The sequence below is a fragment of the Apium graveolens genome, chromosome 6 (genome assembly GCF_009905375.1).
Source record: "Apium graveolens cultivar Ventura chromosome 6, ASM990537v1, whole genome shotgun sequence".
In the NCBI taxonomy this organism is placed as follows: domain Eukaryota; kingdom Viridiplantae; phylum Streptophyta; class Magnoliopsida; order Apiales; family Apiaceae; genus Apium; species Apium graveolens.
In genome coordinates, this window is record NC_133652.1 from 10551768 (window position 1) to 10609867 (window position 58100).

At 32.1% G+C, this 58100-nt stretch overlaps 3 protein-coding genes across 3 annotated transcripts; 1 reads left to right on the forward strand and 2 right to left on the reverse strand.

The window, feature by feature from the left end:
• Positions 1-7945: 7945 nt before the first annotated feature.
• LOC141664566 (uncharacterized) lies at positions 7946-8759 on the reverse strand. The gene is made up of 2 exons (XM_074470520.1): positions 8136-8759; positions 7946-8059 (listed from the first exon to the last, which is right to left on the reverse strand). Exons 1-2 carry the CDS (start codon positions 8757-8759, stop codon positions 7946-7948), a joined length of 738 nt encoding a protein of 245 aa, XP_074326621.1.
• A 2160-nt stretch (positions 8760-10919) lies between these two features.
• On the forward strand, positions 10920-25319 carry LOC141666429 (threonine--tRNA ligase, mitochondrial 1-like). The gene is made up of 20 exons (XM_074472427.1): positions 10920-11217; positions 12864-13101; positions 13185-13244; positions 13406-13495; positions 14551-14625; positions 14712-14840; positions 14917-15006; positions 15460-15548; positions 15633-15729; positions 15823-15909; positions 16081-16165; positions 16663-16757; positions 19561-19593; positions 19672-19758; positions 20560-20652; positions 21471-21563; positions 21648-21869; positions 22386-22457; positions 22903-22974; positions 25043-25319. The coding sequence occupies exons 1-20, from the start codon at positions 10946-10948 to the stop codon at positions 25136-25138; spliced, it is 2175 nt and encodes a 724-aa protein (XP_074328528.1). The 5' UTR covers positions 10920-10945; the 3' UTR covers positions 25139-25319.
• Positions 25320-27177: 1858 nt separating this feature from the next.
• LOC141663596 (uncharacterized) lies at positions 27178-30219 on the reverse strand. The gene is made up of 4 exons (XM_074469379.1): positions 29803-30219; positions 29239-29319; positions 27686-27809; positions 27178-27575 (listed from the first exon to the last, which is right to left on the reverse strand). Exons 1-4 carry the CDS (start codon positions 30126-30128, stop codon positions 27531-27533), a joined length of 576 nt encoding a protein of 191 aa, XP_074325480.1. The 5' UTR covers positions 30129-30219; the 3' UTR covers positions 27178-27530.
• Between the last annotated feature and the right edge of the window lie 27881 nt (positions 30220-58100).

The following is a 58100-nucleotide window of genomic DNA, read 5'->3' on the forward strand; positions in this document are numbered from 1 at the left end:
TATATTGGTTGAAGAAGTCCCCTCGAAAATTTTTATCAAGTTCAAATATGTATTACTCCCGTATGGATTCAAACACACCACCTCATATAATAGCTTGTTCATATTAGCTTCCTTCAGTTTTTTGGCAGTCCTTGTTTATGTTGACGACATTCTGGTGGTTGGTAATGATCAACATACAATTTCTCTGTTCAAGACTCATTTGGCCAGTCATTTCAAACTGAAAGATCTGGGTCCAATTAAGTATTTCCTTGGCATTGAAGCTGCTCGTTCAGATAAGGGCATTTATCTTAATCAACATAAATATACTCTTGACATTATAAAGGATGTTGGTTTCGGACAGGCCAGGCTTGCTACTGTTTCCATTGAGAAAAATCATACATTGTTGAGTAATACTACTTCACCATTTCTATTTAATACTAGCCCTTATCGTAGGCTAGTTGGTCGTTTTATTACGTAACAATTACTCGTCCAGATCTCTCTTATGCAGTTCATAATCTATCTCAATTTATGTCCTCTCCTCGACAATGTCATTTGGATGCAGCCTTTCGCGTAGTTCGCTATCTCAATCACACTATGGGACACAGACTTCTTCTTTCGGCTTATAGTCCTCTTCAACTCACAGCTTATGCAGATGTTGTTTGGGGAGGTTGTCCTCTTTCACGCCAATCTCTCACTGGATATTGTGTTATCATGGGGTCTTCCTTACTGTCATGGAAATCAAAAAAAGCAAACAATAGTGTCTCTATCCTCTACCGAAGGCGAGTATATGGCTTTAGCTGATGTCTGTTGTGAGATTACCTGGTTATTAAATTTATTCCAGGAATTGGGGTATTTAACTATGCCGCATGTTCGTTTATTTTGTGATAATCGTTCTGCCATGTACATTGTTATCAATCTCGTATTTCACGAATGAACTAAATATATCGAGATTGATTGTCATCTCATTCGTGAAATTTTTTAAAAGGGACTCATCACTACTGCTTACATTGTGTCCCAGGAACAGCCAGCTGATCTTTTTACTAAGGCCATTCCCCCTTTTTCCATGTCTCATTTGTTGTCCAAGCTTGATGTGCTCAATCTCTTCCCACACGCAAAGGGGGGATGATAAGAATATTCCTGCAAGTCAACCTCCTTAGTCAATATAGCTAAACATTCTATTATTCTTCTAGAAGAAAAGTTAGTTAGTACAGTTGTTATATTTTGATATATAGGCTGCTTTGTAGTCTTAGAGCATCTCCAATGCATTACACTATTTTAATATTCATCTCCAACCCACATACACTAAATCTTACATCATTCTTGTACTATATAGGTTATTTTATTACTAGAATATAAAATAAAGTATAAAAGTAATAAAGTTAGTGTTGACGGAGGAATTTGGTATCAACAAAGTTTGAGGTTCGTCGCCGCAATCAAGATCTACGATGGTGGTTCTTCGCCCGAAAAGTGAGCGGAGTGTGGTGGTTATGATAAATTGGGGGTTGAGATTGCTTAGGGTTGGTGGTGTCTCCTCATGGCTCTCGCTTCCGACCCCTTACAATTTGCCTACGTATCCCTATTTATAGGGAATCAAGCCCACGTAGTTCTTGGGGAACAAGAAATCTAATGGGCTTAGACTTCTTAATCATAGGCTCGATCCAGAATCCATCTTCCGCTAGCTTTAGGAATGTCCAACTATGAGGCCCAACCGCGAAGGCCCAAGGCTCATTTGTAATCTCAATACTTCACGGATAATGCATCTCCCTACGCAAGGATAACATTCTGCTACAGCTATCTCTCTTGAATTACGAACGCAGGTATAGCCACGGTTCACCCCAAATGCCAGACGCGTCCCTGTCCCTCGAATGAGGATAACCCACCAGATAGCAGGACAAGTGATCCCAAGCTCTTGGGTGCAAAGTGCAGGATGACTCTAAAGTTCTCCAACGAGGACACCCGTTGAATACAAGAACAGAGTTCCCAAAGTACACACTAAAGTTAACCCTGCATCCCCAACGAGGACACCCATTGAAATAGGAGGAGGCCTTCAATCATCAGACATACCCGTGGAGGCCTTCTAGCTTTTCACGGACATCCCCCTCCTTGACCGTCTCAAGGAGGGAATTCTTTAAAGAGTACCTGTAACAAATATGTTAGTAAAAATAACTCTCCATTGTTCATTTCCATGCATGTTTTGTCCTGAGCTCATCTTTGAGAATGCATTTACCACACAGAGGGCGCGTCCTGACCTTCATGAAACTTGCATTGTTTTTTTTAACAACTACTTCTCACAATATTCCATAGAGACAGGACGCTTCCTAAGCCTCTGTGTAATATCCGGGATATATCATGTAATTATTTTTGCTTAATATATGTGTTCAGTATCTATTATGTGAACTAATTGTTAAGTGTTAAATACGTTTGGATGTTTGAAAATATTATTAATTGAGTATTTTAATTTTTATATGTCCAAAATAAAATATAGATAATTGTCATATCTTCCTAATTATTTTTATATTGATTTATGGATTTATAAGGATCATAAGAAATTTATAAAATCTTTTTCCGAGTATTTAAAATCTATTTTATAAAATCGGGAACCAACCGACGTCATCCGTTGTTACATTTTGGAACCCGAAACTCTTCCGAGAACTCCTTCCTAACCTAATTGTAATATTCTGAGCATATTCCATGTTTCGACTTTTTCGATCCGGCGTACGGTTTGTCCTGCGCGGGTCCGGTGCAACATTTTTGATACAATATTCGTTTCGATAAATCAATAAAACTAGTATTTTCGATAAACGGGAGCTTTTTATTAAACTATCCCAATTATCACCTCGTAATACGTGTAACCAGGCGCTGAGACCAAGACCGCAGTACAAATTGTACTGATCTTGATAACTGTCCCGAAAACCGATACCGTTTGGATCAGTTTTTACAAATAAACGTACCATTTTATATCCGGAATGATCCAACGGGATACTAATTTTCCGTAAATATAAATAGCCTTTTACCGTATTTTATTTCGTATCAAAATCATTTGCAGACAGATAATTATATAATTTTCCAGAGAAAAATCTTATATTCATATAATCTTCCAAAAATCAAACCAACTTTTGGAGGTGTTATTGATCTTTGTTTGGAAAGCTCGAGTAACCGATTTGAAGGTCTTGAAAAGCTCTATCAGATTCCGTGATCCATACACCTGCAGAAATCAAGGTTTATTTTATATATTTTTATTTATTTTCGAATTAATTTTACTAAAAATATGAATTTTTGTTCAGATGATTGTTTGTATGATTTGATGATTGCATGTTGTAGAGCTTGTTTTCGTGATGAATTTGATATATTATACGTCTGATTTGAAGTTCAAAAACATGTTCAAAATTGAGTTTGATTTTCGAATTATGAAATTAGGGTTTATAACCCGTATGAATGTTCTTAATTGAAATTTGGGGGTTTCTTATTTTGGGATAAATAGATGTTGTGGTATAGTGAGTTGTGTTCTCTGTGAAATTTGCAATCCAGTCGTACAAGTTTCACAAATCAACGAGGTCTGTAGAGAAGGGAGTTGTCCTTTGAAGTTTACGTCGAGTTCGCCGGAAACCGACGAACTTCTCGGCTATTTTCCGGCCTATCCAGGGGTTGTCTGTGTGATTAAAGAGTATGGTTAGATTCCTGGTAAATTTTAGATGTAATATGGAGTTTGTGGTGATGGGAGGATGCCGAAGTCGAGTTCTCCGGCGAACCCCGACTGTTTTCCAGCGAGGGCTGGAAAAATTGCAGTTTAGTACCCTGACTTTTGAAAACGATGAAGTTCAGTCCCCGAACTTTTCAGAGTTTGCAAAAGTTGGATTCCTGTTTTAAAAATATTCAAAAATCATATTTCCTATTTATTTTTATAATAAAAAATCGTTTTAATTTCTGAAAATTCTGAAAATTATTATTTTAATTCCAAAAATTATTTTTAATTCAAAAATAAATCTGAATTAATTAGTTAATTAATTTCAGTTAATTTTTAATTGATTAATTGATCAATTAATTCGAAAATTAATTGATTAATTGATTTAATTAATTATTAATTGATTTTAATTAATTGATTTTAATTAGATTTAATTATTTAAAAATGATTTAAAAATCCCGAAAAATAGTTTCGAGCTTTAAAATATTAATCTAAATTATTTCCAAGGCTCGATTATTATTATAAAATTGTTTTGAAGCCAGAATTGGCCAACCAAACCCTATTTATTATTCCGAAATCGATCCAACGACCCGTTTTAATTCCGAAAAATGTTTTGAAAATCATTTTAAGTAACCAAAAGCCTATTTATGACCCGAGACTTCTTTATAAATGAGATATCATTGATTATGTGACGTGTTATGTGTTATATGTGACTTTTTGGTTGACTGTCGGTCTGTATATTCAATGTTTACATGTTTATTGCGTAAATTTCAATATGTTAATCGGATTTGGGTAAAACGAAGGGTAGATAGGAGTATGTATTGAATAGAATCATATGAGTTGAATATTGATAGATGCTTATGATACGTGAGCAGAAGAGGCAAGACGTAGGAAAGGGAAACAAGTAGTTGAGGAGTAAGACGATTGTGATTGGAAGCGAGTGCAGTGTAGTAAGCTAATACCAGGCAAGTGTTCTGAACTTTCTCGAGATATTATAGTGATTGATAGTCATGTTTTATATTACAAGTGCTTTGAAGCACTGAACCCTAACCATGAATCCAGCTATTGATCTTCAGCCGTAAACCTGATTCTTTCTAGACCATTGATTGTTGTATACCCAAATATGAACCACAAATATACGATACTACTCCACAAATACATACAAACTAAATACCATACATTGAATCGAATTACCTACATACTCAAACCATTGAATCTTATGCTTTGAAAGACCAAATCCTTGAAACTTGGAAATGTCATTTCCTTTGTTATCCAATTATTTCCTTACCCAGTATCCAAGCTTTGAAATTACCTTATTGATCCTTACGAAGATTGAAATCCTTTCATTATTGAACACTCAATGTTGTTAATGATTCTGTTTATTGTTTATTATTGTTTATTTTGTTATTATGTTAGAATTGGATTGTTTTTATAAAATTGTGGACCAGATTCGTGGTCAGACCATATAATGGTCAAGTTAGGCCAATGTGTGCCTTGGATCCAGTAGTTAGAGCAGTGTTGTGTGCTTTGCTCGGGGTTAGTGCGTGACTGATCAGCAGCCTAACCTTGGTTTTTCTTAAAATAAAACTATAATATCCAATTCTAAATCATAATCCATTGTTCACTTGATATTATAACCATGTTCACATGATGATCATTATTCTCAGTTTTGTCATTGTGTCTTGCTGAGCTAGTTAGCTCATTTGTGCGATGTTGTTTATATTTTTTTCTAGTTAAAAAGGAACCAATTGGTAGCGAGGATCCCCAGTCCAGCGCGAGAGCTAGGGGTACAGGTTGATCAAGTTGAGCTAGTAGGCTTCTTTTGGGATAATTTAAGTTTGTAAAAGTTTATAATAATGTTTAATACTCAGTTCTGAGTTTGAATAGTTGGGATTTGAACGGTTTGTAATATAAGTAGAGGTGTTTGACTTGTGTGCATACTTTAACCTGTTGCGATCCATGGTCGTTGGTAAGTAGGGTCACTGCATATTATTATTATTTTTATGATTGTTATAAGCAGGTTATAAATAAGGTGTGTGTGTGGACCCCAGACTTCTGACCCGGGTTTGGAGGGCGTCACACTCTGGACGCGTACTCCAACCTTCATTGCTAAAAGACCACAATTGCTAGATACCTCAATCACGGTGGACGCATCTTCTGTTCCCGGACGCGTCCTACACCAGATAGGTGCTTTCAAACCTCTTTATCACAAAATTATCATTAATAAACATTCCACAAAATGTGGGTGCGTCCTACGTTCATGGGCGCACCTTCTATCTTCCTTGTCAAATGACCGCTTTGGTAAACACTTCCACCAAAGTAGACGCGTCCTACAGACTTCGGCGCATCACTTCTTTTGCAGCGCAGTGCCGGGTTTGACTCTAATCAACCCGCGTTTGACCCGCATTGATCCAATGCCAAATTTTGGGTATAACAGTTAGTATGATATAAAATGAATAATTTTATTTTAGGTAAGAAGAACAAGGGTAATATTGAAATTAACAAAAACTCTAAAAATTTGGTGTGACACCAAATTTGGTGTAACTTTTGGTACAACACCAAATCAGTTTAAGATATAGAGTTGGGTTGGAGAAGAATTTACAATAAAATGGTGTTACAAATTTGAAGTTGGGTTGAAGATGGTCTTACACACATCAGGAAGTAATGTAATAAACAATCTTTGTTCTCCCCAATATTCATCTCTCTACTTTCTTCTTCTTCAAGCTAAAGTAATACTCCATTAATGGAGCTGGCAATATCCAACAAAAACTTATCGTACTAAATTCAAAGGCTCCAATATAAATTTCTTCTTACTTTTTGGCCAAAAAATGAGTTAAAATCTTATACATGCATTTGTTATTAGTAATTTTAAAATGTTTTTTCCTGTATGTGCCCATGGGCACATGTTAAGTTTATTAATGATAGTGGATCCTCATGCACACACAAAAATTACATCAATCAAAATAGCCTAAATTCATGAAATTTCGCGGTTAACATGTGACCATCGACATACTGATTTTAAAATTTAGAAGACATATATATCTGTATTTACTATTATATAAAATGTTAGAAGAAAATATTGACAAAGTTTGAAGAAATCAAAATGTGAGTTTTTTTCAACCAAATACTTTTTTTTAACAAAGTATAAAGTACCAAAACGAATACTCCATCTGTTCCGTTCATTTCTATATAGCTTTCTTTTTGGGACGTACAATTCAATTGTATACAATCCAAAAATAGTAAAGTTTTATAATATAAAAATTAACTACGTTCATTACTTTCTTCCACCACACCCATTTTATATATTAAATATTAATTTGTTCCATCACTCCATCAACTTTTCTTACTTCTACCACTAAATTACACTTTTTCTTAACCTCCGTGCCGAACCCCCTTATGTATACTGTCTTTGTGACAAATGCAAAAAGTTTTCATTAAATTGAATATAGTAAAGCCGGGACAAAACCCCAAATATCGATACAACAAGTTGGTAAAACAAATAACATATTAAAAATAATTAGATCATTTATTTCCTAATCGTTCAAAAGACAAAATGCCTAAAACTAAGGGTGGTGCCAGATGCAGGTTACTTTTGCCAAATACAGTTTGGTTAGATTACGTTAAAGCCCCTCGTACTCAATAAATGATTCAACCCTAATTAATGTATACATGTGTACTTTTCCTGATTACTACGTAATGTTGCTGATTGCTAAGTAGATTAATAACTAGACTTAATATTTATATAAAACAATATGTGATATTATATTTTATTAATATTTAACCTTTTATAAAATAATTCATCATGTCAATTTTTATTGAAAATATAACACATCAGATTTAAAATATTCATTGAATATCATTAATTTCTTTTATATTTAATATCGATTATTTTCATTTTTCTTATATAATATCAATTATAAAATATGATTTTTTTATAAAAATTGTACTCGAAGTATACTTATTTTAAAAAAATTAAAATATATTTTAAATTGAGATACTAATTAATTAATTATATAATTTATGTTTCTATTTTAAATACACAATAATAATATTTAAAATATACTTGTTAACTAATTTGCAAGTATTTATTTATAATCTTTTAAATAGTATTCATAAAGGTCTCAGGTGACGGAGGTGTTACCTTCTAGTGGATCAGCTGGAGCACGACCATTCTAACTAATTCACAAATATTTATTTGTACATCTCTTAAATGTATAAAGATATATTAAAAAAGTACATACACATTATTAAATTACATATTAACATTCAGGTACGTAAATATTTTCATTTCTCAATTCTAGTCAATAGAGGAACATCCCATCCATGTACAGAATCTTCATGAAATTTGAACCAAAATCTATAAATCTTCGAAACAGGACAATTATTGATCATTTGGACCTATAAATATAATCATAATATCAACACAATATGATATGAGTTAATAAATATTGAGAAACTAGTAAAGCATACATACCGAAACAAAGTGATTAGAGCTTCTTAGAAATGCTATGCAGATGAGTTTCTCCGGACTACTAATGCCTTCTGGAACATATAGTGGCAAATATGTCAAAATACCCATTTGTATCGGGTCCAAAGCAACTAAAATCACATTGTAAATAGTCACAATTACTGGACCCATTTCATCCAAAGACATCCAATACTCATATGAACAAGGACTTTCACAATGGTTAACTCTTCTTAACGTCATTCTTGCTTCATCTAAATTTGTATGCCATACTTTCATCCAATAATCCAAACGCATCTCTATGAAATCATGCAAATTTGTACGCACCCTTCTCCATTGATCTTCTGACCCATAAATCTGATGGGCTACTGATCTATACCCACAATTACCGTCAGCGGAAACATTTACATATTCATGAATATATGGAACAACAAATTTTGGAATTTCTGAAAGAATGGATTCTTCCGTTGCGGGCCCTTTGAACTTTTTACCTGATTTAGATGTAGAAGTTTTTTTGTCAACATACTCAAAGTATGAATGATCTCTTTTTGTGGAACTCCTACTTTTCGGGCGCCCCTTACTTTGTCGATCACTAAAAGGCTCTTCCACTATCACTGTCTCTGGGTGCATCATTTTTCTCCGGTTTAGATATATACATTTTCTTCACCTAAGATGAATATGTCAATCATTTTCACTCCTCACTTTTACCAATTTTTCAACTATATTTACTTTACTCATTAAAATAATAAATATTTTAGATTCATTTATAAGCTGACCAATATATATGTTATATACCTTTTTAGTTATTATGCTATTAATTAGTAATTAAATTTATTAATCAAGACTGAATACATTACATAATTTAATTAATTTACAATATACATATACATATATATATATTTTTAATTTAATGATGTATCTTAATTCTACCCGGGTGAAAAAATGGTGCCAAAACATATATGCATTTTGAAAAATTATTTTATACTTAATGGAGATTGCATAGATTACAAAAAATGCAGAAAACTAAAATTTAATATAAAAAAAAATACAACAAATGGTGTGAAAACACTACACTTATTATAAATTAGCTGAAAAAGGATAAAACAAATAGTGTGAAAACACTACTCTATCTTACATTATATGCATGTATTAATAGCTCTTTAGTATGTATATATATATTTTAAATTAGTTAAAAATTAACTACAACACATATTTATAACTAGTGACTAAAAAATGACATAAAAATAAAGTTATATATTAATTTAGCACATATTATACAAATTTTCCAAGAAAAAAAGAGTACCATCAAAAGGCATAAATTAGCTAAAAATTTAACTACAATATATATTTATAATCAATGACTAGCAAAGGATATAAATATAAAGTTATTTATTAATTTTAGCAATACTATACAAATTTTTCAAGAAAAAGATGTTACCATCAAAAGAGCATAAGTTAGTTAAAAAATATCTGGAACACATATTTACAATTAATGATTAAAAATGGACATAAAAATAAAGTTATTTATTAATTTAACACATATTATATAGATTTCTTAATAAAAAACAACAATATCATCAAAAGAGCAAAAGAATATGAAGTTTTGTGTATTAAAAAAATGGACAAAGACTTGAAAAAAAAATGGACAAAATCTTTAAGTCACCTTAGTTAAGGATGATAAAGCTCTTTTCTTGCTCGCGGTTAAATGATGGATTGAAAATGATGATGAAGCTCTGATGAAGCTCTCTTCTTACTCCCGGGTCAGATGATGGATTGAAAATGAGCATATTATACTAAGATATTTTAAAGAGAGATATAAATAAAAAAGTAAGAGTTAGTCACATATTTATAGGTGGGATAGAATATGAAAATTATATGAGATTAATTGTATAATATGTAAGATATAAGTTCATTATATTATTAAGTGCATTGTAAATATAAGTTAATATGAAAATTATATCAGATTAAATGTATTAGATTAAGTGTATTATGTGTAAAATATAAGTTTAATAGGTGTATTGTAAATATAAGTCAAAATGAAAATTATATCAGGTTAAATGTATTATGTGTAAAATATAAGTTCAATGTATTATTAGTTGTACTGTAAATACAAGTTAAATGAATTAACAGTTAAAATATTATAATATATACATGTATAAGTTCAATGTATTATTAGTTGTACTGTAAATACAAGTTAAATGAATTAACAGTTAAAATATTATAATATATACATGTAGAGTCAAGTTCTATGAAGGCCACTTATGTTCTGCAACTAAAATCTTACATAAAAACATTGCATAACGTATTAATTTGCGAATAATGTTCAACAAAGATTATTATTTTATTCAAAATCTTGAATATCATACATATACCGCATGACAAAAAGTTTTATTCTACGAAACATGTATAGTTTGCAGAATATTTGTTCAAATTGCAGAACATACACATTATACTTATTAAACTTAAACGATCTTCAACAATTTTAATGAATTAGTGATATTCATAGAACATACTTCACAAAATAATATATTTCATAGTGTTTTGTCTCCGATAAAAATGTGGTCTCCATAGAAATTTTCTCTATACATGTATACATTTCAAGTCATCCGTATATACAAAAACCTAGAAGATGATTAAGTGTCCAAGTTTTGCACAGAAAATTAGAAGGGTCATTTGAGTAATATACCGCATTTTGTACTATTGACCTTATTCTTGTCCTTATTCAGAAAGTATGAAAACTAAGTACCAGGGGCATTCCAGTCATTTAACAACATAACTATATAACCTAAAACCCTGATACACACTGGAGTCAAAAGCGAATGCTATCTTCCTTTCAGCACTGTAGAAGACTGTTGTATCTCCGCCGCATTGTTACGCCGTTAAAATCTCAATCGCAATCGCAATCTCGCCTCCACTCTCTCTCATCTCCGGCGATGGGCAAAGCCGCCAAATCGGACGCCAAGGCCTGTCCGTCGTTCGCCAAAGACGACGAATATCTCGCTTCTGTAATTCCTCGCCGAATTGCGCTTTTCGAATCAATTAAAGCTGAGCAACTCAAACATCTCGAATCTATTCGCGGCGAGGATATCAAGTATAACCTAATTTCATTATTTTGTATTTTTTTTGTTTATTTTTGCGCATTTTGTATGTTTGTGCTTGAACACGCACTCTATGTGTTTGATTGTTTGATTGACGTTGTAGGCATCATATAATACCTAATTAAACACCTCGAATCTATTTGCGGCGAAGACAACAAGTATAACCGAATTTCATCATTTTGTATATATTTGTGTTTATGACTATCATTATTCTATGTCTTGCAGTATTGTATACACATTTTGTATATTTGTGTTTGAACAAACACTCTATGTGTTATGATTGTTTAGTGGACGGCGAAAGTATCATATAAAACCTAATTATTCGTGTGTGTGAGAGAGATTGTTATGTTTGTATTGACTGAGCAACTCAAACAACCAGAATTTATCCTCTGAGAAGACATCAAGTATAACCTAATTATAGTATTTCATATGTTTTTGTGTTTATTGTTTTTTTTAAATATAATTATTCCTTATATTGCAGGATTACACATGCATTTTGTATGTTTATGCTTGAAGCCTTGAACATACACTCTATGTGTTTAATTGTTTAATCGATGGTGAAAGCATCTGTCAAACTTAATTACTCATGTGTGCATGTTTTTAATTCCTGTGTATGTATTGACTGAGCAACTCAAATGCCTTGAATTTATCAAGTAATACCTAATTTTATTATATCATATTTATTTGTGCTTATTATTATTTATAACTATAATTATTCCTTGTTTTGCAGTATTTTGCACACATTTTGTATGTTTGTGGTTATGCACGCACTCTCTGTGTTTGATTGTTTAATCGATGGTGAAAGTATCATATCAAACCTAGTTGCTTGTGTGTGTGTGTTTGATTGTTATGTGTGTATTGAATGTGAACTTGATGTATATGTGAATTGTATGTGTTTATCACACACATTTGTGTTTACTGTTACACGTGTACAACTTATGAAGCAATATCTAACTTCTCGTGTGTATGTATGTATAACTCTGAAGACTTTCCGTCAAATATCAAATGAAACATTGTTTTTCAGGTATTGTCCAAGTTAAAAGTGTAGACGGATTCACACTCTTTCTTGATTGTTGATAGATATATTTATTAATCACACACATGCAGTGTATATGTTTGTGTATACATGTACTTTATGTGCACCATCATGTATATATGTTTTGTGTCTTTATGCACACTATATTGATTGTTACATATTTATAAATCTTGCTCACATGGATATGCTCACTTTATTTGTTTGGTTGTTTACCGACGGTAACACCATTAAGAGGTTGCCCACCAAGGTTGTCAAGAGGTTGCCCACCAAGGTTGCCAAAACTTGGCAACTTCCCAAAATGGTCAAAATACATATACAAGTGCAAAAAGTGGATATCAATAATACTTCTTTTAGTTTTTGTGGTATTTAAAATTTAATTTAGGGACCACATAGGCAACTTTTGGAGGTTGCTAACTATTGGAGTAGAATGTTTCCATGTTGATATAAAATTGAGTGAAAATAAAATACTAATATATACGATGATTTGTCAAGGTTGGCAACTATTTTGACAACCCCTTATTGGAGATGCTCTAATTACTCGTGTTGATATGTGGATATGCATTTGTGTGTACATGTGTTATAGATTGATTGATTCCGTGTTAGGGTGACTTTGCCGGATGGGACGGTGAAGGCTGGGAAGAAATGGCTGTCCACCCCCTTTGATATTGCAAAGGAGATATCAAAGAGTTTGGCATCAAATTCGTTGATTTCACAAGTGAATGGAGTGCTATGGGATATGTATAGGCCACTAGAAGGTGATTGTGAGCTAAAACTATTTTCTTTTGATACTGACGAGGGTAGAGATACATTTTGGCACTCGAGTGCTCACATCTTAGGGCAGGTATAGAAACACTGTGTTATTTATTTATTGCCAAAGCTGTGTGATTTATTAATTTTGATAATTGAAGCGTTTGTTTATCGCAGTCTCTTGAGATGACTTATGGTTGCAAATTGTGTATTGGGCCCTGTACCACAAGAGGCGAGGTAAATGCTTTGCGTAATGCAATAGTTGAATTGGTTAACAGTTATTATCATAAAAAAATATATATATATATCAGTGTCATTCCCTTGTTTTGGTTACTCGACAGGATTTTGTTTATATATATTGTATATTGATGTTTATTATTTTTTAAATGCTTCTGCAGGGTTTTTATTATGATGCACATTATGGCAACATGAGCTTGAATGAAGATCATTTTGAGCAGATTGCCTTAGGGGCAAAGAAAGCTGCATCGGTATACTCATACTTATGTCATGTCTAAGCCTTGTATGATACAATGTTAGAAATTTTGCACTACTTGTATGTTGCTATATATATATATATATAGAGAGAGAGAGAGAGAGAGAGAGAGAGAGAGAGAGATGGGGAGAGAGATGGGGAGAGAGAGGGAGAGAGAGAGTCTAATAAGTAGCATTCACTCTGAGATAAATTTTTGAGTGAGGGAAACTTGAACATAAGATCTGGGATTGACAGAGTATAAGCCTTCACCACAATGTTATCCCATTTCCGTCTGATTTGTATAATTAATTTGGCAAGAGTATTATTAACTTCATCAAGCACTAGTCGTGTACGCTCAGGGCCAGTTTTAGTTTGTGATGAGCAAGTTTGGCTTTAGAATACACTACAGTAAAAGGTTCTAAACTTTTTAAAATTCTTTGCCAGTGAGTTTATAGTCCTGTTGTGATAAGCAAATTAGTTTTTTTAACATGCTAAATAGGCTTCTGTGCCCCTAATTGTGATATACTCTGAAATCTTGGGTAGGCTTTTACGTGCATCCTCTCGTCTAAAACACTTGAAAAATGGTATTCATTTAATCTAGGACTGCAGAATTATATATGATTGCTGAAGTTTGAAATTTTAGAATCAATTTTTCCTTTTCTGGCTCTTATGCTAACATGTATACAACATAGCCCTCAAGCACTATGTATCTTTTGTATCTTTTTCATAGTTCAGATAGTAGAGAACTTTTATACTTACCTGTATACTGGATATGCTGGAAACATGCGAATACGTTAAATTTTTTGGTTAACTTCAATAATTTTGGTTTGATATTTTACTTTGCGAATCAGTATCCTTTTGTACTTCCAGAAACGTATTGAAGCTTTAGTTATTGATTTGAATGCTTGAGAGATATGTAATGCATATATATTACAGTTTTCCTAGATTTATGATTTCTATGTACTCCCTAAGTTTTCTGGTGCCTTGTTAGCTCTTTCATTTTTTTCCTAATAAACTGAGAAATGATCCCTTTTAGTGATGTTTTACCTTGTTACTTGGTGTTATCCACAGGAGAAGCAGCCTTTTGAGCGAATCGAAGTTTCAAGGAAGCAGGCGCTTGATATGTTTTCTGAAAATAAATTTAAGGTTAGTATTACACAATCTAAATCATCTTAATTGTTTGTTATATGCATGATTTTGATTCTCTTAAGATGTACACATTTTTGTACCAGGTCGAAATTATCAATGATCTTCCTGAGGATAAAACCATCACTGTATACAGATGTGGCCCTTTAGTTGATTTGTGTCGTGGACCCCATATACCTAATACATCTTACGTCAAAGCATTTGCCTGTTTGAAGGTGATACTCTTTGTGTGATACTTGATACTAGCTACATGATAGTTTATTTTTGTATTTATGTATTGTAAATTTTCAGGCCTCATCAGCCTATTGGCGGGGTAACAAAGATCGGGAGAGCTTACAAAGAGTTTATGGGATATCTTATCCTGACCAAAAGCGCTTGAAGGTTCCTTTTTGCCTACTCTTGTATTTTACCCGAGTTAACTAAGTATTTTATCCATTTTGTATTGTCCTATGCACATTACTGTATTGTGTTGCTAACTATTAAAATCCTTTAGTTGTAGTTGGGTTATTGTATTGGTATAAACTTAATTTAAGATAACTAGCTCAAAGAAAATGAAAATTAAGTTTAAATCTTAATCTTAAGAAAGATCGGCGTCGAAGGGAAAAGAAATTATATACGGAAAGGTATGAAGATAAAAGGCTACTTTGATTTTTGTTATTATGTTTTTTTAACCTTTTGGGGTTAAATAATTGTAATTGTACTAAAGCATCAACCTAATAGGTAATTTTCTTATCATCTAATTATAATTTTGGAACATAGTTTGTCGGTTTTTACTTGATTTTGAACTGTTTGTGTTAGTTACTCTACATGTCTGTTATGATAAATCTTTTGTAGGAATACATATCCCTTCTGGAAGAAGCTAAGAAATATGATCATAGAGAATTGGGTAAAAAGCAGGAGCTTTTTTTCTTTCACCCACTAAGGTAGTACTGCTAATAAAATTAATTTTTTATTGATGCATTTAGGTTAAATCGGTCATAATATATTTGTTTTTGTGTAATTTTTAGCCCAGGAAGCTGTTTCTTCCTGCCGCGCGGTGCCCGAATCTGCAATAAGTTGCTGGAGTTCCTAAAGTCTCAGTATTGGAAAAGAGGATATGAGGAAGTTAGTGTTTTATACGCGAGCGCGACATTGCAATGCAGATTCATTTTTCTTTTCGTTTGCAGTTTTAATATCTAAGTTCCTGGTTCTTGGTAGGTTTGGACTCCTAATATGTACAATATGCAACTGTGGGAGACCTCTGGTCATGCCGCAAATTACAAGGAGAACATGTTTGTGTTCAAGGTCAGATCTTGTTTGTCAAACCATGCATTTGAATTGCAATTACAAGTTGAGACCATGTTACAATTAAATTTCTAAAGCAAACATGGATGCCCTGAAAATATTGACAAGTACCGGATGCCCTCCCAAAATATTATTCTGTGCTCCTAAAAAAAGTCATATTGAATGCTGCAGGTCGATGATCAAGAGTTTGGGCTCAAGCCAATGAATTGCCCAGGACACTGTCTCATATTTGATAATAGAGTTCGTTCATACAGGGGTGCGTTTTGTAGCATGCACATTACCCACTCTCTCACTCTCTCTCCCCTCTCCCTCCCTCTCTCTTAATTTTTTTTCTGAATTTGAGACTGGCATTGCCCTATGTATTTCATTAGTATTTATCTAATTATGAGTTGTTTCATGATTGCATCCATGTTTGTTATTTGACCTGATCTGTTTTCAATTTTCATGATTGCATCCATTTTTGTTATTTGACCTGATCTCCAAGGCTTTACAGCTTCGAGTCTTCGACTATATGGTTCCCGTAACTGTCTTTATGTATGGTACAAATGTCTTTAACTTTTACCTTTTATCTCTGTATCTTATAATTATGTGCATATGTTTCTTGTTTTTCCTCTTGAAACATCTACATGTCATGATTTTGTTCGAAACACTGTCCAGCTTTATCTCTATTTCGCATCATACTTTTCCTTTATGCTTTAATTTTGATCATTAATATCAACCCTGGATTGCCCACTTTTTTGTGCCACACTGCAGAGCTTCCTCTTCGTCTGGCTGATTTTGGAGTTCTCCATAGAAATGAGGCCAGTGGCGCCCTTACTGGACTGACTCGCGTGAGGAGATTCCAGCAGGTATATTGTTGGCTAGCAGTATTAGGCATTGCCCTATACCGTATAAAACAGCAGACTACACCATATATAACAACCAAAACCGTTTTTGTCGGCGGTTTTAAAAAAACCGACCTGTTCAGTCCGGCATCAGTTTGAGTCGTTTGACCATCAGCCAAGCAGCCATAATGTATCTATATGTGCACAATACAATATATTATAGTGTATTATAAATTATTAATCTCTCTCTCTCTCTCTATATATATATATAAATAAATAAATAATAAAAAAAAAATATATATATATATATAGCGTAGCAATCTAGAAAAAACTCCATTATATAGAGTTTCATGGAAAACCATTATATAAATATATATATTATACACATATTTATTTCATTTTTCATCATATATAGTTAAAAAGTTAATTTTTAAATAAAAAAACGAAGTTGCACAATATTTTATTTACAAAATCATTAATTAATGAAATAGTTCAATTTGGTTCTGTAGTAGATTGACACTTATCCAAAATTATTCTATAGTAGAATCAAATTTAAAATATATTTATTTCAAATTTTAAGGCTTAACTTTTTATAATATTAAAATATAATTATTATTCTACATTAGTATCGAATTTTATATTTTTTGAAATAAAATTTTATAATTTGTGATGAGATTCTATAATGGTTCAAGGGTTCACGGACCTTTATATAAGTGGATTCTCTTACTTCAGTACAAACTAAATTAAAATATAAACTACAAACCTCTGTAAATTACTAATTTACATACTGAAAATCATTAAATGTGAAAATAAATTATATATTAACAATGTAGCGGTGATCACTAAATTACACATATCATTGAATTACTGAGAATCATTAAATTACATTATACTGATCAGTAAATGAGTGGTGTCACCATAAGTGAATTTGTTTATAATCACTAATTATACCTTTATCAATTAGTAAATGGTCGCTGGTTTGTAGTTTGGATTTTAATTTTGGTTTGTATTTGATCACTAACTATGTATATATATGGGGTCCTGATCAAATAGAAACAAAATTAGAATAGAAACATAGAAACAAATACACACAACTTAAATACACCCTCCTACACACAACCCCACTTAATCCCCTTCATTTTAAATAGATTTTTTCTTTCATTTAGCGAATTTTTTTAAAATTTGACTTCACTGTATTTTTGTACATCCTTCAACGATCCTTATGCATACCATATGTGCCATATTCCGGTGATAAATCACTATTTATGTTTATGTTTATGGGCATCACTAAAATTTAGGGAGTTATGATATAATAGTGATTTCGGTTTAGTGATTTTGGTAAGTATAAATAGTGATTTGTCGCCGGAATATAGCAAATATGTTATGAAAATTGATTGTTTGAAGATTAAAATTATCGTGAAGTCGGATTTAAAACAAAAATTCATCTATTAACGAGAAAAATTAAATTAAAAACGGATAAAAAAATACATACATGCATATATACAAGGAGTGACATGGTGGAGTAGGAGAGGGAGGTGGATTGGATAAGATTTGTGTGGTAGAGATTCAATTGAAGTTAAAGAATTAATGGTTGTGATTAGTTTCTAGTTTTTAGAATAAGTTTTGTTTCTATTTGATCATCTCCATATATGTATGTATATCCTTTCATAAGCTCCCTTTGTAGCATGTTGCCGTTGCTTTTGAATTTGTATTCTAATTGTATTATACTATATACATACATTGTTGTAAAAATCGGTAATCGGACCTAATCGGTTGAGGTACCGATTAGAGATCATTAATCAGTTGTATTAAAATATTAATATAAAAATATTTATGTGATTAAATAAATTTGTACATATATGTTCAAACCATACTTAAATTCATATTATCTTCAAATATTAAAACATACCACTATTTTTCATGCAACTCACGAATTACTTGCCCAATTTTAAATTACAACAATGAAACTTCTCTTTTTAATCTATTGTCGTGTGTATTCATCCCGATCTGCTCCGGTAATGGTTCTTCAGTCTTCTTTTTCAAAGAATAGAAGTGTTGTCAGAAGCCTTGCCAGAAGTCGGAGATCAAGTGCTTGTTTAAGCCGGAGGAGTCGGAAACAATCCGATTTTGCTAACTTTGACCCGATTTATGACTATGTCACTATGTTGACCCGATTTCACTCGAAAAGCATTTTTTGGTCGATTTCATTAAATCAAATTGGTCGTATGCCGCATAACGATTAAACGGCGAAATCACCGAATTTTTCAACACTGTATACATATAGTGTGTCACATTTGTTTTCTAATACCGTTGATATGAGAAAATGTGAATTTTATGTACTTGAGTTTGCGTATGGAAATTATATTTTTGTTGACTTTGATTATATTTAAAATCTAAATGTAACTGTTTAAAAATTTGAGCTAAAACAAACGAAACCGAATCCTAAACCGGTGTACAGCGTGGTTTGCAAATTAGGGAATCTATTATACGTGGTTTCGTTTTACATTTTGACCACTTAACAAGTTATGCATAGCTTTTAGATACTTCATGATCCTGTATGAATTCGTTGTGTCTTTTTTATTTCTTAATAAATCCCTTGATTTTTAATTATCCGTCCTTTCTATTCTTTTCGCTTTTGCCACTTTGAGTAAACTACTACAACTTTAATACAATGTTGAGACCATGTATTCTGTATAATGATATGACTGAAAGTATACTAAGGATTCATATCAAATAAATTTCTAAATTCTATGTCTTTAAATTACATGAAACCATAGTGGAGTGTTAGTTTCTCGCTATTCTTCTGACAATAGCTTTATTGTTACAGGATGATGCTCATATATTTTGCAGGGAATCCCAGGTGAAATTTATGTACTGATCTTTACCTAATTTCTTTTAGTCATCCTAATTTTGGCTTATAATTGATATCTTTTTCCAGATAAAAGAGGAAGTCAAGGGTGTTCTTGAATTCATTAAATACACCTATGGTGTATTTGGATTTACTTTTGAATTGAAGCTTTCCACGGTAAGGAGCTATTTTTTTGTTTAAAATTTGAATCCTACTGCAAGCAAATATGCTTAGTCTTAATTAACAAAAACATGAATGCGGAGTGTGATTTTGCATCCATTTTTAGCCCTTGGGTAAAAGAGAAAGGTTTACATGCATCTTAGAAAGTAGTTCAGTTAATCTTTGGTTTCTGTACAACTGGTGACCAGAAAATAGGATATTTTGTTGTCCTCTTTTCAATGCATCTACATCTGACTCGTCTCGACATTATTATATATGTACTTTGGTCAAGTATGTTTTTCAGTTCTCAGTGTATCCAACCCCATATATGTCAGTATGATAGAATATACTTGTTCTGTATGGTCTGTAGAGGGTGCACAGTAAACGAAAATAATAATTTATGTGTTTGAACTGTGCATGACTGATGCGAAGGTGTTGTAGTGGTTGGTTAATTTGTGTAGACATTATTAGTAATATTTGTTAAATATAACTATATATATGTGTGTGTGTGTGTATATGTATGTACATATATATATTTTAATATTTTAGTGTATGCCATATCCCTCGTACCCAAATCCCCATATGTTTAGATTTGCCGAATTCCCATATCCCTGCACTTTGCACCCGCATCCATGCTTCCTAGGGTATGTGCCATATAGCTACTACATCTGCCAACAAAAGCATTTTGGAATTTTCCTGTCTGGTGAGCGCAGATGTAGTGTTGTTAGACTGCAGAGGAACCAAAACTTTGTTTGCTTTTATTAAGTTTTTTGAAGATACTTAACTTTATCTGTTGTATCCGGAACTCTTGTATTACAGAGGCCAGAAAAGTATCTTGGCGATATAGAAACTTGGGAACATGCTGAAGCTTCCCTTAGTGAAGCATTGAACGAGTTCGGTGAAGATTGGAAGGTAAGGACTTGTCTTTCTATGTTTTAGTAACTGCACTTTCTCATCATGGTAGACGTCATTCATTTGATGCTCTAGTTTCTTGGCTTTTAAATTTGTAAATTTTAGTGTAGCTCGGTTATAATTTAAAATGTTAAATTTTGATGTTTAGCATGAAATTATTCGGTTCAGAATGTCGCATAGCCATGACTTCTGAAGGTTGTTTGGAGTCCAATCTTATTTTAATGTAGTGTGTAGTATATAGGATGATTTTCTTTTGGAGAGAAATGTCTTGAAGTACCTTAAATTCATTTTTAAGTTCCAAGTTTTAACAATAACAGCCTTAGCTGGTCCTTTACATACTCCTGCATTGTTGAAATAATGAATACGATTGTTTTCTAGTTTGCTTTTATCAATCATAAGTGGTTTAGGCGGAGTAGTTGTTGGCAATCAGTTCTGTTTTAAACTTGCCTATGTAGTAGAGCTGTCAACACGTTCTGAATATAATGGACATTGGGTTTTTAGCAAATATCAAGAAGCCTCCAGTGGTATCTGCTAGACTCTGTGCGTATGGAGTATGGACCCGTGCATTGCAGTATCTTAAACATCATATTCATTTGCACACCAATCACAAAGATGCGTGTTTTCATAAATATGCATCCACCTGGTTCATGAGTTTTGGACTATTTTATGATTTTTCGGTGTAATTCACAAGGTGGAAAGAGTAGTCATGGCCAGCATCAGTTTATCTTAATTCATGACTAATTTTTTCTGGTTTGTATTATTTCTATTTCTCTTTTCGCTGTATACCCGCATGTAACTTTAAAAACATCGTGTATCAGATTGATGAAGGGGATGGGGCATTTTATGGGCCAAAGATTGATATTAGTGTTTCTGATGCCATGAAAAGAAAGTTCCAGTGCGCTACCTTACAGGTAGTTATACATTATTTTATGCAAAACTTACTCTGTCTTGGTCTTTGTCTAATTGAATAATTGTATAATCTGTACTTCTTACAGCTCGATTTTCAACTTCCTTCTCGTTTCAACTTGTCGTACTCGGCTGAGGATGAAAGCAAGAGGGAGAGACCTGTAATGATACACAGGGCTATTCTTGGGTCTGTTGAACGTATGTTTGCCATACTGCTTGAGCATTACAAGGGAAAATGGCCTTTGTGGCTTAGTCCACGTCAAGCAATTGTTGTTTCAGTGTCAGAAAAATCACAAGCGTATGCTTTAAAGGTTTGTTCACCTGATTCTGCTTTTGTTTTTATTGGTTGACCAACTATTATTTTGTGTCATGTTTAATACAGACATGTGATTAATTTGTGTTATTAAGTTGACTTGAAGTAGCTTAAAGTCTCTTTTTATTATAATTTAGGTGACAAGGACAAATGTTTCTCCTTATACTTGTGTGATAAACAGCTGTCTTTAATAGTTCATCGTATACCAAGGTTTATTTATATATAGTTATACTGCTTCAACAACTTGATAAGAGTTGCACTTATTGAATTGAGTTGCATGTCCCAAACTCTTCCAACAGAAATGGTACAGACTGAATAACTTCTTGCTTGCTACTTTTATTGTTATGATCTAATTAAAAACTGGAACGTTCATTAGTCTTCCTGATATCTCTTGACAGAATTTTGATAGAAATCATTTTTTATCTACTAATTATGTTTGATCATGTTAACAATTATTTGTTCATTGTTGAGTCTATCGTACTATCACTGATTTCTCCGCTGTAAATTTTGACAGGTGAAGGACCAGATTCATGAAGCTGGTTATTATGTTGATGTTGATGTGAGTGATAGAACAATAAACAAGAAGGTACTTTTTAATCTCCCTCCACTACTTAATTCCGGTTTGCAAATTCTATTTTAGTTCGCCACTCGCCTAAAAATTACTTCCTCTGTTGACAACAAGAGTTCCATCTGAGAGCTGACTTGGCATTTATGGTATCATGAATTAAGAAACAATCAAATGTGATGCCATTTTATTACTTAATGCATTGATTCTCTTATACCCGGGGTAAACATGAAACAAATTGTATATATATTTGTATAAATATGGAAAAGATGACCTTGTGAATTGGAGTATTGTTATTTCAGCATATGAGTTATGAAAATGGTTTCTCTATGTATTGAGTAAACATGATCATTTTCGCATAGTGTTTATAATATTTTAGTTTATATGCTAACCATTAAATTTTAATTTCCATTTTTTTTGTCCCGGGCGCTAAAGTTTTAGTTTTGATTTGTATATTTGGCTCCAGGTACGTGAAGCTCAACTTGCAAGTTACAACTACATACTGGTGGTTGGTGAGGAGGAAAGCAAAAACGGAAAGGTTATTCTTTTGCCTAACATCGTTTTATGTTTACGTATTAGTTCACATATATACTTGTTTTGTATATATATTTATTTATTATTTATTTAGTTGTCGGGGTACTAGATTGAAGGTTATCACAGACAGTTGCTTAATAGCTGATTATTATTCATTGCCTTTTAGTCGTTAATCTACTTGATTGAAGGTTGTGACAGATATCTACTTAGTCAGTTGACCTTCATAGTCTTGTCTTCTAATGACATGACAGAGATCCAGAACCATAGTTAACCATAGTTGCACCGTGCACGGATCACAGTCAATCTGATATGCGGGACGTTAGATTACAAGAATTGGGTACGACGAGTCATGAATCGTGTTCGTTGGTTGACATAAGTATCCCTTAATGTTATATATTTTCATTAAATTGTGTACTAGTAATAGAAAATATTATATTCTTTATAAAAAACAATAATTTGATATTGTTATTTTGAATTGTATTTATATTTTTTATATATAAGACAAATTTCTAAAACAACAAATATATCTTAAAAAAAAAAATTTCATACTGCCGAGTACTAATCAATAAATTAAAAAAATGGACACTACTTAAAAATGAAATTAAACCTAATAAAGTGTATTATTGATTTTGATATTAAATCTAATATATGCTAGTAAAAAGAGTATTCACCCTAATATATGATTTTATTGATTTGAAAAAATTTAGTCATTTGACTGTTGGGCATCCAACAAAAACAATTATAGTATTGAAATTTTAATATACATTTTATTATGGCTGGCAGTTCTCTTGCTTCTAAAAAACGCCACCTTCTTGTTTACGTGTAATATTATACACACATACGTATATCAATAATAAAGTAGATGTTTATACTAATAATATGTCGACAAATAATAGCAAAAACAAATTTTAATCAAATTGATCATAAAACTAGTTGCTTTTGTTTATATTTATAAAAATATAAGAGCAAATATCATTTTTATCTCTTAGTCCCTCTGTCTGGTGAAAACGTACAAATGGCTTCTTTTTGGCCAAATTTACTATTTTCATCACAATATATGTCAAACTTATTGAAAGATTTATGTATTGAATACTGATAACATAAATTGAACTATTTTTAGTTTGAATATGAAGTGCGTCAATCGAACTAAAATATTTTTTTTCCCTGGGACGGGGGGGTATAAGGTTTGTACCTTGGAGCATCTCCAATAGAGGCACCGTATGGGGCCTAGGGTTGCAAAACTTGCTAACACACTATAAATAATAATGCTTCTTTTCATTTTTCATCCATGTCATAATTGGCACCTTCTAACTCCAGTAGTAGGCATCTCATGCAAGTTCCTAGATGGTCCCCAAAAAAATAAAAAAGAAATTATGTGTAGTAGAAAAGGTATGGGCGATGTATCTGTTTTTGATGCAGGGATTTATATTTTAACCATTTAGAGGGGGTGCCGATAGTTGACAACTTTTCTTGGCACCCTTAAGACACCTTTGAAACTCCGAGAGGGAGGCACCCAAAGTGCCATGCCACATAGATTTTGGCACCCTATTGGACATGCTCCTACATATAATTGTGTATCAGCTCAAGGAACATGTTCCTCACCGCCTCTGGTTAGATAGATATGCCCCTCCTAACGTGTAACCAATAAGCACCCTGTCAATTACAAGTTACAACTACTTGCTAGTTATTGAATCCAACACGATTGTAGTCTTGACTGTGTACACAAGACAGAGTTGGCCTTTGGCACAACCAATTAGGAAAGGACAAAGTACACTAAAGTGACTGTGTATACAAGACAGAGTGGTGCTCACATAATGTCAACATGCTGAAGTGAACCTGGTGTGTGGATAAATGTTCAAGAACTCAGATTCTACATTTCTAATGTATCTTTCACATGGTTTTCTAGTTAAATGGTTTATTTCCCCTGCTCTTCTTTTATTCTTTCTATATCGAAGATTAGTTGTCCAGGATACACTAGTATGGAATTTGAATAAAATCCAAGCAGTGCACTCTGGTTCTTGTGTTTTGATTTCTTGCTTGCTTCTATCTTTGCTTTGCTTTGCTTATTCTAGGTAAGCGTACGAGTGAGAGATGATGACAAGTTCAATGAGTATGGAATAGAGGACCTCCTTACACATTTCAAGAAAGAGGTTGCTTTATTTCACTAGTGTTGCCCTTGCTGATACAAGAAATGAAGTTGAAATTGTTATTTTTGTACTTGGTTGTACATTTTAGCTCATTTCGAACACATTTCAGCTCATTTGGCATTGCCTCATAGTTTCACCATTTATCTGTAACAGAATTGACGGATTTGTGTTTTCTGTTAACGTGAAGCAATATTTCCAATTATGTTTCGTTTCTCTTTTATTATGTGGAAAAATAACTGTGTTGCCTTGGAGTGCAGAAATTTATTAAAATTCCATTTTGAAACGAAATTAGGATTAGAATACTAGTGATCATCTTTAGAATAGAACTGCATTAGGATTAACAATTAGGGCCTTAACCTTGGAACTAATTTGTATTGTCTTTCACAGAATGTGATACTTTTTTCGTAAAGCAAGTTAAACATTCTAATTTGTATTGCATGAAGAAAATTGAGTTTTTTCTTTAAGATGTTAGATATGTAATCCATCGGAAATACGTTGTGCATTATGTTCCAGAGAAAAGAATGTTGTATTCTGCAACAAACGAAAATACACAAAACATTATTTATCCGTTTAAATTTCAAATTTCTGGTGGATGCTATTCTTTTTGTAACGTGTAAAATTTGTATTAATAAAAGATCTGTGGTCGAACCGTCTATGAATGATATGTATATAAGAGAGAAAAGTAACAGATTCGATTTGAAATGGACATAAAGTTAGTTTAAAATATTTTTTCAAAAAAAAAGTTAGTTTAAAATAAATGCATAAAACGAGCACTTTTACTTCAGTGGTATTAGTTATAATTATTAGCTATATTCAATTTTTTTATTAAATTCGAATATATATTAGTTAAAATAAAATTATAATATTTAATAAATTATATTTAATGCTAATAGTAGAACATTTTTATATTTATGTCAATATTATAAAGTAAAATTTATAAAATAAAAATAGATAATAATTTAGATTGATTGAAAATATAATAACATACTTAAAAATAAATGAAAAAAAGGATTAACAAACATTACTACATATAAATAAAAATATATGATGACCAAAACATATCTTTTATATTAGAATTTTTATAATTTTAGTTAACAATAAAATAACATTTTTTTACTTAATATTACATAATATTTATTATGTTCTAAATAAAAATATAAATAGTGCATCTATACATATAATAAAATAATGATGAACATGTATAAATAATTTTTATATTATAATATTATATAATATATACATGTACACATCTACTTATCGATTAGCTTTACAAACCTATTTTCACACACCATTGACATTACATAAAAATAAAAATAGTAATACGATGAAAAAAAGAGTTATAGATACACATTTAGGGTTTGAGGAAATTAAAAAAAATAAGGGAAATGACGTGGAATTATATAGAGGACAGTAAGAGAATCAACAAATATAGAAGATCAAAACCTATAGCTATAATTTTACATAAGTGGCTACGTTGGAGTGACCAAAAATTGAGACAATAGCTAAAATAGATGGCACGTTAACAAATATACCTAACAGATGAGTGTGGTTGGAGATGCTTTAATAAAGTGGAAATCTCAAATTAATATGAGTTTGGGTATTTTGTATTATGTGTAGTTTATACATTATTAAAAATATTAATAATAAAATATATTAAATAAATTGTCCGTCTAAATGATGATGACAATTCTTATCAAATAAAATTATATTGAAAAAAATAAGATGGTCGAAAAAAGTCTCTCTAACAAAACGAGATTTCTCATAATTTTGTTTTCTTTAATTTTAAATTAATTTTTAACTTATCACACAAACACTTAATTTTCAATTTAAAATTAAAACTCACTTAAGGCTCTCAATTTTAAGCCTAAACAAACAGACTCTTGTACAAGGGATCATTTCCAGACTACTTTGTTTTTCACTATGTTATCGGTTTCACTCGAGTATCCCAACAATTAAAGAGAAGTTATGTTCATAAACACCAAGTAATCTATTAAAGCAGATTTTATTGTAGTCGGATGAAACTCTAACTTTACACAACTCCAAAAAGTAACAGAAACCAGTTAATATGTAATACTTCTCTGGTCAAGCATTTGAAGATACTATAAGAACTGAACAAGACCATAACAAGGGTACATGAACAACTGAAGACTGTGGCCATGGTTGTTACTACTTTAGTCACTGACAAGTAGTTTTATCGTGCCCAATCCACAATCAATTACAATTAAAAACTGAAATTTTAATTGTTGAGCTTAATATTCTTTTTCACCAATAAGCAACAAACTGTAGTCCTCTCAGTGCACAGTTGCGAACAACTTACATAACATGGCCCTCCCAGTGCCCCTCACATAACAATCACATAACCGAAGGAGCTCTCCTTGGCAAGTTTTGAAACCCAAAGGCAATAACTTCATTATTAAGCAGGACCACGGTTTTGCAGTCTTTTCCTTTCAAGTTCGAGCTATAAATAGAAAGATAACCAGTTAGCAATATCAGGAATAGATAGACAGACTGAAAGGGTAAATTTCTCAATATATTCCACCATCATTTAACAATAAGGATTTATCCTACCACTTTCCTCACTCGCTCATTGGCAGCAGGAGTTCCGCCAGTAACGCGTTCAGAGGTATACGGACTGCTAACACGAACCTCATTCATTACCACTATGACAGTCTTGTCCCACCGCACTGGTAGCCTGATGAAATGGTCAATAACATCAAATAAAATAAAGGAATTTAAAATTTAGGGTTTTAGAAAATCCTACATTGAGCATTTTTTACCCTACCTCTTTAGTAACAACGACACGACATGATAAAAAATGTTAGGTAAATAAGTATCATCAGATTATAGTCTACTCCAAGCCAGATTTAGATATGCAGCAAATACGTAAATCAAATTATATGAACATGTTTATTGTGGCTATAATGCTATTGCCGAAGTAGAGCACTTAAAGGTTCAGCTTTTCTAATGGCTTTGAGAAACCACAATTCTGAGCTCAAGATTATAGCTGTGATTCTTTGTATTATTCTTCCATGAAAGACCCATCAGCTAATATTTCACAACAGTAAAATCAAGAAAGCAATAAGAAATGAAATAACATGAACATGATACAAAAAATAAAATTTTGTAACAAGCATCGTTAGAGGAACCTCAACTCTAAGCTAGATATTAGACATGCAGCAAATATGCAAATCATATTTTATGAAATTGGCAATGAAAAATGTTTGTTTTGGCTACAATGTCATTGAGAGAGTAGAGCACTAAAAGGTTCAGCTTTTCTGATGGCTTTGAACAACCACGACCCTGAGCTCAAAATTATAGCTTTGATAATATATTAATCTTTATTGAAAGACCCATCGGCTAATATTTCGCAGCAATAAAAAAAAGAGATGAGAATTGAAATGGTATGCGTCTACTTACACGTGTAATGTATATTCATTGGACTATCAGATTGTTGCTTCAGTTGAGTTTCATATTGCAGTCAATAATACAATTTTGATTTATAAATTTGACTCAATTAACAACTACTGAAGACTAAATCTAAAATGGGTGATACAAATTCCTGAAAAGAGAATGCCTTCTGCATGTAATCAGCAACATAGATGTCAAAGCGGCTCCTAGAAGGAAAGGTAATAAATCATGTGCAGTCTCCACTCTCCAACCCTTCTTGAATTTAATGGGGTACACAAACTTGGCAAGAAAAGACACCTAGGTGTGACCTAAGTTTCCACGATGTGAATCAGGTGTTTAACTAAATATTAAAAATATTAATTTTATTCCTATTATATAATTTGACATGGCTTATATTGGTTTGCAAGTTATCATTTAGTAGTTTCTCATTCATAAACAGAGTTTTGAACTGGAATTCATAAAAATGGCTTTTGAATTGGAATAGAATCCTGTTCCGGTTTGCAAGTACTAAAGTTCCGAGTATAGAGTTGTAATGCAATACTTTTGATCATCATCACATCATTTTTATGCAATGTACTATATGTACAACTTTAAATTATGCCCAAAAAGCTATAACATAAACATATACCATAATCAACTAAAAGCATTCTAGATTTAACGAAAGTTAAAACTGAAGAAGCAAAGAAAGAAGGGAGTAGAATGTAGTGCATTACGTTTTCGACAAAGCATCAAATATGCTCTGAGCCTCGGGAGAGACACCAACCCCAATCCTCTCAGAATCTATCTCTGCTTGCCTGCAAAGCATTCCCCATCAAATCAATATCATCATCATATAATTGCACACAAATGTAGTGCCAATTTCTACTACAAACTATTCCAAACCACAAACTTCACTAAACATTCCAAACCATAAACTTTACTACCTTACGAGATTCACTAAATAAATTCACAAATATTATTCAGTAATAAACAACTAGAATTCACTTATTTGCATAAATATACACAAATTACATGTTAGACAATTTGATAGTATGACAATGTATGCTGAGAGATAAACAAGAGGGGCTCCCGCCTAAATTGAAACGTAACATTACATAGGAGAGGGAGAGAGAGATAGGGAGAGGGGAGAGAGAGAGAGAGAGAGAGAGAGAGAGAGGAGGGGGGAGAGAGAGAAGGGGGTGGGAGAGAGAGGGGGGGAGGAAGGGGGAGAGAGAGAGAGAAGGGGGGGGGGAGAGAAGGAGAGAGAGAGAGAGAGAGAGAGAGAGAGAGAGAGCTACCTAATAGCAGACTGTTCTTTAGAATTAAGAGTATTAAGATCAAGAAAACACTTGCTAACATCAAGAGGATCCTCATCAGCTTGACCCAAGAAAGTAACATCCTTAATAAAATTAGCCTTCAACATCCTAATATTTCTCCTACCATTACCAGATTTCAAAACCCCACCAGCACTAACAGAATCTTGAAGTACCAGAATGTTGGAAACACGATCAAAGGTAAGAACTTGACCCTCAAATTCATCACCCAATGTTGTCTTAATAGCTAATATGCAACCAACTGCTATCTCTTCTTCTCCAATTCCGACAGGCATGTTCATTGCTTCCATCTTTTTCTCCGGTCAGTGATTCTGTTCTAGGGTTTTTTTCAGATGTAAGGAATTGAGGTTGTAATATTTCTTTCAGCAAATTCTTATTTGTGTTTCTCAAAAATTTGTAATTAGAGCCCTTTGTCGTAAGGCCCATTATGTAACATGTGTACAAAAAGTTGGAATTAGGCCCAAACATAACCGGCCCTGTTTGCACAATTTCATTAAATTGATTTATTTTGATGAAATTATGGAAGTATTATATTTATTATTTTGTGATTGTAAAAATAATTCCGAGAGTTTTTTTATCTAGTAACTTGTGATTAAGATATTAAGTTATGTTCTTATGGTCATTTGACAAATCTGGATAAAAAAAATCCAAATTGTTAAAATTTCTAAGTGATTAAAATATTTGAATTTTAAATGAATAATATCGTTTGGTACATAAAATTAATAAAATTTATGAATTCTAATAATTTTTCTTTTGTTTTATTTTTTTACTTATAAATGGATTTTATTATCTGAGAAATTATTTAAATATAATAACAGTTCATTATCATTGTTATATTCTATAAGTCATAATAAATATATCTAATAATTCTATATAATTGTAATTTTTAATAATTAATATTTAAATATAAAACATAAAAACGCATTGAATATTATAAAAAAAACTGAAAATTTGTAAGACTATCCTTAAAAGTTTTTTTTTTATAATATTCAACTTCTATTATAAATAAAAGTTGTCCTACCCTAAGTGACAATTGTCATTTACTGGTTAAGAAAGAAATTTTTTGAGCCAAGTAACTATGTGAAGTGATATATGATAGGAAATGTTAGAGAAATCGAAAGAGATAATATGATATTGTTATCCCTGAAACTTCAACACCCTTGTTACTAACCTGTTATAAGTTCGAGTGAGTAAATCTAAAAACAAAATAAAATAGAGAAGATTTTTGAGGATTCCGGTGATGTCAAGAACAAGTCATTTCAAGTGTTTTTTTCATGATGATACACATCACAATATATGGGTAACATGAGCAACCGTCCCTCCCAAAAGTAACCGCCCCATTTACTATCATAATAAATGTATTAAAATACAATTAAGATTAGGTCAATGGATCAAGTTTGGATCGGATCGACCTAAATCCATATCTACATCCATTTATTTTTTTGAATTCAGATTCGGATCGGTTCCGGATTTTTATAGGTCGATCTATATCTGGATCCGTTCAAATCACAGATTTCAGATCAGATATCTGCTCCATTTATGTATATATATGTTTTAACTTAAATTATTACAATATCTATCTAAAATTGACAATTCCGAAAAATATTAAAATACAAGTAAAAAACAAAAAAGTCCAAAGATAAATTACGAATTAAAATTCGCTTTTTAAACAAACATACTATTGGATTGTACAATATTTTAATTTTAACAATGAAAAAAATTGATGTTGCGAAATGAAAGTATTACAGGAATTGAGATTTGGGTTATACGGCTCTAAAATGTAAAAGAACTAGGGTTATAGAAATGGACTGAAATATAAAGATTGAACCTAACGAAATATAAATATGGGACTTGATTTGAGGATAATATGTTTAAAATTAGAATTATTAAAAAATATTTTTAGTAATATATATATACATATTATATACATAAAAAAATCAGATCGTGTTATTAACGAATCAGATCGGCTTAAATTCATATCCGCTCCATTTATAATCGAATTTTTCTTATTGGATCGGATCTTAGATCGGTTTTTTAATAGGTCGATCCATATCCACTAGAATGACCTCGGGTCGGATCGGATTTTCCCTCCACTGACATGCCTAATTAAGATATACTAGTTTAAATCCCGTGGGATGCACGAGTTCCGTTAATAATTAAATATATTTTAAATTTTATTTATCCAAATTATATATAAATTTTAATATATTTATATAAATATATAATAATTATAGATTTTTAATAAAAATACTAAAAGAATTAGAAAGAAGATATAATCATAATTTAGTATGATATGTTTTGGTTGTTGTTTAAAGTGATAAAGAGACTAAGTAATATAGTAATTTAGTAGTTTAGCATGTGTATAACACTATTAATTTTTATTTTTAATAATTAAAATAGAGGAATGATCTTTGAACCAAAATATTATCGTTAATATTTTAAATTTTTATTTATCCCGTCATATTATAATTTTAAAATATTTATATAAATATATAATAATAATAATAATTTTATAAAAAAATAATAGGATAACATGTGGTCGTAGTTTAGTAGGATAAATATACTATATTTAATGGTTTAATAATTTTATAGTTTAACGGATAATAACGCTATTTATTTCTTTTTTTAATAATAGGATAAAGTGTGATTGTAGTTTGGTAGGATAAATAGACCATGTGTAGTATTTTAATAATTTAGTAGTTTAGCGCATATATAACACTATTTATTTATTTTTTTAATAACCAAAATTTGGGGTAACTGTTGAACCAAAATATACTTCATTCCGATTATTATGTTATACTAACTTAAATCCTGTGCGATGCACGGATTCTCGTAATTATTTAAATTTCTTATTTATCCGGTTATATTATAATTTTAAACTATTTATTAAATATATAATAATTATAAATTTATAATAAAAATAACATGATAACATGTGGTCGTAGTTTAGTATAATAAGTAGAATAATTCCGGTAGTTTAGTATAATAAGTAGAATATTTCCGGTAGTTTAAGAATTTAGTAATTTAGCAGATATATATCACTATTTATTTATTTTTTAATAATTGAATAAGTTGTGGTCGTAGTTTAGTACAATAAGTAGTCTAAATGCGATAGTTTAACAATTAGCAGTTTAGCGGATATATAAAACTATTTATTTACTTTCCTAATAACCAAAATTAGGAAATAACCGTTGAACCAAATTATACCACATTCTGGGTATTATAGTATAATATAGATGGAATTATAGTATAGTATAAGTGAAGTATAGTATATATGGTACAAAAGTTTAGTAGGATAAGTATACTATATTTAGTGGTTAACAATTTAGTAGTTTAACAATTTAGTAGTTTAACATATATATAACGCTATTTATTTCTTTTTTTAATAATAGGATAAGTTGTGATTGTAGTTTAGTAGGATAAGTAGACCATGTGTGTGGTAATTTAATAATTTAGTATTTTAGCGGATATATAATACTATTTATTTATTTTTTTAATAACCAAAATTAGGGAATAATCGTTGAACCAAATTATACCACATTCCGGTTATTATAATATAGTATAGATTAATCTTTTTAATTAATCTATATCTTTGTAACTCCAATTTTGATCATTATATTTTATTTGAAAAATTAATTGAAATATAACATCTCGCGCTTGACATATTTGTCAAATATTATCCGTGACTCCCACCATTTTCGGAGTTTATAATTCTAGAATGTATTATTCACTCTATACGTTTATCATCCCATTTATAAAGACTCAATTTATAAAGACTCGTATATTTCTAAGTCTAGTTAAACTAGCATAACTCATGAGTGTTGCCAAATACTTCTACAAAATACCAACCATGTCATCAACTTAACATCCCAAAATTTAATAAAAATAATAATATAAAATAGTTTCTCAAATTTATGACTGGTGATAATGTATAATACATTTTTATTTTTACCCCCAACGTATTTAAATTTCTTACTTTCAAAATTAAATTGGGGTCCCAAAATTGAATTCGTATTATCAATATAACATTCGATGCTTACACCGCAATAACCCACAAATTCAGGCACGTCTATCTAATAATTCATTTGTACAACGTACTCTTCAAGTACTTGATCATGATCGTCTTTACAGCCTCTTGCTGGCCTCAATCAAAAATTGTTTTCATTTACATATAACACTCACTAAATATGTCAATTCAAATCAATTGATTACAAAAAATATCGAAATTCCGACCACTTGCGCATATCATACATTAAGTATTTATGTTTTTCGCGTTAATTATTTTTATCATTATTCCTAATGGGATTGTCGCAGAACTACAGTAACTCTGCACCCAAAAATGATTAAGCATTTGATTCAATTACTTTTCCTATTCCGAAATCAACATTCGAATATATTCTATTCCATAATCTGAATTTCCCGAATATATAAAATTTCACTAAAAATATTTTCAGAACAAACTCCCACTTTTCAAAATACATACATAATTGTCTAATTCAAAAAAAAACTTTTAAAACAAACTTCCACATTTTTTAAAAAAATATAGTTTATATAATAATTCGCAAATAGACGAGTTTCAAATTTAAAATCAAATTATTAGTCTTATATTTTCTTTAAAAAATTCACTTACAAACTTGTGAATTTTCTATACTTAGAAAGAACAAACAACTCTCACATTTATTTCAATTCCATAAAATCAATTTCAACTTTTATGGATTTAATCCATAACTTAAAATTTTCTGACCTCATCGAATAGTTATATATATGTGTCTACATATAAAATTCTTCACTATATATCACACATACACACAAAACAATCACTCACTTCGGTGAAAATTTATATCTTTGGTCAAATAACCAATATTGTATTTAACCACACAAATAAGTTGACGTTTAACTTGCTCTCTATTCCGAGCACCACTACAATCTTTTAATACAACATCGTCTCTTCCAAGATAGGTTCCTATTTATGCACAATAATTTTCTTTTTTCTTACCAAATTTCACTTGCTTTCTAGCACAACTAAAAATTTACTGTAGAAAATTCTTTTAAATAATTTACGAGACTCATACTTTCACGAAATACGCATTGTCTCGGAATTTTCTTTTTCGTAATACTCTCCTTTTCAAAAGTTAGTAAAAATTCATCTTATACGGTATGGTATATTCAACCAAATTCTGATTTTATCTTGAAATTATTCATTTCTCGGTTCTATAAAAGTAACGAACACCATCTACTTTTTCCAATTATCCTTGTTCCAGACAACAGTGGCGGTTCCAGGAGGTTTACCTCCCGGGGGCACCGTACAAATATCTGGTTATAATTTTTAAATTAATTATAAAATTAAATGTATTTTTTAAAATTTTGTAATATTTAGCCAATATTTACAAACAACACATATTTGGTTTAAGAAGTTAGATTTCCATCAATATTAGCATGTACTCATTTGCTATCCAGGTAAATGGGTGGTACTTCGTGGATTTAACTTACAAATTTAAAACTAGAAACTAGGGGCACAAGGGTAAGTTTTTATATGATGGTGTTGTTTGATTTGTGAGTCCTACATGAAAACTATTTTTTTTAATAAAAGCGGGGGCACGTGACCTCAAGGGCCGTGACGTGCATCCGCCTCTGCCAGACAATTGTCAGTATCTAAAAAAAAATTATTATCAAACATATCATAAATCTCAGATACAAAAAAATGGGCTAAGCCTACATTACTTCAAAAAATTGTCTAAAATTTAAGCGTGCAATCAATATGCAAGAGAACTAATAAAAAAATTGCAATAGTCTAATATTTAGCCAAAAAATAAAATAAGATTTGAAAATAGAACCAATATATGTAACAATACAATAATCAATGTTAAAAAATCAAATAAACAACTATATAGACTAGCACATGGATATAAAAAGGTAGCGCATAATTTCTCTCATTTTGTTTTCAAACTAAACACAAAGTTGAACAAGCATATGTGAGGAGAATTGAAAAAAAAACTAATAATCAATTATGAAAGACTATGTAAAATATAAGTGATGATGTCAAAGATCACTGGAGATAACAATATCATTAATGTCCCTGATCAAAGTGTGAAGCAAGCCAAATGGACATCTGATCTAAGAAGGAGATTAATGAACTATTATTTTTGGTAATCAGCTAAGCTTGGGGCCAACCCTAAGTAAGTTGTGTTGTTATCTTAGTCTGTATTTTGTACTTATAACACTTAAAGTCTGTAAAAATGTCAAAGGAGCAGACTAGAACCTTTTTCTATAAACAGTGTCAAGCCTAAGATTTCTATCTGGAAGAAGATCAAGAAGATCATGCCTCAGAATAATTTTGAAGAAGTTTGGAGTTGAATATATCTGTTTGAAGAAAAATACTCTAAGTAAAGATCTCTACAAGTCACAGATTTAATATTATAGAGAAGTCATTCGAGAACTCCAGAATGGCTTATCGAGAAGTCAGGAAAGCTACTAGAGAACTCATTGAGATATCGACAAGTCAAGAAGATATGAAGGTTGGAGATATCGATAAGTCATTTCTTCACTAGAGAACTCAGAGTTATCGACAAGTCTACATCCATTAGAGAACCCTGAGTTATCGATAAGTAAAGTTCCACTAGAGAACTCAGAGATATCGATAAGTCAAAATTCACTAGAGAACTCAGAGATATCAACAAGTTAAAATTCACTAGAGGACTCTGAGACTTTGACAAGTTAATTTGACTAGAGAACTCTGAGAAATCGACAAGTCAAGAAGCCTCTAGAGAACTAAGAATTATCGATAAGTCAAAGCGAAGATGTGAAGACTAGAGATCTCGACAAGCCTAAATCCTCTTATAGAGAACTGAAGACCTCTACAAGCCTAACCCAATATTGAGTACTAGAGATCTCGATAAGCCAATATACTTATCGAGATGTCAAGTGCTCTATAGACCTAAACTGGAGATCTCGAGGTATAATCTCAATGTACAAAGTTGCAGATCAGTTCAATATCCAAGATAAACAATCAACAAACAATCCATCAGCTGGATTGACAATTCTACAAAAAGCAGCTTGAAGAATGTGCAAGATCAATGGTAAAGATTAACTGACAGAGGAAGATCAAAGTGAACACGGGATGCTAAAGATATGCTAAGCCAGAAATGGAAGATATACTTTTCTATAAATAGAAATGACAAGTGACAGTTTAGAAAAGCTAATAGCATGTCTTATTACACACTGTGTAAACCAGCAGTTAACTAAGTTATAAAGTTAACACTGGTCCTTAGTCAGTTTAACAATTTAGATCAAATCTCTTGTAACACTCTCAAGAAGAAGCTAAGCTCTTTATCAACAAAGAGCCTAGAAATTTTGTAGCAAAATAGTCTTAATTTTAATATAAAATTAAGTGAGTTTTGAAGATCTGTGTTCTTTATTTTTCTGCAAGCTTAAATTCTGCATGAACACATTTCACTACAAGAATTAATTTACTTTATTCAACCATAAACATTCAAGAAAAGCTCAAAAATAGTAAAATACATTCACCCCCATCTGTGTGTTATTCATTTCCTAACAAGTGGTATCAGAGCCAAATCTGAAAGTAAACAAATTCAAGATCTTGGAAGAATGAATACACAGAAAATCAGTAGCATCAAAATTCCTACCTTTGACAAAGCTAACTACACTATTTGGAAAAAGAAAATAATGTTATTTATCAAGATGGCCAATCCACTCTATGGGAAAAAGCAAATATGGGAAAAGATTGAGATACTCTGTGAGGGAACTGAGGAAGTTAGATCAAATCAAAGAAGGATACTGATATCACAATATGAGGGTTTTATGGCTAAGCCAAAGGAAATCATTATTGACGCGTCTGATGCGTTTGAAAGATTCAATAAGCTGATAAATGACTTGCAACTTCATGAAAAATAATATGAAGCTGAAGAAGTAAATCTAAAGTTCTTGCTTACTCTTCCTGGATCATTTGGAATAGAAAATCTCAGCAATCAGGGAAGGGAGAGAATTAAGCTGAATAACACAGGAAGTTCTATATGGAATTCTCAAAACATATGAACTAGAGATGATTCAAAGGCCATCATTGAGATCTGGTCAAGGACATGTTGTGGATGGCTCAAGTGCTTTAATTGTAAATGAAAGTCAAACATCCAATGATGAACCAAGATCTCAAACTCTAGTTTCCTCAACAAGTGAGCAAAGAACAAATGATTCACAGGAACAAGTCATTCTGGAATTGGAAAAAGATGAGTTCTATACTCTTGAAGAACTGGATGAGCTAAATAAGTCAATGACCTATTTGGCTAGGAAATTCTCTAATATTAGAGTAAAGAAGCCAAGATACTTCAAGAATAAAGGACAATCTTTCAACAAAGTCAGCAGCTGGAAGGAAAAAGGGAAGTAAAATTCTGATAGCAAGAATGGCTACAAAACTGGATCTGTTGACAGATCTAAGATAAGGTGCTTCAATTGTTTTGAACTAGGACGCTTTGCTATAGAATGCAGGAAACCCAAGAAGGCAAAGAAAGATAAAGATTATCTTGAATTTGAAGCAAAGTATGAAGCTCTTCTGAGTAAACAGCAAAGCAAAGAAAAGCTCATATTGCCGAAGGTAAAAGTTGGGATGACTCTGAAAATGATGAAGATGAAGAACTTGGAAACTATGCACTCATGGCCTTGGAGCAAGGAGAATCATCCTCATCTAAATCACATGTACCAACTCTTACCTCCACTGATTTAAATATGAATCAATATAAGGAAACTGTTGAGAAGATGAGCACATAAATTTTTCACATCCACACAAGCATGGTTGTTGCTAATGAAGAAGTTAGCGGATTAACAAAGTTAAATGAGAAGCTTGAGAATGAAAAACAAGGAACTAAATTGTTGATAGTGGAACTTGAAGCCCTGAAACAAGAAAATGGTTATCTGAAGAACAAGCTCAAGTGTGCAAATGAGATTGAGGTTGTGCTAAGGGAAAAACTGGAGAAAAATGAAGTAAAGTTGAAGTCCTTCAAAAATGTATTTGAATTGGTTGGTCAGTACCATGAGAAAAACAAACCATGTGTAAACATTGCTATTATTCTTGATTATGATGCATTGAACAGCAAAAAGAAAAACATAAGGGACAAAGGAAAAATAACAGAGAATAAAAATGTTCCAGCAATGCTGAAAAAGGTCGGGTCACCTGTGTTCAAGGCTTATGAAGTAAACATCAGTGGAGAAGAATTAATCATCAAGCAAGAAATTGCAGATGAGGATAATGAAAAGAAAAATGCAAATTCAACTCAATCTTCCATGGCTGAAGAAAATCTCATGGACAATCAAAGCACCAAGACTCCTGTCAAAGAAATAAAGATTAAAGATGCAAGAAGGAAGAAGAAAAATAAAAATGGGAGAATAGGGTAAATAAAAGCAATGATATGGCTTATGTTGCAGATGCTCCTGGAAAGAAGTGTGAAAAATGTGGCTCTGCAAATCATCTAACTCACCTTTCTAAAAAGGTTGTTAGTAAGCCAACTGAAGGAGCTTGCAAATACAATGAAGCAGATTTAAATGATCCCTGCTCATTCTGTGATAAGTTTGACTGCATCCCTTGCAACTTGAAAGTGATGAAGAGTTGCCGCAAACTGAGAGTAGACCTTAAAGAAATAAAAATTGAGTCTACATCAGAAAGGAAAAAAGCACAACAATCATTGAACTCTATTTTATCTGAAACAACTCACTCTACTTCTGCCAAATCACTTAACAAGAAGAAAGTACCCAACACTTCTTGGGTCACTAAACACAACTAAATATCATTATGTGCAGGCAAAGTGAAGAAAGTCATATTGATCATTGACAGTGGATGTTCCAGACATATGACATGTGATAAGGCCCTGCTATCACAGTTTGAGGAGAAAGCTGACCCATTGGTGACCTTTGGAGACAACAACAAAGGATTCACAATGGGATATGGCAAGATTGTTTCTGAAAATGTTGTCATTGATGATGTAGCACTAGTAGCTTATCTTGAAGTGAATCTTCTCAGTGTTAGCCAATTTACAGACAAAGGCTTTGAAGTTCTATTCAACAAAGAAGAATGTACTTTTACCAGCAAGAAAACTGGTGAAGTTGCTCTGAAAGGAGCAAGGAAAGGAAGCTTATTTGTTGCAGACTTGGACTCAACAAATAAGGATGGTATTTGCTGCTTCTACACCAAGGCATCATAAGAACAAAGCAAACTATGGCATAAGAAACTGTCTCACTTGAATTTCAAGGCAATTAACACCTTAGTCAAAAAGGAGTTAGTAAGAGACATGTCCAAACTGGAATTTGCTCAAGTTGAAGTTTGTGAAGCTTGTCAGAAAGGAAAAATGAAAAGATCTAGTCACAAGTCAAAAACTGTGAATTCCTATAAGTGCACCCTTGTAACTTATTCACATGGACATATTTGGGCCAGTAAATGTCTTATCAATTTCAAGGAACAAATATGCACTTGTGATGGTGGATGATTTCTCCACACATCATAATTGAGCACATCAAGAAGATAGAAAAACAGGCTGAAGATTATAATTGTGTGAAAAGATTGAGAAGTGACAATGGAACATAATTCAGAAATGCTATATTAAGTGAATTCTACAAAGGCAAAGGCATTATTCAAGAATTCTCAGCTTCCAGGACACCTCAACAAAATGGAGTAGTTGAGATAAAGAATAGAACATTGGTTGAAGCTGTCGGGACAATGCTGCAAGATGCCAAGTTGCCAACAAGTTTCTGGGAAGAGGCTGTTAACACTGCATGTTACACTCAGAACAGATATCTCATTAACAAGGCACATGGCAAGTCACCATACTCAATCATGTCTAAGAGGAAGCCTACTGTAAAGCATCTTCATGTGTTGGGAAGCAAGTGTTACATTCTGAAAGACAACTCTGAATATGTGGGAAAATTTGACTCAAAGGTTTTTGAAGCAATTTTATGGGTTATTCACTGGAAAGAACAGCCTACAAAGTTTATGTGATTGATCAAAATAAGATTATGGAGAGCACAGATGTGACCTTTGGGCTTGAAATGCCTTGATGATAATGAAGCTGAAGCCTTGGCATTTGAAAACCTCAACATTTATAGTGACTCTGATGGAGAATATGAAGTTGATGCACGACAGACATTAAATGAAGAGACTACTCAACAGAAAAATCATGAAAATGGAAACTCATCTCAAACACCTGAATTTGAGAGCACAAACTCAGGGGGAGAAAGAGAAGAAGGATCCAGCAGTCATACCAACAATGAAGAAAATAATGAAGGCACAAGTCAACAAACTCATACGAGGAAGTGGGATAAGAGTCACACTAGAGATGCAATTATTGGTGATCATACTGCTGGTGTGAGGACTAGGAGTGCAACTGCTAATGAGTGCCTACATGCATGTTTTCTGTTTCAAGTAGAACCTAAAAAAATTGATGAAACTCTTCTGGATCCTGACTGGATATCTGCCATGCAGGAAGAACTGAATCAGTTTGAAAGAAGCAAAGTCCGGAAATTAGTTCCTGCACCTAAGAATAGAAGTATTATTGGAACAAAATGGGTGTTCAAAAATAAGAAATGGTATAATTCCCAGAAACAAAGCAAGGTTAGTTGTAAAAGGCTACTAACAAGAAGAAGGAATTGATTATGATGGAACTTTTGCTCCAGTTGCAATACTTGAAGCTATAAGAATTTTCCTAGCATTTGCTGCACATTCAAACTTTAAATTGTATCAAATGGATGTCAAAAGTGCCTTTCTGAATGGTGTGCTAGAAGAAGAAGTTTATGTGCAACAACCACCTGGCTTTAAAGATCCAAAATTTCCAAATTTTATGTACAAGTTACTCAAGCCTCTATATGGACTAAAACAGGCACCTAGAGCTTGGTATGACACACTATCAGATTTTCTACTGAAACATGGTTTTACTAGAGGAACCATAGACAAGACTCTCTTCTACAAGAAACATGGTGAAGATATGATCCTAGTTCAGATTTATGTGGATGACATCATCTCTGGTTCTACTAATGAGAAGCTTTGCCAAAGATTCTCCAAGCTTATGCAAAGTGAATATGAAATGAGTATGATGGGGGAACTGAGTTACTTCCTTGGACATCAAGTCAATCAAATAAGTGATGGTATCTTCATCATCCAAACTAAATATGTCAATGATCTATTGAAAAAGTTTGGAATGGTTGATTGTTCACATGCATCTACACCTATGTCTACTGCAACAAAGTTGGATGAAGATAAAAAGGGCAAGAGTATAGATATCTCAAGCTATAGAGGGATTATTTGATCATTACTTTATTTAACAGCAAGTAGACCAGACATCATGTTTGTAACATATCTATGTGCAAGATTTTAAGTCAATCCAAAAGAATCACATTTGATGGATGTGAAGAGGATTTTCAGATACTTGAAGGGAACTCCAAACTTGGGATTATGGTATCCTAAGGGTACTGGTTTTAAAGCTGTTGGTTACACAGATGCAGATTTTGCTGGATGCAGGGTTGACAGAAAGAGTACCAGTGGAAGATGTCAATTTCTTGGACAAAGACTTGTATCCTGGTATAGCAAGAAATAACAATCTGTATCAACTTCTACAGCTGAAGCTGAATACATAGTTGTGGGAAGTTGTTATGCTCAAGTATTTTGGATTAGAAATCAGCTAATGGATTATGGCCTAGTGTTACACAAAATTCCTATTATGTGTGACAATACCATTGCTATATCTGTAGTAGCTAATCCAGTTAATCATTCTTGGACAAAGCACATTGATGTTAGGTACCATTTTATTAGAGAACATGCTACAAATGGTATCATTGAGCTCATTTTTGTACCAACAGATAAATAATTGGCTGACATTTTTACTAAACCTTTGGATGAAGCAACTTTCACTAGACTTGTAAGTGAAATTGGAATGTTTAATTCTTTATCCTAAGGCAAGAACTCAACTAATATTTTGCAGCAGATTAATCATCAGTAAGTCAATATTAATTTGATTTAATTGGATATTAACTGAAATATGAATTATAAATATTTCAGAAATCTCTGCATATTTGTTTTTCAAATTCAAATTTAACTTGGAATTTTTCAAATTCTAAGTAAACTGCTCAGTTGTTAATTTACATTCTCAATATGTAAAATTAACACAAGGCAGAATTACAAAAACCAAAAGTATATAGAGAACTGAGTTCTCGATAAGTCAATTGACTTCTCGACAAGTCATTTTAGGACTTCTCGAGTGAGTCCTTGATAAGTTCGATAAGTCAATTACTGACTTCTCGAGTGACTTCTCGATAGGCTTCATATGACTTATCGATAAGTCTTTGTAGAGTTCTCTAGTAGTGTTAATTCACTGAGTTCACAAGTGTAATTTTTGACTTATCAAAACTCTGAACTGAAATAATTTAATTTAATAAATTATTTTGGTAAAATACTTTTGGAAAATTTATTCTAATTTTATTTTGAACTTTTTCAAATAAAAGTTGGAATTAATTCAGTCCACCTTTTGGACAAACTGGGTATTTATTTGACATCTCGATAAGTCATTTTGAGTTATCTAAAAGAGTAATTTAAAATGACTTCTCGATATGTACTTCATTTCTTAAAATGACTTCTCGATAGACAAACTCCAAATGTCTATTTTTTCGACAAGTCACTTACTTTTACTATAAATACCCAGACTTCTCGATACATATTTTAACTTGGAATTTCTCAAAATTCTAAGCAAACTGAATATTTATTAATTCATATCCCAAATATATGAAGTTAATAAATAACAGATCAAAAGAAGTAAAAAGTATGAAAAAATGAAATAATTTAATTCATAAATTATGTTCAGCAAAATACTTTTGACATATTTTGTCTATTATTACTCAGACTTATTGACGCATCTACGTGCTTATCTGCATTTTTTTTAAAATGTGGAATATGTTAGTCTAATGTAAGTAGACCAGTACATTATATGTGATGTTTTGAGAATGCTGGTAATAGTTAAATTTATTTGACTATATGCTAATTATGTATTTTGAATTTATTCAAAATAATTCCTTATCAATATTTGTTTTGATGAGTTAGCTAGTGAAATATTTTGCTGATAAGAAGGGTTACTTTTTGTGTAGGGGTACTTGTTTGTTTGCATGGGGAATAGTTAACCTAGAAAGTGAACTAAGATTATTGAGTACTTGCATGGGGAATAGTAACTAGAAAGTTAAGTCACTTCTAACTGTCTAGATACTCGTAAAGTATGTTTGCGTGATTATTACACTTATTAACCGGACAACTCAAAAGTCTCTTGGTTTCTTTCTTTTCTCCTTCTATAAATTCAAACCCTTTGCCCTTCATTATTTATCACCGCTCTCTTTCTCAACAGATATCCTAACCTCAAAACTCACTTATTGTTCATCTCTCTCCAATGGCTGCCCCTGTTTTCCACACGCTCAATAACGGTGTTTATCTTCCAGCCCATCACTTGGCTGACAATAAGGTCTATTATGACCCTTTTAGGCTTCAAGTCTGCATCAAAGGGATCGTTTGCAGCCCCTTTGATGTTCCACTTGACGTCTTTGACGAACTCTCGTGGGACGATCAGATAAACTTCCTATTATTTGAGGGAGAAGTCTCTCTGGAGCAGGAGAGACATGCCATGGTGGTTGAGCAGCAACGCCTTGCTGTTCTGGAGTTGTAAGAGTGAATCATTTCTCTTGCACACTCCATGTCCAGAGCATACCAGCGTCGGGCAAGGAGGATAGAGGCCGAGAAGAAGAGGCAGAAACTAGAGTAGATAGGATTATGATTCACTTGTTAAAATCTATATCTTCATGTACTTTATTTCTATTATTAATGAAAATTCAATTTCTTCTCTATTTTTTTAATTCTGTCTGTGTCATGATTTCTATATGTTTATAACTGAATTGATTATTATCTTTTTTGCAATAATGCTTGCAACTAAATATCTTACAATGCATATGTCTAATTAAACTCCAAAAAGATTACATATGTTCAATGCATTACAAGTCCAACAAAATCTATTCAGACAACAACAGGAAATTCAGATAATCAATCAACAAGTATTTGTGCTAAACTGCAGCTAAAACATTTCAAAACCAAACTGCAGTTCACCCAGGCACATCAACACAAACACAAACTCAAACACAATCCCACTCAGGTGACTCTCAAAAGAAACCTGTTTTACAAAAGGACAAAAACTTCAAAAATGTTCTTCAGTTGTTTTGTTGTTTGAGAAAAGAAACCACCACAAACATGGGGAATTCATCAGTTTTCACTGAAGATCTCATGAATATCTCTAATGCACCTTCATGTGCAAAACAATCTTCACAGACTGAAAGGTTTGAGGGTAGTACTCCTGAGGGGGAGCTATCTAAATCCTCTCCAATTCAATTGGAGGTTCCTCAAGAAGGGACAACTCCCCTCACAACTTTAGCAGAGATTGCCTTGGCAGTTGAAGCTAGAAGTATAATTGCCTATAATACTTTCATGAGAGAGGAAAGTATAGCACATTTAAAGTGCTAGTGTGTTGCAAGACACACAAGGGTTTGAGGCTGGTGTACATGACAGTAACCCAGTTAAATCCCCTCCAATTCAATTGGAGGTTCCCACTGTAAGTGGAGGACAACACACTGTCAAAACCACAGAGCATTCGGTGAGTTATACTGTGACCCTGGTCACAGATGTTTCCGATGAACCATCCACCTCACAACCTCAAACTGGTATTCACTCTTTTGATGAAATGAGTATGATTAGACCTATGTGGATTACCCCTAATCATATGATCACAGACAACTTTTCTCAGCCACCTCTTATTTCTGTAAGTCAAACAACAATTGAGCCTTTCATGTGAGGATGAGAGAAAAGATTGAGAGAAAAACAAAAAATAAGAGAGGCGGGATCCTTCCTGGAAAAAGGAGAGGTAGATGAGTGTATAGATTTAGTAATCCTTGTGATGAAACTCTGACTCTTAAAAGTCATGAGACTAGTGCAGTGAGAAGTAGTGAGACTACTTATTCAAAAGAACAGAGAGCTTTGGACTTTTGTTACTGACAGACTTCTTCTGCAGATCTAAGTGAAACTCCTACTCTAGTTGATGAACTCATCACTACAGATCTCACTGAAGCTTAAAGCTACTGATAGTGTTGTAAATGGACAATGACAAAAGCTTGAACAATGTAAATCTAGCTCGATCTTTCTACCTGGAGATAATGTCAAAAATGGGGAGAATATATCTAAATGCCAAAACAGCTGATGAATGTTGCCAGATAATAATATTCTTTTCTTGATAGAGGGAGAGTAGAGTAAGTCTATTCTTGATAAGGGGAGAGGAGAGTAAATCTAAATGCAACTCACAAAAGAAGACAAGATGGGGAGATTAACTTCTGCATTTAGTTAGAGTTTTGACATCATCAATCAGAACTTGTACATAATTCCATAATGAACAAGTTGGGGGAGATTGTAAAATATAAGTGATGATGTCAAAGATCACTTGAGATAACAATATCATTAGTGTCCCTGATCAAAGTATGAAGCAAGCCAAATAGATATCTGATCTAAGGAGGATATTAATGAACTGTTATTTTTGGTAATCAGCTAAGCTTGGGGCCAACCCTAAGTAAGTTGTGTTGTTATCTTAGTCTGTATTTTGTTAAAGTCTGTAAAAATGTCAAAGGAGCAGACTGGAGCCTTTTTCTATAAACAGTGTTAAGCCTAAGAATTCTATCTGAAAGAAGATCAAGAAGATCATACCTCAGAAGAATTTTGAAGAAGCTTGGAGTTGAATAAATTTGTTTGAAGAAAAATACTCTAAGTCAAGATCTCTACAAGTCACAGATTTAATGTTATAGAGAAGTCATTCGAGAACTCCAGAATGGCTTATAGAGAAGTCAGGAAAGCTACTAGAGAACTCAGTGAGATATCGACAAGTCAAGAAGACATGAAGGTTGGAGATATCGACAAGTCATTTCTTCACTAGAGAACTTAGAGTTATCGACAAGTCTACATTCATTTGATAACTCCGAGTTATCGATAAGTCAAGTTCCACTAGAGAACTCAGAGATATCGATAAGTTAAAATTCATTAGAGAACTCAGAGATATCAACAAGTTAAAATTCACTAGAGGACTTTGAGATTTCGACAAGTTAATTTGACTAGAGAACTCTGAGAAATCGACAAGTCAAGAAGCCACTAGAGAACTAAGAATTATCGATAAGTCAAAGCGAAGATGTGAAGACTAGAGATCTCGACAAGCCTAAATCCTCTTATAGAGAACTGAAGACCTCTACAAGCCTAACCCAATATTGAGTACTAGAGATCTCGATAAGCCAATATACTTATCGAGATGTCAAGTGCTCTATAGACCTAAACTGGAGATCTCGAGGTACAATCTCAAAGTACAAAGTTGTAGATCAGGTCAATATCCAAGATAAATAATCAACAAACAATCCAACAGCTGGATTGACAAGTCTACAAAAAGCAGCTTGAAGAATGTGAAAGATCAATGGTAAAGATTAACTGACAGAGGAATATCAAAGTAAATATGGGATGCTAAAGATATGCTAAGCCAGAAATGGAAGATCTATTTTTCTATAAATAGAAATGACAAGTGACAGTTTAGAAAAGCTAATAGCATGTCTTATTACACACCGTGTAAACCAACATTTAACTAAGTTATAAAGTTAACACTGGTCATTAGTCAGTTGTAACAATTTAGATCAAATCTCTTGTAACACTCTCAAGAAGAAGCCAAGCTCTTTATCAACAAAGAGCCTAGAAATTTTATAGCAAAACAGTCTTAATTTTAATATAAAATTAAGTGAGTTTTGAAGATCTGTGTTCTTTATTTTTCTGCAAGCTTAAATTCTGCATGAACACATTTCACTACAAGAATTAATTTACTTTGTTCAACCATAAACATTCAAGAAAAGCTCAAAAACAGTAAAACACATTCACCCCCTCTGTGTTATTCATTTCCTAACAGACTAGATGCTAACAATTTAATACACACCAAATTTATTCATCCAGATTTAACAAGTCATGACAATGAAAATATTAATTCTTTTCCAAAGAAGCTGAAATAAAATAATTTACTGGAACGAAAATGGGCATGACTAAGGCATAAAAAACTGGTAATAGTGTAGAACATTGTCGAAAACGGATATAAAATAATCACTACAACTAGTAGACCAAAGTACTAATTAAACGTAACTTTGATTATATACTTAAGAAAAAGATAAACGAAAGCAAATTATATAAAGATTATATACCATGATATCACTGAAACATGTTAAATAAAAGAAAAAAAAATATCAACTATATCACAAAATAAACTAACTAGGATACATGTTTTATTAACCGAATATAAAAACAAATAAGCACAAGCTTTTAAAACCAAGAGTTATATACCCACAGTCAACAAAAACAAGCACACATTACCAAATTATTACTAGTAATCAATCAAATCAATAAAAAATTCATGCACCAATTAAATAAATGGAAGCACTAGGAAATTGTAAGTATATGCGAGAATTAAAACACAAGAAAATAATTTAAAAGAATGTGCAAAAATGTTAATCGCTTGAGCATAAAACAACTTAAGCTAAAAAATTTAACATGATAAATAATCGAAATGATAAGTCAATGATAGGAAAAGCAGATGAAACATAAAATAAACATAAAAAGAGGTAGATGGAACGAAAAGAAGTAAAGAACAAATAACCATAAAAGGAATATAGAGAGAATTAACACCCAAACTGATGTGAGCACGTAAACCAAACTTTGTTGTAAATCAAACTTTGTCGTCGAGACATAAACAAAAGTGGATGAGCAGCAACGCTAAGCTCTGATACCATTATTATAGATTTGAATGAGTAAATCTAAAAACAAAATAAAATAAAGATGATTTTTGGGAATTTTGGTGATGTCTAAGAACAATTTATTTCAAGTGTTTTTTCTATGATGATACATATTGCAATATATGGGCAACATGAGCACCCCTCCACCCCCCAGAAAACCGCCCAATTTAATATCATAATGAATGTATTAAAGTATAATTAAGATATATTAATCTTTTTAATTAATTTATATCTTTGTAACTCCAGTTTCATTAATTGATTATTATATTTTATTTGACAAATTAAGTCAAATTTAACATGTTCTTTATATACTTGTCATTATTATTTATATGCATTCTTTATTTCATTAATACCTATGTTACCCTAATATTTATGTTTTGATAATACATATATACTTTGCTGACATCCTCACATCGATATTGTTTATGCGATGCTAGTAACTATACCTACCCTTGAGTTACATTTCTTAAATCACGTTCTCTTGTTATACATTTATTTTAAATTTGAATCCCTGAAATTGGAATTAAGAATAATTTTTGACTTGAAAGAGTCCAAATGATTTCAAAGAACGGTAGTTATTTTTAAAAATGAATGTGAATTGAAATTATAAATGAATTTTCAGTATAAAGGTTTTCATCGATATTCTAAAGATTTAAGGCATAAGTTGTCGTGTAATAACAATCCAGCCCAATATATGGAGCACGGAGCGTTATGTAACCGGAGATTTCTCGATAATTAATAAGGCCAATATAGTGCCTTAGGTACCTTTATCACCAGATGGTGGTCAATACGGGATGATCACCCCTACCATATTTATAAGTTATACACTCTAATCCCATTTTTCAAAATTTACAACTAGTTTGCTTGCGCAAAGTGTCTTCTATAAATTAATATATTTTGAGTTTATTTTCAAATAAAATGGAAAGATTTGAAATAGAAATGTTCAAACCAAGTTACCCATTCTTCCCAAAATCCCCACCTGAATCCTGAACACCCTAAACTTGTGTTCCAATCATCGAGTGTTAGTTTATAATGCCAAGTTTGTTAGATAAGAACTGTTATCATAGTTATTTGCTGAGTCTTTTTGCTCATTCATTTTATGTTGATCTAATCTTGGCAGATAAGCAAGAAGATGGCAAGTTTTAGGCGCTCAGCTCAGGTAGAAGCTTTGTGAGCGCATCAGTTGAATTTTTTAATTTTCAGATACAGTTGGGTTGTCTGGAAATTCCAAATTGGAATTGTGAATTTTATATTTATAAAATTTGTAAAAGTTTTATGTTCTTGATTAGTGGTTGTATATTGTTTCATACCTTATCCCTGATATAATGTATTTATATATATATATGTATATATATATATTAGATGATTTTGTCCTCAAATTTATTGTGTTTTGCATTGATTTAAATATTTATTTAATAGGTTTTGATCTTTTATTGTAGCTTACAATAAAAATTTTATACTTAGGGGGATTTGGAGCAAAATGTTCTATTTTGGAGTGAAAATAGAAGAAAATTAGTATTATTGTCTCATCCGGGGTGAAATACTATTTGGGTCGTATCTAGAGATCCAAAAGTCTGATTTTGATGATCTTACAGCCCACGCGAAGTCCACGGAATTCTCTTTAATTCAGAGATGGTCCAGTAAGGAGAATCTAGCTGGAGCAGCCCAGAAACAGAGAAAAATAAAAAGCTACAAATTTTTACAAAGGAATCCTATTCGGTTTAGTAGTGTCCCTTGTAATTTTATTAGAATAAGAAAATAATTTGATTATTAGATATAACATCAGATTTTATTATTAGTCAGGAGTTTTATTATTATCTAGAGAGTAGAATAGAGACTTGCGTAATTTTTTCATTAGGAGCTAGGGTTCGACTCATCTTTTCGATAACTTTGTTTAGCTTTGATACTTGTTCTTCACTAATATAAGTTTGAGTTACTTCTTTATCCTCTTTTGATTATTTAGTATATGTTTTATTGAATTCCTCAATTGTTTATTTTTATTTTTATTCCTATTATGAGTGAGTATTCGTAATCTAGGGCGAAGGGGAAAACCACGTTTTACACCACTCTAATGACTTGATTTTCACAGTTTTTGACTAGTTTAAGTGATTCTGATTGATATGTGTTAATGCTTAGTTTATATAATTAGCCAATATTATAAACTAATTATATACAATTATGGTAATATATCAAGAGATAATGTACTAATTAGAGGCACACATATAGTTAGCCGAATAAATGTGAATGTGAGAGTATCATTGGATTTCTGAGAACATGGATACTCGAGAGATATCGATACTTATTTTAATCACTAGATCAGTTGAATTGCTAAAAGTTATTATTATGTAATCATGTTCCAAGAGTGTTAATACTTGAGAGATTGACAAACTCTAGGTACATGACCACTTTACCTTAGGAATCCTTTTGGTGTAACCATGGTGAACCCGATTGCCCTAGACTTTAGTTAATTGATTTTTTGAACAAATTTATTTTTATTATTAAGCTAGAAAAAATTCTCAACAATCATTGTCACACTAGAAATAATTTGCAGTAATTAGATTAAAATCCTCGAAACTTGTCTCCTTGTGAATTAAACTCGTACTTGCTAGTTTCTGCTAACAACAGACACTGTGCACTTACTGTATATATAAAATAATACATCAATCATAGATCCTTGTAGCTTATTGGGGTTATTTTATTATTGAATTATGCATAATTTAGTATGTAAAAGGTGTTGCGGGTCCTCAATGTTAACCCCGGATTTGAAAGCGTCAAAATGTGTGTCGATATATGACCATTGCTTCATTTTAAAATTTCAACCTGACTTTTAGAACACAGATATTGGCGAGGACTCAACATCCTTAAAGTTATTATTTGCAAGATTCTTAAAATTAGCAAGTCATGATAACCTCTAGTCATCATGAGAAGCTCCCCATATAAGAAGAAGTTCTCCCCGAGTCTGATACCCTCTATGCTAATCAAGAACATGCATAGATCTCAGTTGTTGGTGTCTTTCTTCTATAAATGCTTGACATATCTTAGATCTTCAATATTTATGCAGTTGTCCTCATGGCTTGCTTCAACTTCAACCTCTTCAGCTTCATTTATTTTTCTCTGATCATATCAGCATTCAGCAAAACTCTTCTTCTAAAGTCAACATTTCTTTTGAGAAGATCCATTTAAAATTCTTCATTCATTCCTAGTCTACATTGCGGACTGCCTTTTCATCAGGATGATAAATTCCAAAAAAATTTCATGTCATCTTCCTTGTTAAACTCTTGTTGTCATCTCCAAGATTTACACATGGGCCAACTTCTTCTTCCTTCCTTGTGATAGTAGGGTTGTATCATTCCTTCACTTTTTTCTGTCCTGCAAATGCTGCATCATTCACTTTTTCTTTGGTACCAAAACTTTGTTGGGTCCATGATGCTTTTGAACAGTTCTTAATTAATTTCTCAACTTTTGACACAGGGGACTTCACTCCTTTAACAGTTTCAGAAACACTTTTCCGTGACTTGAGTGAATTTTCAACATTTTCAGTACTGTATAAGTCCATTGTGCCACTAGGAGACACTAGGGGTGTTTGTGTGTGAGTTGTTCAGAGACCTAACATATAAACTTTATCTAACAGAAATGCATTGTGCAATAGCAGTCACATAACAAATTACACCATAAATGTACCTATGCAACACCGAAGTTTGGTATTGCAAAGAAAAATGTTACAGTAGCTTAACAATTTTGGTCTATTGCAACCCTCCTTTTGTGATGTTGTCATAAAGTAAACATGATGTTACCGTAGCCTCCTATAAAGATAAATTTATATTTAAATATTGAAAAATATATGCAATTTAATTTTTCAAAGTAAAAAATATTTTACTAAAGTTAATTTGGATATTTTTTATTAAAATATTATATTTTTTAGTAATCTAAAAATTATTGAACTATATGAAAATTAATATATCTAAAATTTTAAGAATAAATATTTATTTTACACAAAGATGTTTATATATAAACATAGTCAAAAAATTATTTAAAACTTAATAATTAATTGATGAAGTTGTTCATGATAGTATTTATAAAATAAATTAATTTTCATAAACAAAACTTGAAATGATAGAATTTATTCAAAAATTAATAATTTTATTGACAAAAAGGAAAATAAAATTACTAATTCAGAATTTCAGATATGGGGGACAGTGACAAAATTTGAGAAGTGGCAAAACACCCCGCCTTGTTTTTGGTAAATGCCGCGTTGTGAAAACAAAAGAATTAAAAAAACCCAGTCACACTCTCTCTCTTTCACTCTCGTTCTATCTCTCACTTCTCATTTTTTTCGTTTGTTCAAAATTTGAATAATTTAATTTAATTTTTATTTTATTTGATCTTAAAATTATGCCTTTTATGTTTTTTGATGGTTCTTTACTTGTATGTTTTTGTTTGTTATAGCAAGAGTTTGAAATTTGAGATAGTAGTTTAACATGTTCTTTTTAACAATTTTAAATTGAAATTATGTCTCAGAATTGCTCCTTTTTATGTTTCTTGATGGTTATTTTAATTACTTCTTTTTCTTGTTTGTCAGAGCAAGAGTTTTGAATTAGTACTTCATTAGTATTTACTATTAAGTAGAGTAGAGATAATAAGAGACCTTGTTAATATAAATTAGTTTAGTGTATTGAGAAAAATTTCAGACCCTTCTAGTAGAACACATTAAGCAAATTTGATTACTTAAGTTATTACAATGTGTTGTGTTGATAAGTATCCATTTGGTTCAGACAATTAAATAATCCTTGTTATCCTCCTGTAGATTTCCATTAATCTTGTACATGACAAGAAACAAATTGTCCATTGTCCAAGTATACTTCACTAACTGTTCTGTTTTTGTTAATAAGCTTTCTGACTGCGTTGTTTAATATAGTTAGTTACATTTTAAAAGTTACAATATCTTTTTTTTTTGTAAAACCTATGTGATAATCTGTACGTAGGAGAATTGAGAAACTAATACTAGCACTTTTAAATAGAAAAGAGAAATTTTGATGTTGGAGGCCCTGCCTCAGTGTTCTAACAAACATATTCTAACCAAATATTTGTCTAGGTTGGGATGCATTATTAACAACTTATTTATGTCCTCTATTGAAACTATTACTTTCTCTTCTGCTATATCTGATCAGGTTTGAGTTGAAATTCAGATTGTGACTGATATATTAAAAATTCAATTATATCAACTATTGAAACTATTGCTTCTCATTTGGGTCAACTCAGTTAATTGGTTTTCAGTTTTGAGCTTTTTTGATGAGATGTGCTTTCTCGTATGCTAAATCTGATTAGGTTCACTCCACTTCCAATATATGTTGTATCTGGAACAGGAACTGGAGAGCTTCTTGATCATGTTTGTTCGGGATTGATAAAAACTGATGTACTCATTTTCCAGTTGCAAGACATGTAAATTCTTTCTTGAGTTGTGCAGATATAAATTACACATACATCTAATTATTTATTCTTATTTTTCTAATATTTTAAGAATCTCATATATAGATTATTGTCATCTAATTGCATTAAATATAGGTGTATACAATAATTTAAATTTTCTGAATTAATAATCAATGTCTAATTGTAATTATCTTGTTGCTTTGTTAATCACATCGGAGGCCTATTTTTCAGCAAATCTATTTTTAATGTTACATGTTTGTGATTTTAATTTGTAGGAAAAAATTGAAAAATTCATGCGTAATGATATTTAAGGACCAGATGAAGGTGTTGAAGAACTAGTGAACGGAAAAATGTAATGGTCCTTAGTGGCTTGTACAGAGATTTGCGGAAGTCTGAAAACCTATTTAACATCAATGTCGATTTGGCTCAACTTCTTAGATGGATGGATTGTTTTAAAATTATATTTGCATCCTTCCATTGCTTTTAATTTTAGATAAGGTGATTAACTTTTTTATGAATGTAATTTGTATATATGGCATGTTTGGTTTATAAAAAAGTATGAAGCTGAATATTAGTGTTGATGTATTTTGATGCCTTAAGATATTATAGCAACAGATTCACATTTGTTACCGCAGGGTGGACTGGTGTTACCGCTGGTTACTACGGCCACAACAAAAAATGCAACCCCTGAAAAGTGTTGATGTTTCCATCTTTGCATCTACAGCAACCGTTTTTTGGTTATTGCAACACTTTTGAAAAGTTGCGGAGGTGCATCTATGGCGTAGTGAAATCATATAGTCAGCTTTATCATAAATTGACTCGTGCATATCGATACTAAATTAGCAGATCTACAGGGCATTGCTTTCATATAAGAAATAACATGAATCTTGCATCTATGTGTCAGATGATTCTTGAATCCACAGTTTTTACACTGCTTTCTAAAAGAATTTGGCACATAGGCATAGCCATTATCCTTTTTGATCCCTACTTTGCCATTCCTGTTAGGTTTGACATTTTTAAAAGTGCTATGTTTGGTCTCAAGAGATTTGCTTTTTTTAATCACCGGTTCCTTTTCTGAATCAGAAGATGCATCCCTCTTGGACTCATCTTCATCAATCAGTTGTTGTTTGATGAACATAGAGTCTTCATCAAATTCAACTTCTCATTTCTTGAAGTTGGGATTTTCAGTATTTTATAAAACCTTGAGAACTTCTTTATTAAAATATGTTTCCTTGTTTTTACTGGATGCACTCATCTTATTCTTTGGCCCAGAGTAATCAAAACCAATACCAACTTTCTCATTTGGAGTTCTCTCACATCAAGCATTAAACAGTTCAATATAGTTCTTATAGGCTTTAAGCTTGAGCTGATTAGTGTCAAGTTGCTCTCTCAGAGCTTTTTCAATGTTACCAGCATATTCAATCTTATCCATGAGATACGCTATTTCCTGCTTAATGCTTTCAAACTGAACCAACCTTAACCTTAGTTCATCATTAACTTTTAACAATTCAATATTCTTAGGGTTAATTTTAACAATCTCCTCATTAGCAGTAGTTAAACTAGTATGCATGTTAAACATCTCAATACTATACTTCTCAACAGTTGACTTATACTCAGAAGTAGACATATCAATGGAAGTAAGAATAGGTACCTGACTTGAAGACTCTCCAACCTCTTCTGATCTGGCCATCAAGGCAAGGTTCATATTCACACCTCCTCTTCATCATCTGAATCATCCTAACATATACCCTCAGCAGTATAAGCCTTGTTTATCTTCTCCTTTAGCAATGCATCATACTTAGCTTCCAGCTCGAAGTAGTTCTTGTCCTTCTTGACATGTTTTGATCTTCTATACTCAGTGGAAAAATGATCAAGCACATCACAGTTAAAGCACCTGATTTTAGACCTATCTACACTTCCTGTCATGTAATTAGTCTTCTTCACACATTTGCTCCCCTTCAATCCACATCCTCCTTCATTAGCTTTTGATCTCGAGGCTGGTTCTTCTTGAACCTTATATTTTAATACTTATTTTCCATGAAAGCCATAGATTTGTTGTCCATCTTCCCAATCTCTTCCATGGTATAGAACTCATCTTCACCATCCTTTTCTTCACAAATCTTGTCATTTTTAGACTCAGATCCTTTCTCATAGATCTCTTCAATCTTTACTTTCCAGATGACCGTATCTTCTTCTTCTTGTTCTCATCACCAACCAACAGCGCACAAATAATGTTGGCCATAACATCCTGCTTTTCCTGTATAGATCTCTTCTGAAATAGCTCCAACTCATAAGTCTTCAAGACTTCACATAATACATCATAACTTACCTTTGGCTAGATCTCTCTCTCAGTGATGAAATTCTGTTTTCTAAATAATATGGGAGATTAAGTAAGAATTTCATGTTAAGCTCCTTGGTTTCATAGACTTTTCCATGGAGTTTGAGATCATTTGTCAAACGATTGAATCTTTCAAATACTTCAGAGATGCCCTTGTTTGGCTTAGCCATGAAGTCTTCATATTGAGAAACAAGGATATGTTTCATGTTATCTCTCATCTTCAGTGCCTTCACAAAGAACCTCTATGTGATCCCACATAAGCTTGGCACTGCCCATATTAAAAATAGTACTACACATATCCAAATCTATGGAATCACATATAATGAGTTGGAGATATCCATTCAGGGGAACTTTCTCATTTTCTCCTTCATTGTATTGAGAAGGGTATTTCAGAACAAACCTCCTTATTATTGTTGTTGTTTCTTCATTCGATTTAGGGATCTCGGTTTGAAGAATAAATGAACCAAACTTCAATATTTCAAGATAAAAAAAGTTTGAGACTTTGATGAATAACATCATCTTTTTCCAAAGAGCGTAGTACTCCCTGTAAAATTTTGAGATTTTGATGTTGCTTAGTTTTTGAGAACTCATGTTTCTGAAAGATCTTTGACTGAATTTTTGTTTACAACATGCTTTGATACTACTTGTTGGGAAACAGTAAACCAAAATTTTAGGCAGACGGGGTGAATGACTATTTTGAGAATTTGAACTATTTTCTCGAAACTGGAAGCACTTACAAAATTAACAAGCTATAGCAACAAGACACAAAGATTTTATCAATTCACTTAATATAAAATATAAAGAAATAGTGCTCCAGCTCCTAAGAAAAATGAGTTGTTTTCAAAGCATTTACTCAAGAACAGGTTCTTGAGTTGGCTTATAGAGAGAGAAAAAATTATAATCAGTTTTTGCTCACTATTTTTTGCACATATAAAGATGGGATGAGCAAACTATTAATACTTCCTTGTATTACACTTAGTGCTCATCCATTTACAGCAAATAATCTTATCATGCCAGGGGACACGTAGCAGCTTTAGAAGACCACCTTTTTTTCTAATTATTCACTCTTGTTCTTTAGTTGTTTGCCTTATTTTCTTCATTTCTGGTAATTTGTACCTCCATTTGTCCTGTTGTGCAGAAGTCGAGTGAGAATATCGTGAATTCATTGTAATTCTGCCCTTAATAATGTGGCATTCTCCTTGATTTTTTGGTGTAATGCATAATTAGACTTATCGATGTAGTTCAAGTTTGGACTTCTTGACATAAGTCAAACTTCGACCATATCAGAGTTTAGCTATAAAATCTGATGAACTTCACGGCATTTCTCTTCTAGACTTAAGGATATCAAACTTATACTTTTCAGAAACTTTATTGGTCTTCTATCTTCAGTTTGCTACTAGAAAAAATATTCATTAAAATTCTTCCAAATTGATTTATTAAATAACTAATATGCACAATACTATTGTACGAGAAACTCTAAGTTCTTATAACATTCTGAGTTGTCTAGGATACAATCACGACAATACATTGAAACCTATCACTAAGACAAATGGTAATCTTTCTTTGTTCATGCGAAGTAAATATTGTAACTTGAGTAGGCTTGTTATGATGATATAGATGTGTCTTA

Bases quoted from the DNA above. Each gene is read 5' to 3' on its own strand.
- LOC141664566 (XM_074470520.1), bottom strand. From the start codon at position 8,759: ATGATGCACCCAGAGACAGTGATAGTGGAAGAGCCTTTTAGTGATCGA. The intron at 8,060-8,135 runs GTATGTATGCTT...TTATATTTATAG, and splicing joins GCTCTAATCACTTTGTTTCG to GTCCAAATGATCAATAATTG.
- LOC141666429 (XM_074472427.1), top strand. From the start codon at position 10,946: ATGCTATCTTCCTTTCAGCACTGTAGAAGACTGTTGTATCTCCGCCGC. The intron at 13,102-13,184 runs GTATAGAAACAC...TGTTTATCGCAG, and splicing joins GTGCTCACATCTTAGGGCAG to TCTCTTGAGATGACTTATGG. The intron at 14,841-14,916 runs GTGATACTCTTT...GTAAATTTTCAG, and splicing joins AAGCATTTGCCTGTTTGAAG to GCCTCATCAGCCTATTGGCG.
- LOC141663596 (XM_074469379.1), bottom strand. From the start codon at position 30,128: ATGGAAGCAATGAACATGCCTGTCGGAATTGGAGAAGAAGAGATAGCA. The intron at 29,320-29,802 runs GTAGCTCTCTCT...AATGCTTTGCAG, and splicing joins AAAGAACAGTCTGCTATTAG to GCAAGCAGAGATAGATTCTG. The intron at 27,576-27,685 runs GTAGGATAAATC...TTCTATTTATAG, and splicing joins ATGAGCGAGTGAGGAAAGTG to CTCGAACTTGAAAGGAAAAG.